At 42.7% G+C, this 58,791-nt stretch overlaps 1 protein-coding gene across 1 annotated transcript; it reads left to right on the top strand.

Moving 5' to 3' along the window:
• Positions 1 to 17,141: 17,141 nt before the first annotated feature.
• On the top strand, positions 17,142 to 50,997 carry HTRA3 (HtrA serine peptidase 3). Its single transcript, XM_069977366.1, has 9 exons — positions 17,142 to 17,608; positions 32,906 to 33,005; positions 40,030 to 40,252; positions 40,727 to 40,921; positions 41,579 to 41,611; positions 42,916 to 43,030; positions 44,635 to 44,683; positions 46,812 to 46,907; positions 48,737 to 50,997. The coding sequence occupies exons 1-9, from the start codon at positions 17,206 to 17,208 to the stop codon at positions 48,900 to 48,902; spliced, it is 1,380 nt and encodes a 459-aa protein (XP_069833467.1). The 5' UTR covers positions 17,142 to 17,205; the 3' UTR covers positions 48,903 to 50,997.
• The last annotated feature ends 7,794 nt before the right edge of the window (positions 50,998 to 58,791 follow it).

Genomic DNA, 58,791 nt, shown 5'->3' with positions numbered 1-58,791 from the left:
GGGGCAGGGGAGAGGCTGCAGGGGGGCCGGGGGGAGACGGGGCGGCCGGGAGCAGGATGGGCAGGCAGGCTGGTTCCCTCCCCCCATGCAGCGCCGAGGTCCGGGGTGGGAGAGAGGGGGTGAGCTTCCGGCACACACAGTCTGACAGAGGCCGGAAGCTCACAGCTGCAGCCCCGCGTTCCTGGATCTTCTCTCCTGCTAGGCGATGACGTCACATCACGTGAGCGCCGCCGAGCAGGAGAGAAGATCCGGGACCGCGGGGCTGCAGCTGGGAGCTTCCGGCCTCTGTCACACTGTGTGTGCCGGAAGCTCAACACCAGCCCTGCACCCCGGACCCCGGACCTTGGCGCTGCATGGGGGGAGGGAACCAGCCTGCCTGCCCATCCTTCTCCCGGCCGCTCCATCACACCTCCCCCCCCCCCCCCCCCCGGCGCGGACTAGGCACCCGTGGGCCGGTGCCTACGGACGTTTTTTTTTTTTTTTTTTTTTAATAATAAAAAAAGTGTTCCCTGCGGGTGCCGCCCCCCCCAGGGCGCCGCCCTAGGCACCGGACCACGGGTGCCTAGTGACAAATACGGCCCTGTCTCTACCCCTGTGCAAGGACTTCAGATGGGGAACATGCATGCTATATCTATATATGTTTTCTGACCACTCTCCCATTTCTCACTAACCTGGCATTCTCGGCATTAACAAAGCTTGTCCTAAAAACTAATGGAAACTACTACTTCCCTGGTGTGGGCTGCTACACTGTTAGGGTATGTTCACACTGAGTACATGTGGCGTAATCCCACCTGCCTCAGTGTGCCAAAGCCTGTCTATGGGAGAGCTTGCACGCCTCAGCTCCAGCCGCTCTCCGCTCAAAGAATTGATATGTCAATTCTTTGCATAGAGAGCTACTGGAGTGGAGGCGCAGTGGGGAATTCCGCCCCATTTGCTCAGTGTGCATATACCCATAAGGCCCGCAACATTATTGTATACATCTAACTGCAGATAAATAAACCAGCGCAGATTGTGGAAAACGGGCGGCAGCTTGAAAAATGCAGCGTCATGTGACACCAGTAGATAGAGAAGACACTAGCAGCTTCCTGTGGAATTACTTTTTTTAAAGGCCACAGAGCGCAATCAGTATTGTTTTACATTCACCTGTCTATTGCAGTCTATGTCCATGAGTTTTGTTGCTGTAAAGCATGTCACTAAATGATGTTAAGAACAGCCCAGGCAATATGGCTGCCCCCAAAACAATCTGCAAAAAGTGAAGTACAAAAAAACTATAGTCACAAAATGGAAACAGATTAGAATAAAAGAACAAGTTTTTGTACCTGACTTTAATCAGTAAAAGAAGATTTAGTTGACACATTCCCTTTAAACTCACTGGGTCTCTGGTTAGGACGCCACAGTATACAATGGAAAATTCTAGTTACCATTGTATATTCCCATCAGATGCGGAGAACATGATGGCCTAAGTTATGTCTCTGACCTCTAAAGGGCATAAAAGCTAACTATGAAAAAACTTGGGGGACCTACTGCGATACTGCATCAGCGTGTGAAAGTCAGTTTATTATTATCAAGATCATTGCTCTGTACACTGGGTCTTTTCTTTCCATATGTGTCACACTCTCCCCCATATTTTTCCATATGTGTCACACTCTCCCCCATATTTTTCCATATGTGTCACACTCTCCCCCATATTTTTCCATATGTGTCACACTCTCCCCCATATTTTTCCATATGTGTCACACTCTCCCCCATATTTTTCCATATGTGTCGCACTCTCCCCCATATAAATCAAGCTATATCTTCATTATGTGTCCTGCTCTCCCCCTTCATATGTGCCTCACTATAACCTCCATATGTGCCCTGCTCCCACTCCTGCTCTTCATGATTAGAGTTCCCATGTTTAGATTTCCTGCTATTTTTCTTATCTTTTTAACCAAACAAAGAAAACTTTTCCCCAAGCCCTGTGCCCCTGAATTTAATACTATGTGATTTCATGGGCACCGTATGTGGCACCATTACATTATTGGGCACAGTGTGTGGCACTATTACATTCACGGACACATTATGTGGCATATTACATTCATGAGCACAGTATGTGGCACTATTACATTCATGGGCACAGTATATGGCGGTAATATATTCGGTGCATAGCAGTATTACATTCATGGGCACAGTATATGGCGGTAATATATTCGGTGCATAGCAGTATTACATTCATGGGCACAGTATATGGCGGTAATATATTCAGTGCATAGCAGTATTACATTCATGGGCACAGTATATGGCGGTAATATATTCGGTGCATAGCAGTATTACATTCATGGGCACAGTATATGGCGGTAATATATTCAGTGCATAGCAGTATTACATTCATGGGCACAGTATATGGCGGTAATATATTCGGTGCATAGCAGTATTACATTCATGGGCACAGTATATGGCGGTAATATATTCGGCGCATAGCAGTATTACATTCATGGGCACAGTATATGGCGGTAATATATTCAGTGCATAGCAGTATTACATTCATGGGCACAGTATATGGCGGTAATATATTCGGCGCATAGCAGTATTACATTCATGGGCACAGTATGTGGTGGTAATATATTCGGTGCATAGCAGTATTACATTCATGGGCACAGTATATGGCGGTAATATATTCAGTGCATAGCAGTATTACATTCATGGGCACAGTATATGGCGCTAATATATTCGGTGCATAGCAGTATTACATTCATGGGCACAGTATATGGCAGTAATATATTCGGTGCATAGCAGTATTACATTCATGGGCACAGTATGTGGTGGTAATATATTCGGTGCATAGCAGTATTACATTCATGGGCACAGTATATGGCAGTAATATATTCGGCGCATAGCAGTATTACATTCATGGGCACAGTATGTGGTGGTAATATATTCGGTGCATAGCAGTATTACATTCATGGGCACAGTATATGGCGGTAATATATTCAGTGCATAGCAGTATTACATTCATGGGCACAGTATATGGCGCTAATATATTCGGTGCATAGCAGTATTACATTCATGGGCACAGTATATGGCAGTAATATATTCGGTGCATAGCAGTATTACATTCATGGGCACAGTATGTGGTGGTAATATATTCGGTGCATAGCAGTATTACATTCATGGGCACAGTATATGGCAGTAATATATTCGGTGCATAGCAGTATTACATTCATGGGCACAGTATATGGCGGCAATATATTCAGTGCATAGCGGTATTACATTCATGGGCACAGTATATGGCGGTAATATATTCGGCGCATAGCAGTATTACATTCATGGGCACAGTATATGGCGGTAATATATTTGGTGCATAGCAGTATTACATTCATGGGCACAGTATATGGCGGTAATATATTCGGTGCTTAGCAGTATTATATTTAGGGGGCATCATATGTAATGATCATGAATAGTATTTGCAGCTGTCATTACTGATAGATGGCCACTGCCGTTTTTATGAACATAGCCCAACAGTGTACTGTACTGTACCTGCCTCGGTCATTGGGCTGTAGAGGAATGCACTTAGCTTGCACTTTTTTCGTTTCGTTCTGGAGATCGGTCAGGGTCTGAACACTCTGTATATCATTCCTGAAGTTGTCTGTAGTCAGTCCTGAATGTCACTATAAACCACTACTTCACCACCCACAACCAGGTCAGGCTTATCCCTTCATCTAGACTATGCTGACATCTCGTACCTACACGTCATGTAAACAGACCTGACATTTTGAGGAGTAAAGTGTAGACAGTAGATCCTTGAGTAAAGCCCCTTCAAGGCTCCTCTATTTATGGCCTAAACCTCAATGTAAGACGCATAAAAGGTGGCAGTGATGCAGGTTGATGGATTCATACACCGGTTGACGTTACTTTACCAGAAATATTCATGTCTGTCGCTGTTCCAGACGTCTTGCTTTATATATATGTATTGCTGATATTCCGCAGCCACTTGTGTGGTTACAGCATTTCCATATCCTCTCTTCCTCCACTGACACAGATGACATTATTTTCAAGGGATATTTTACTGCTGAATTGGCGTAGCTGAAGCCGGCCACTGACCTCAGTAAGAAGTGGGCAATATCATTTTATATAACATGAAAATATATAAAAGATCAGGATTTGTCACTTAAAGGACAACTCTGGCGGTAGAAAAAAAACAAAAAAAACACTGCGACGCAGATCTTATACTCACCATTCGAAATTCCCACCGGCCGTGGTCCCCGTCAACCATATATATATATATATATATATATATATATATATATATTTGTAATTTCTGTTAATTAAGGGGGGGGGAGTTATTTTTTAACTCCTTAGAGTTGGAATGTTTGTGAGTCACGGGAGACGTTGACTTTTCTGAAGAATAAATAACAGCAAAATCCTGGTATCACCTACATCTGTGTCTTCAAAAATGAATTTGTTTGGCCCCCATAATCTGTGATCTCAAGCTCAGCATTTATACTACAGCTGCTTCCGCATTTCAGGGGCTTTTAAATGGGTACAGATTTGTAAATTACTTCTATTAAAAATTCTCAAGTCTTCCAGTACTTATCAGTGGCTGTATGTCCTGCAGGAAGTGGCATATTCTTTCCAGTCTGACACAGTGCTCTCTGCTGCCACCTCTGTCCATGTCAGGAACTGTCCACAGCATCCCACCTCTCCTGTTCTGGACAGTTCCTGACATGAACAGAGGTGGCAGCAGAGAGCACTGTGTCAGACTGGACAGAAGACACCACTTCCTGTAGGACATACAGCAGCTAATAAGTACTGGAAGACTTGCGATTTTTTTTTAAATAGAAGTAATTTACACATCTGTATATCTTTCTGACACCCACTGATTTTTTTGCTCACCAGAGTACCCCTTTAAAAAATGGTGTCTTCATTTATTTTAATGGAACATAATTTTGGTACCACACACAGCCTTCAGCCAAAGTGCAGCCATTTCCAGGAAAAAATGAGCACACCCTTTTTACTTTTAATCCTGGGCTAGACCTATAAGAGGGTTTTGTGGACTATCTGCTGCCCGTCATCAGTTTATTCACTTGTTCCCTGATCAGATCTTGCTCATTTGATATAAACGAAGCGTCACAAATAAGTAAGTGATGACTTTTCATGTGTGTCCTCCCTATTAGATGTGACTGAATGAGGCGTCACAAGGCAGGAATTAGTCAGGGAGGGATAATATGAATATATTTTAGCCATGGGCCCTCCACCCTCTGTGCACTGTACTTATCACCGAGGCTCCCAGCTTCAGTCTATGGCCAGCGGGGGTTACGTCATAGTGGAGACCTTCCAAAGAAATGTTCTTCTAGTCAACAGTAAAAGAGAAAGTATTTAATAAATGCAAAGATTCAATGACGAAGATGGGAAAATGTTGTGACGTCGGGACATCCCGGCAGGGCACAGTACTACTTGGGTTGAGACTCTCACGGCATTCTCCTCACTACTACTCTGTTTGTTTGTATCACTCAACGCACTACCTAGTCAGCACAACTATATCCTACACTGCACTTCTACTACTGATCAGGTTGCTGTACTGTCAAGTATTTATTGTGTTTTACCCAGAGAAACTTTATACTAGCTATTCTGTATTACCTGCTGCACATTTGCAAATAGTATACCAGCCTTTTCTACACTACAGAGACTCTGTGATTACTTGCAATGCACCAACACAGCACACACCACAACCTTGGGACACTTCCCCTTTCTGTGGGTGGCGGGTCCTATAGTCCGGGAGGATCACTACACCGCTCTGGCCATCCGTGATCACTCTAACCCAAGGGACCCAGTAGCAACATGGCAGGACACTGAAAACAGGCAAAAGGGTACAACCAGCCTTATAAAATAAAAGCAGGTGTGCCATAACACCTGTGTGCCCACCAGGCACTGGCGTCACAACATAACATTCCAAGGTCCGGCTGTATCTCGGCCAACCACCTCCAGTGTGGCGTCACACCTTAACACCTAGCAAGTGACCGTCCGCTTCTCCGACCAACACCACCAGGGGTTCACTACACAAAGCTCCAGCTCTTCTGATACATGTGGAGCTAAGCAGGGCTGCCCACAGCCACACACTCGTTCACTTCCTGCTTGCAGTCTCCTGCATCCTCTCCTCCTATTTTTGCTGGAGTGACATCTTGTGGCCAAAATGTGGCATTGCAACACAGAAATTTCATAAGAAGCCCCATAGTTTTACAGCTGAATACAGATCAATTCCCACTAGTCATATTAAAGGTCAGCTCTGGCCACACCTCACAAGACCATGTATATGATGATCAAGCTGAAAAAAATAAAAAGGTTTTGAAAAATTAACCCTTGGCTGCATGCTTCCCTTGGGAGATCAGCTATTTGCCTGGCTCTCATATTAAAGGGGTAGACTATAGTGAGCCCCCTTTCTTTGAGAATATCCTATTAAAGCGGTACTCCAGCATTTTTTTTCCTTTCAAATCAACTGGTGTCAGAAAATTGTACAGATTTATAATTTACTTCTATTTAAAAATCTCAAGTCTTCCAGTACTTGTCAGCTGCTGTATGTCCTACAGGAAGTGGTATACTTTTTGCGGTCTGACACAGGGCTCTCGGCTGCCACCTCTGTCCATGTCAGGTTTTTCTATGGGGATTTGCTATGATTCTGGACGGTTACTGCCACAGACAGAGGTGGCAGCAGAGAGCACCGTGTCAGACTGGAAACTATACACCACTTCCTGTAGGGCGTACAGTAGCTGATAAGTACTAGAACACTGAATATTTTTAAATAGAAGTAATCTACAAATCTATAAAACTTTATGACACCAGTTTATTTGAAAGAAAAAGAAAAAAAAAACACTGGAGTACCCCTTTATTATCTGTGTAAGCTGTGGCTCATTTACTGAGGTATTGGGATAATGGAATATCGTCTTAAAATGGACTTGACATTACCAATGTAACTAATTCAAGTTATATGTAATAGGAAATAAGGGGTGCTGAACAGATCTATATAAATTTTATATATATACACTACCGTTCAAAAGTTTGGGGTCACATTGAAATGTCCTTATTTTTGAAGAAAAAGCACTATACTTTTCAATGAAGATAACTTTAAACTTGTCCTAACTTTAAACAAATACACTCTATACATTGCTAATGTGGTAAATGACTATTCTAGCTGCAAATGTCTGGTTTTTGGTGCAATATCTACATATAGAGGTGTATAGAGGCTCATTTCTAGCAACTATCACTCCAGTGTTCTAATGGTACAATGTGTTTGCTCATTGGCTCAGAAGGCTAATTGATGATTAGAAAACCCTTGTGCAATCATGTTCACACATCTGAAAACAGTCTAGCTCGTTACAGGAGCTACAAAACTGACCTTCCTTTGAGCAGATTGTGTTTCTGGAGCATCACATTTGTGGGGTCAATTAAATGCTCAAAATGGCCAGAAAAAGAGAACTTTTATCTGAAACTCGACAGTCTATTCTTGTTCTTAGAAATAAAAGCTATTCCATGCGAGAAATTGCTAAGAAATTGAAGATTTCCTACAACGGTGTGTACTACTCCCTTCAGAGGACAGCACAAACAGGCTCTAACCAGAGTAGAAAAAGAAGCGGGAGGCCGCGTTGCAGAACTAAGCAAGAAGATAAGCACATTAGAGTCTTTAGTTTGAGAAACAGACGCCTCACAGGTCCCCAACTGGCATCTTCATTAAATAGTACCCGCAAAACTACGGTGTCAACATCTACAGTGAAGAGGCGACTGTGGGATTTTCGGCTTCAGGGCAGAGTGGCAAAGAAAAAGCCATATCTGAGACTGGCCAATAAAAGAAAAAGATTAAGATGAGCAAAAGAACACAGACATTGGACAGAGGAAGACTGGAAAAAAGTGTTGTGGACGGATGAATCCAAGTTTGAGGTGTTTGGATCACAAAGAAGAACGTTTGTGAGACGCAGAAGAAATGAAAAGATGCTGGAAGAATGCCTGACGCCATCTGGTAAGCATGGTGGAGGTAATGTGATGGTCTGGGGTTGCTTTGGTGCTGGTAAGGTGGGAGATTTGTACAGGGTAAAAGGGATTCTGAATAAGGAAGGCTATCACTCTGCAGCGCCATGCCATACCCAGTGGACAGCGCTTGATTGGAGCCAATTTCATCCTACAACAGGACAATGACCCTAAACACACCTCCAAATTGTGCAAGAACTATTTACAGCAGAAGCAGCAGCTGGTATTCTATAGGTAATGGAGTGGCCAGCGCAGTCACCAGATCTGAACCCCATTGAGCTGTTGTGATAGCAGCTTGACCGTATGGTACGCCAGAAGTGCCCATCCAACCAATCCAACTTGTGGGAGCTGCTTCTAGAAGCGTGGGGTGCAATTTCTCCAGCTTACCTCAATAGAGTAATATCTAGAATGCCAAAGGTGTGCAATGCTGGAATTGCTGCAAAAGGTGGATTCTTTGACGAAAGCAAAGTTTGATGTAAGAACAATGTTATTTCAAATACAAATCATTATTTCTAACCTTGTCAATGTCTTGACTCTATTTTATATTCATTTCACAACGTATGGTGGTGAAGAAGTGTGACTTTTCATGGAAAACACAAAATTGTTTTGGTGACCCTAAACTTTTGAACGGTAGTGTCACAGAAATAAGACCCCCAGTGCCCCCAACATTATCTGCTGCAGGAGAAATCTGTCTTTTCATGAAAGTTTTTCCTGTGCTGCTCCTCCTCGCTGGTACCTGTCACACAGCATTGTTACAAAGTAGCGGTGACAAATGGAGAACTACAGGTAGTGAGTAATTTTTCCTATTCCCTTCCTTGTGTCAGTGCTTGCTTGGTTTTTTCCATAATGACATCAGATACATCAGCCACATCTCCTCCTGGACATGCCCAAAGCTGGGACCACCACTTACTGGATATATAATATGTGGATAAAACATATCACTTATCCACAGGGCGGGATAACTTCTGGGGAATTCATCAATCACAAGAATCACAAGTTCCCCTTGTGAATTATGCATCCCTGAAGAGTAAATGGATAGATGGATGAGCGTCTCAGCTACTGCTCCATTCACTAGGGGGACTATAGAGCTCCATTCTTGTGGGCCCATCATTGGGGCGTCTCAGCAGTCAGACTCCCACCAGTTAGCTAGTTATTCCCTATCCTGTTCACTGGTAGTAACTTTTAATCTTTCCATAACCCTTTTAACTACTTAACGACTATGGGCGTACATTTACGCCCCCACTGCCGGTGCCTTAACACAGGAGGGCGTAAATGTACGCTCTGCCAGGGTCCTGGGCTATGGAGCGGGCTCTGGAGCTGAACTCGCTCCATAGCCAGTGAGGATAGGCTGCTATCTGCAGCCAGGCCATCACCCTTAATGGCGGGCCGCCACGATCGCGCCACCACCGGCCATTAACCCCTTTAACGCCACGATCGTGCCACGGCGTTTAAGTATAAGCGACTGGAGCATTTCCGGTCACTTAGCAATCGGGACCCCCACAACATGTCTGCGGGGATCCCGATCACATTTCCTGACTGCCGGAGGTCCCCTACCTTCCTTCGTGCAGTCAGGTCTGCAGTCTTCTGATCTATCAGAAGATTGCAGATTACACTGATCCCTGCTATGCTATAGCATAGTAGTGATCAGTGAATGTAATGTAATCTAATAATGTAAAAGTCCCCTAAGGGTACTTAAAAAGTGTAAAAAAAAAATAAAAATTAATAAAAGTTTTTAAAAATGCCCCATAGGCCCCCCCTTTCCCATTTCATACATAAAACACATAAAAATAATAAAGTTAATTAACATACAATATACCCTAGCGTGCTTAATCGTCCGATCTATTAAAATAAAACAATACTATTGGTGAACGGCGTGAACAAAACGTGGTAAAAAGACGCAGAGATTGCTTATTTTAAATGATCAATGGCGATCAATACGTTTGATCAAAAAAACGTTACTAATAAAAACTATGACACCCCATACCACCCTGTAGGTGAAAAAATAAATGCGCTATAGTAATAACAATAGGGCCAATTTAAATATGTCTATTTGCAAAAAAAAAAGTTTTACTGCTAATAAAAATAGTAACACGTTAGAAAAACTAGTAACCATGCATATCGCTGTGTTCAGACTGACCTATAGAATAAAGACAAAATGCCAAAGTGACAATTGGCCCAGTCCTTAAGGCCATTTCAGGCCCGGCCTTTAAGGGGTTAATGAAGCAGATATTTTTATTGTCTTGAGTTTTAATTTTTTCCATTGAAGTTATAGAGGTTACAGTGGTTATCCAGGATTAGAAAAATCATAGCCGCCTTCTTAATTAAACAGGGCCACTCTCAGGGGTAAATTAAGGGTACCATGGGCCCTGGGCAATTCAGAAATTGTGGGCCCCTCGCTAACCACACCCCCTCTAGCCCTGCCCCCACACAAATAACCACACCCCACGCCATTAAAGGGGAACTCCGGATAAGAAAAACTTGTTTTCTAATAAAAGTACAATAAAAGTTATATAGATGTGTCTATACAATGTATTACCGTATCTGTACGGTTTTGCCAAACTGGTAGCTGATAGAAATCCAGAAAGTGAAACAAAATGGCCCCTGTGCCAATTCAGATTGTCTCCTGCTCCTTCTGCTCTCCCACCTTAGGAGACAAATCTTCCATGCCGCTGTCTCACATTGTGTGTGTTTGCTGAGCACAGGCTGATGATGCAGACAGGGGGTAGGGTGTGATGTCACAGGAGGCGGGGCTGGATCCCCCAATCCCCTTAGTGATCCACCATCTCTGACCAGCCAGAAGCAGCTGCTGCACTAATTTTACTGATTGTAATGGGTGGGGGCTGTGATGATCATATGAGCATTGCATTGCATTCTGGGAAATGCTACACCAGGAAAGACAGAAACACAAAACAGAGCAAAAAACCCCTAAACAAATGGATTTTTGGTAGTTTCAAAACTGGGATAGACAGGTAAGTAATGCGTAATGCTTCTGCAGAAGTTTCATTTTTTTAACCTCTACCTGGAGTTCGCCATTGAGCATATAAATTACCACAGAAAAGCCCTACAAAGCATCTAGAGGTCACATAGCCATTGAGCAGTGGCCAATAAGTCAATTCATTTAAGCCAATTAAATTGATTAAATCATCAAATCTGCAATGTATTCAGTAAGTGTGAACAGAGCATTACAGAGACTTTGTGAGGTCCATGCTAGGTACACCGCTGCAGGTACAGGGGGACACTGCTTATGTCACTATAACTGTCTAACCCTTGTCTGCTGGGACCTGTAGTCCTCTTTCTGGTACAGACCACACAGACATCCTTTAAAAAAAAATAAAGGACTGTTTTCTTTACAAATTACATCCAGTGACTCACAGGAGGCGTCTTCTCTACACGAATTACAGGGGACGTTTTGCTAGTCGAGGTTGTTCATTTTTCCTTTTCGTCGCCATCTGGCTCAGCCCATCATGAACACTTCTCTGGCCATGACTTGTCCCCACAGGATCTGTCAGACAAACATTTTAGGCTCCTTGCTCCATCCTCCCACTGATCACCATATAATAAATAGCTTTTATCTTTGTTGTGTCCCCATTATTAAGCACCTCTTTTTTGTTCCCCCAATATAGAAAAAGCCCCCTCTGTGTAGCATCCCCTCTATATAGAATAGCCCCTCTCTGTAGCACCCCCTCTATATAGAATAGCCCCTCTGTGTAGCATCCCCTCTATATAGAATAGCCCCTCTGTGTAGCATCCCCTCTATATAGAATAGCCTCTCTGTGTAGCATCCCCCATGAATAGCCCCCCTGTTTCCCCCATGAATAGCCCACCCCTGTATCCCCCATAAATAGCCCCCCCTATAGCATCCCACATGAATAGCCCACCCCTGTATCCCCGATAAATAACCCCCCCGTAGCATCCCCCAAGAATAGCCCCCCCTGTAGCATCCCCCATGAATAGCCCCTCCTGTATCCCCCATGAATAGCCCACCTGTAGCATCCCCCATGAATAGCCCTCTGTATCCCCCATGAATAGCCCCCCTGTATCCCCCATGAATAGCCCCCCCCCTGTATCCCCCATGTATAGCCCCCTCAGTAGCCTCCCCCATGAATAGCCCCCTCAGTAGCCTCCCCCATTATTAGCCTCCTCAGTAGCCTACCCCATTAAAAGCCCCCCTTTAGCATCCCCATGAATGGCCCCCTCTGTAGTATCCCCCATTATTATCCCCCTTTGTAGCCTCCCCCAATATTAGCCCCCCTTTAGCATCCCCATGAATGGCCCCCTCAGTAGTATCCCCCATTATAGCCCCCTCAATAGCCTCCCCCATTATTAGCCCCCCTTTAACATCCCCATGAATGCCCCCCTCAGTAGTATGCCCTATTATTAGCCCCTTGCCTCTCCTCGCTTCTCCAAGCCAGCGTGCGTCCCGGAAGTGATGTCACGGGTCACAGGATGCTCTAGCAGACATGCCTGCGTGAGGCACGTCTGCTCAAAATGGAGAACATTTTAAAAGGGGAGAGTTGCCTGAAATAGATCCGGCGGCCGCGGTCCTTTACTGCACTGCGGAGACCGTGCAGAGGTATTCGGCGGCAACATTATAATCGCGCTGGGCCCCCGGAGCCCTGGGCCCCAGGCAGTTGCCCAGATTGCCCTCATTATAATCCGCCTCTTGCCAGTCTTGTTCTCAGGTTGGATGTGGTACTTTAGTCAGAGGACAGGGGTGGTGCTCTTTTTGGAAGAAAGTAGCTCTGTTTTTTTTTCTATCCTGGATGACCCCTTTAAAGTGAAAAGTTTGTAGTTGATTTGAAAGAAAAAGGATTTCTGCTGCATAACCCCTTTAAATCCGTGATAGCTGTAAGAAGCTGTGCACCTGAGCGTCCTTCACATGACCAGAACAGAATATTATCCCCTGGTATTAAACAATAACGGTCTTGTATGACAGCAAGCAGAGATCTTGAAAACTGTAAGGAACCATACAGATAATAATCAATGTGTGATATGAAAACCTCTAGATTAGACTAAGAATGCCATCTACTTGTTGAAACTGGAAGAGTCCTTTAAGCCGGTTGATAACAACTTGCTCCCAGCACTGTAAATATAGGACAGATTTCCTTTATGTCACACTCTCAGAGGATGGGATGCTGAGATATCGGGAGCTGTTTGATGAATTACGCACAGCTGTCCTTGTGTCTGTGATATGGAGGAGACACTGTGGTTAATACTTTGCAGCATCAAGGAGTCAAAACAAGATTTCTGTAAGCCTGCTGACTCACTATAGTCACTCTGGGGAGGAAACCCACCAGTAAGCGCAGTGCTTCTTCCATGTCACAGGTAGGTGTAGACCAAACAACATCTCATATCTCAGCTTCCTGGCACCGTGCAAGGAAAACAAGGGGAGGAGGGATCAGTGTGGTTACTGCTGTCATCCCTTTCTATGTTGTAGGTTATGGTGTAAAGGGGTCGTCCAAGCTTAGAAAAACATGGTTGCTTTCTTCCAGAAACAGCACCACTCTTGTCTTCCGTTTGGGTGTGGGTTTTGCAGCTCAGTTCTGTTGAAGTGAATGGAGCTGAATTGTAATACCACACACAACCTGAGGACAGGGGTGGTGCTGTTTTTGCAAGAAAGTAGTTTTCTTTTTTCACACTAACCCATTGCAGCCAAACTACAGATGAAGTCATTATGGAATTTGAAGAACAGACATGACTGATAACAGGACACGTGGCAGTGACGTCTTCTGTCACCTCCATCATGAAACACTTTTCCTAGAAGTCCTTAGCCGCGTTATCTACTATTCCATGAAAACCTAAGAATCAACTTCTTCCTACCACTAGGACCATGTCATCCAGACTAGATAGGGACAGAAATAGTACAATGACTAAATTATGTTCTATCTACATCTTTATCCATTATAGGAGTAGTAGTCATTTTTTCTTTTTATCAACATAACAGCTGAGCCTTGACTAGAAGTGGCCTTACCCAGTTATCATAGTGCCAGGACTTCACTGGGCGCAACGAAAAAACAAGAGATTGGTGGTCACATTCTTTATTTTCCAGAAACAGCGCAATCTTGTCCACAGGTGGTGCCTGGTATTTCCAGATCAGTGCTGGGCTCTGGATGAAGATGAACCAGACAAAACCTATGGACAGAGGGGTGACCATTAAGAACTACACATCTAAAGGGGGAGCATGTGGTGGGAAGAGGGGAAGTATGTAGTATCAATAATGACCCTAGGAACTAAGGGCCCTAGCACACTGAGTAAAAGAGGCTGAGTTTGCGAGCAGAGTCTGTGTGGTGGATTCCGCTTAAAATTCAGCCTGTCCTATTTTTTCAATGAGATATCTCTTGCGCCTCTTCTCTCCGCTCAAAGGTTATGTTCAAACTGAGTAAAACAGGCGGAATTCCATGACTGAGCTCGCCTGCCTCAGTGTGTTAATGGGAGGGCCTGCGCGCCTTTGCTTCCGACGCTCTCCGCACAAAGAATTGAGAGAAGAGGCACAAGAGAAATCCCATTGAAGAAATAGGACAGGTTGAATTTCGAATCTGCTGCACGGACTCGCAAATTCAGCTTCTTTTACTCACTCACTAAGGGTATGTGCACACTTCAGAAAATAGACGGAAAATAAGGGCCCTATTCCACCGGACGATTATCGTTTAGATTATCGTTAAATCATTTGAATCTAAACGATAATCGTTCGGTTGAAATGCAGTTAACAATTAACGACCGAACGAGAAATCGTTGATCGCTTTATAAGACCTGGACCTATTTTTATCGTTGCTCGTTCGCAAAACGTTCGCAAATCGTTCGCATTGAATAAGACATTGTTCGGTCGTTCTCAATAGATACGAACGCAATAGCGAATAAATAGCGAAGAAAAAACTATCGCAATTACGATCATAAGTAACGTTTATCGTTCCATGGAAATGAGTGAACGTTTTCAGGTCTTTCGCAATAGCGGTCGTTTGAGATCGTTAATCGTTAACGATTATGCAAACGATAATCGTCCGGTGGAATAGGGCCCTAAGTTGTGAAACCCGCCGCTCGCACATACCCTTAAGGCCCTATTCCATAGGCCGACTGCTCGTTTGTTCCTAGGTTTCCCACTCGCTGCCGCCGCAACTCCTCACGGCGGCAGCGAGCAGGTGAGTGCAGGAGGGGCCGTGGGAAGGTGCGGGGGGCTGTACGGGCAGCCCATATGGGATAGTGGCGGTCTGCTGCCGCCGCTCCTATTCCACTGAGCATTAGCAACAGATCGTTGCTGTATGAGTCATTTGTCTTTCAACATGTTTGAAAGACAAACGACGCAACGATCAGACGATGTCGGCTGATCGTTGCCTTCTATTCCACGGGACGATTATCGTCCGAATGCGGCCGATAATCGTTCCGTAGAATAGGGCCTGTAGGGAGAATTGAGGCAATGGGGCAACTGAATGAATGATAACTTTTTACAGCCACAGAGCTCCATCTTCCCCTGAAACAATGACACTGCATGTACATAGACGTATGTATGTTATCTGATTATAGTGCATAGCCCAATAGAATGATGAGAGGGGGAAGGAATGAACAGGCAGTAAAGTGAAGGCACTTGACTGCTTTGGCCACACCTCCTGGACACTTGCAGGACAAGAATAAAGCTTGATTTCATAGCAACCTGATGCCACCTTTATCAACTCACTTGCCACCCGCTATCCAGCACAATGAACTGACAGACTCACAACTTTCTAACCTGCTTTGGTTTCCAATTTCACCCCACTTTAAGATCTTTGATGTACATGGTAGATTCCAGGTGGATACAATTATATTGAAGGCAATCCCCTCAAATCACCTGCCCAAATCTCCCTCCTGTCTAATAGTATGCAGCAATGTGTCAGTCTGGAGGATTGTCTAATTCTGCGTTTACACGAAGCGATAATTCGCCCAATTGATCGTTTAACGATTTTGAAGCAACGATTTGGTTTTTGTAACGATCAGCGTTTAGACGAATAAATCGTTAGAAAAATCGTTAGGAAATTTGTAAGAAGAATCGTTACTGAGATCGTTTTTAAGATCGCTTAAGCACATCTTTCACATAGGGTGAATCTTTGAAAGGCTGTTTACACCAAGCGATCTGCGAATTTTTTAGCGAATGACGATTTGAGAACATGTTGAAAGTTCAAAATGAACGATTTCTCGCTCGTCGCTTGATTGTTCGCTATGTTTACGATTATCGCTCAAATGCGATCGTTATTGCGAAAATTCAAATGATAATCGTTCCGTGTAAATGCAGCATCAGTCTGGAGGATTGTCTAAGGCTAGGTTCACACAGTGATTTTGCATTTGTGTGCATCCGTTTTTTTTTTTGACGGACACAAAAACCTAGCTGACACTACTTTTGTGTCCGTTAAAAAAAATGGATCTGTTTTGATCCTTTTTTTTTTTTTTTACATTGAAAGTCAATGGAAAAACGGATCAAAACAAATGCACACTAATGCATCCGTTTTTTTTTTTGCAAAAAAACGGATTGCAAAAACGCAGTGTGAACCTAGCCTAACCTGGCAACATTGTTGCAAAAATAATGAATGTACTTTTATTACAATCCCTAAATATAATAGTATCACAAATATGAAACAACACATAGAGAACTATGGGATAGATTACATTGGTCTGAGAGATCCAATCTCCAACCTATGGCTATTAGAAAACTACAACTCCCAGCATGCCCGGTACTGTAATTCTGAAACCGCTGAAGAGGGAAAGGTTGGGGATCTATGCTATACACCAGGGGTAGTGAACCTTGGCTCTCCAGCTGTTGCAAAACTACAACTCCCATCATGCCTGGACAGCCAAAGCTAAAGCTTTGGCTGTCCAGGCATGATGGGAGTTGTAGTTTTGCAATAGCTGGAGAGCCAAGGTTCCCCATCCCTGCTATACACTAATAAATACAGTAGTCTATATAGTCAGGATAACCAAGTATAATAGGAAACATATGTAACAGAGTAAAAGTCATATTAGACAGAGTTTTCACTTCTATCAGTCCCCAGCCTGGCATGCCCTCTGTGTGTAGTAAGTGGCAGAGCTGCTGGGTGGGTGTGGGGAGGGTGAGGGAGGCTGAGACTTTCCTCCAGCCCCCAGTACCACCCCCACCCTCCAGTCCACACATCCCCTCTCCTATAACAGAGTGACTGCCCTCATCATCCTCACTCCCATGTCATGCACAGCTGACTGCAGACCCTCAGGATGCCAGGCTGCTGCCCCCTACTGCTCCTCCTCCTCCTCCTCCCTGGGCTCCCGGGCTCCTCTGCCTGCCCGTCCCGCTGTGATGTGTCCCGGTGCCCCAGCCCCGTCTGCCCCAGCGGCTACGTGCCCGATCGCTGCAACTGCTGCCTGATCTGCGCTGCGGGGGAAGGAGAAGCCTGTGGCCGGGAGGGAGACCCACCGTGCGGGGACACCCTGCAGTGCAAGCCGCCACCCGGCAAGAGAGGGCTGAAGGGCACCTGCCAGTGCAAGCACGACCATGAGGTGTGTGCCAACGATGGGCAGACCTACAACAACCTGTGCCAGATGAAGCTCGCCAGCAGGAGGGCGCTGCAGCAGGGGCACTCACCTGTGCTGCAGGTGCACAAGGGGCCCTGCCAATCGGGTAAGGAGGGGCATGCATGGCATGGCTGCTATCACTATTCTATTCTGCAATCTGCAGCTCCTTTTCTTCCATGGCAGCTACAGGATGGCACTTCACCTTGCTCTATGGTCAAAAGTGAAACTTTTACATTGAAAATGCAATTTTTTCTGCATGCAGCCTATTATAGAGCAGGATGAGCTGAGCAGATTGATATATGGTTTTATGGGAAAATATTTAGTTTAATGGGTGATACATTGATCTAAATATTTGCCCTTAGGAGTCCAGTGGGCGGTTCTAATTAGTGACTGACAGTTATGTTTATATTTAAACTCTATTAACTCTGTATATTTAAACTCTATTTAAACTTTATATTTTGCCTCAAAACTATATATCATATATCTGCTTAGCGCCGCCTCCTCTATAACATGAGAAAGTAATGCATTTTCTATGTGACAGGTTTCCCTTTAAAGGGAGTCATCCAGTGGAAAACATTTTCTTTCAAATCAACTGGTTTAGAGAGTCATAGATTTGTAATTTACTTCTATTTTAAAAAATCGCAAGTTTTTCAGTACTTATCAGCTGCTGTATGTCCTGCAGGAAGTGGTGTATTCTTTGTAGTCTGACACAGTGCTCTCTGCTGCCACCTCTGTCTGAGATAGGAACTGTCCAGAACAGGAAAGGTTTTCTGGTTCAATGTGTTTATTAGGTTTTTTAAGAACATATTACAAAAGAGAAAGTCTATAAGCACTGACTTTAGTGCCAACAGGTTTTCTATGGTGATTTGCTACTGATCCTGACAGTTCCTGACAGGGACAGAGGGGGCAGCAGAGAGCACTGTGTCATACCTCGTTAGGAGCCACGGGAGCCTCCCATAGACTGTCATTATGACAGGGAGGCTGGCGACATTCCGTGGCGGAGAATTCCGCCACTTATGCTACATGTGAACGTAGCCTTAGGCTTGTCACAGTAGTCTGCTACAATGTGTGAGTGGGGACTCCAGGTTGTTGAGACAATTGGATAGACTGGATACAGTTATAGCAATCTTCAAACTTCTAGAAGCATTAGGGTAAATCCACATGTAACAGAAATTTTTAGCATTTTTATGTCTGCAGGTCCAGGCCCGACCACGTCTATCACGATTCAGTCTGAGTGATCAGACCCATGGTCAGGCCGGGACTTGTGGCCCTAATATGAATGTAGTGTGAACTCGGTCTAAAAGCTGCATGAAACACTGCAGTGAGGATGCAAATTCTCCTGCAGATCCAGGAAATACAGATGATGGGGAAGATTTATCAAACATGGTGTAAAGTAGAATTGTCTTAGTTGCCCCTAGCAACCAATCAGATTCCACCTTTCATTCCTCACAGACTCTTTGGAAAATGAAAGGTGGAATCTGATTGGTTGTTAGGGGCAACTGAGCCAGTCTCACTTTACACCATGTTTGATAAATCTCCCCCAGTGTATACCTAAACTAAGACCGGATCTATAGGCTTTCTATTGAAAAAAGGAAAGAGACTAGGGAGACAATGAGAGAAATACTATAGATAACTACTTTTCCTGGCTCCTTTTTATTAATCATCACCAAACTGATCAAAACCTTTGACTCTTGGCATATAAATGTTCTTTTAAATAAAAGTGGCACCTTAAAGGGTTTTCGTGCACATTCATTATGAAAGTTTTGGACATGGAGATCTACATAGATATCACCTCCAAGGCTGAGACCTATACAAACCACCACTACCCTCCTTCCCTTTACTGCTGTAATCCCTAAGATCATCTCTCATAGAGCCAGTAACATCACAGCGTACATCCGGAAGTCACTGACTTATTTACTGAGGAGTGCACAACCCCTCCAAGACTCAGCTGGAGGGGAAGTCATTCTCCATAGACCTCAAGAATTCCACATTATTAGTATTCCTCAGCTGTATCTGATTATATTGCGGTGGTCTCAGGGTCGCTTCTGACTCTTTCCCATACACAGAAACAATAAAGTTGTGTCACATTGGTCATATGTAGTCTGAGCTTTCAAGGGGCTCTCTCATCAATCTATCCCCTGTCCATATACCCTATTAGGCCATGTCACGACAGCGTAAGACACCGGCCGTTCCGTGACCCAGCCGAGTCAACTGCCACTGAATCCGGATATATGGGTGCATCCATGTGCGCCCGCATCCGAATTCCCCGCTGCACACAATGGAGCGTGCGGCCGGAGCCGCATGCTCCATTGTGTGAACTGATAGGGTTTCTTGTGGCGCCGCTAGGGATCCCAGCTGGAGTATATACTATGTGTATACACTCCGGCCGGGATTCCTTAGAAGGCAGCACTATGTAAGATCCGTAGTAATCCCCATTGATTATTACAAAACTTACGTAGTGTGAACATAGCCTTAGTTTGTATAGATATTATATAGTGGGAGACCGTAATGTGAATGTGGCAACCCCTTCAGGAAAGAATTAACATTACTGAAGATGTCACCAGTGGGGACCTGTGCACTATTAACCCTAGTAATGCAAGCACTGTGCCCCTTATCTTCTTATTAAAGGGGTTGTCTAGCGAAAATCTTTTTCTTTCAAATCAAGTGGTTCCAGAAAGTTATCTACATTTGTAATTTACTTCTATTTAAAAATCTCAAGTCTTCCAGTACTTCTCAGCTGCTGTATGTCCTGTTCTCAATCTGACACAGTGCTCTCTGCTGCCATTTCCGTCATAGACAGGAACTGTCCAGAGCTGAAGAGGTTTTTTATGGGAATTTGCGACAGCTCTGGAAAGTTCCTGACATGGACAGAGATGGCAGCAAAGAGCACTGTGTCAGACTGAAAAGAAAACAACATTTCCTGCATGACATACAGCAGCTGATAAGTACTGAAAAACTCGAGATTTTTAAATAGAAGTAAATTACAGATCTATATAACGTTCTGAAACCAGTTGATTTGAAAGAAAAAGATTTTTGCTGAATAACCCCTTTAAGAGGGTCTTTGCATGCAGTTCATTGCAATAAATTGCTGAAAACCTCTGGAGGTGACTCTATATAGCAGAGGTCATAGGTCACAGGTCATATTCTGACATGCCTGAAAGGGAAAACATAATAAGCGCTGACAAGTCAGGGAAAAGCACAGTCTGCATGTACTGTATACAGGATAGGAGTAAGGGCTAACTTTCATTAGCGTCCCAAAAAAGGCCACAATAATGAATTCAGTTAAGATCACGCTTCTGCAAGCCAGGAAATATGAGAGAAGGGAAATTACCACCAAATTGACTTTTTTGGGTTTTGTATCTATTTCATCTTCTGGTGGGTTATAGTATCTCCTTAAAGGAGAAGTCCGGACAGTTTTTTTATTACAGTATTTTATCGCCCTCCAAAAGTTATACAAATCCCCTATATATACTCTTATTACAGGAAATGCCTATAAAGTGTTTTTTTTTTCCTGCACTTACTACTGCATCAAGGCTTCCTGGATAACATGATGATGTCACTCCCTGGATAACATGGTGATGTCACTTCCTGGATAAAATGGTGATGTCACGACCCAACTCCCAGAGCTGTGCGGGCTGTGGCTGCTGGAGAGGATGATGGCAGAGGACACTGACGGACACTGGAGGGACACTGAGCATCCCTCTACCATCATCCTCTCCAGCAGCCACAGCCCGCACAGCTCTGGGAGTCAGGTCGTGACATCATCATGTTATCCAGGAAGTGACATCACCATTTTATCCAGGAAGTGACATCACTATTTTATCCAGGAAGTGAAGCCTTGATGCAGTAGTAAGGGCAGGGAAAAAGGCCCTTTATGTGCATTTCCCGTTATAAGTGTATATTGTTGATTTGTATAACTTTTGGGGGGCAATACAATACTTTAATAAAATTTTTTGCCGGACTTCTCCTTTAAGGAGACCACCAAGCAGTTATAGGGAGCCTTATAGTTCATGTTATGCTGAATCGGGAAGAAAATATGCAAACTAGTTGTCCTCCAGAAGGAAGAGCTTGCTCTCTAGTGCCGCCTGGTGGAGGTCCCTTCCATAAATGGCACTGCTCAAACCTTTAAAGGGCTACTGTGAAAAAAAATATATTTCTAAATAAATCGGTGCCAGAAAATTATGTAGATTTATGATTTACTTATTTACACTATGTCAAACTAGAAATAAAACACCACTTCCTGCAGGACATACAGCAGCTGATAAGTACTGGAAGGATTAAGATTTTAAAGTAGAAGTCATTTATAAATCTGTATAACTTTCTGACACTAGTTGATTTGAAAACAATTTTTACACACTGAAGTGCCCCTTTAAAGCTTTAGTATCATTTAACAAAAATTTTGACATGTCATAGAGAGATCAAAGAAGAATTGGTCTGGCAGCATCCAATGGTAAAGTTCTTAGTGAGGTTCATTCAAGCAACATACATCATGGCAACGTTTCCACCTCTGGGGGTCTTTCTCAAGCCTATATTACATGTGCAGCAACCAGGCTTGAGAAAGACCCCCAGGGGTCAAACCCTTGCCATGATGTATGTTGCTTGAATAAACCTCGCTAAAAACTTTACCACTGGATGCTGCTGTACCAATTCTTCTTTAAAGGGGTACTCCGGGCCAGCTGTATAATCCGTGTATGGCCGGGGATGGGGTGGAAATAGAAGGCTCCGGTGACTTACCTCCCCGTTCCAGCGTCGGCCCCCGGATTGTGCCGCCCCCGCACTCCCGTGCTGCTTCCTGGTCTCGGCTGCGGCTTGAAACGTGACGTCTCAAGGCAGCTCAGCCATTCAGCGGTCATAGCGGAATCCCGCCTCGGCCGCTGAATGGCTGAGCTGCCTTGAGATGTAACGTCTCAAGCCGCAGCAGAGACCAGGAAGCAGCGCGAATCGGGAGCCTGCACCTGAACCGGGGAGGTAAGTGACCGGAGCCTTCTATTTCCACCCCCTCCCTGGCCGTACGCGGATTATACATCTGGCCCGGAGTACCCGTTTAAAGGAAACCTGTCAACCGACATTCCGACCCAGAGCCCGCCCAACCCCCCCGGTGGAGCCCCGGATACTTACCCTTTGCTGCAAGTCCCACTCCTGGACCTGGTCCCAGGACGGAGATATCAGCGCCGGAAGGTGAGTGTGCGATGTATGCTAATTATATGACATGAGTCCGATGCCCATAGAGAATGAATGGAGCCGCCATTCTCTATGGGCATCAGACTCATCTCTGGAGTGCGGGCGCACGGCTGCCGACGGCGATATCTCTGTCCCGGGAATGGGTCCAGGGGCGGGACTTGAAGCAAAGGGTGAGTATCCAGGGCTGCACCTGGGTGGTTGGGCGGGCTCTGGGTCGGAATGCCGGGTGACAGGTTCCCTTTAATGTTATTTGGTTTCCTATTGGAATTGGTGACCTCCAGGCGTGCGTCCTAGAACTACTCCCAGGAAGGCTCTTACTACACATTTGTGACTGGTGCTGTTGGACTTTTGATGGAGAGATTTCAAAGGTTTTGATTGGTCGGTGTTTGGGTTTGATTGCTAGAACTAGCTTGGAGAAATCTCACACTTAGGGCCCTATTCCACCGGACGATTATCGTTCAGATTATCGTTAAATGGGTCGAATCTAAACGATAATCGTTCGATTGAAATGCAGTTAACGATTAACGACCGAACGAGAAATCGTTGATCGCTTTACAAAACCTGGACCTATTTTTATCGTTGCTGGTTCGCAAAACGTTCGCATTGAATAAGACGTTGTTGGGTCATTGGCAGTAGATACGAACGCAATAGCGAAGAAATAGCGAAGAAAAAACTATTGCAAATACGATCATAAGTAACGATCATCGCTCCATGGAAATGACTGAACGTTTTCAGGTCTTTCGCAATAGCGGTCGTTTGAGATCGTTAACGATTATGCGAACGATAATCGTCCGGTGGAATAGGGCCTTAAGGGTTAGAAATCTAGCACTTCTAACCCTGATTTGCTGCTGTCCCTTTCTTACTGCAGGAGATGTATTCTTTTGTATATATATAGAGAGAGAGAGAGAGACTATCTCCTGCAGCCAGATGAAGAGAGAAGTGCAATTCCCATCATGCCTGGACAGCCAAAGCTAAAGCTTTGGCTGTCCAGGCATGATGGGAATTGTAGTTTTGCAACAGCTGGAGAGCTGAAGGCTCCCCATCCCTGCTGTAAAGCATGACTGGAGATGATCAGCCCCACCAGAATATCCTCCCAAAGGAAGAGCTGCCCCTCTGTAGACAGTTGTTTTAGGGTTCTCTCCCCTCGTCAGTACTTCTACAGGAAACTGACCTAGACTGTGACATGTCTCCTTTATGGTCAATTCTTACATAAAACTTGGAATGTAGTTTCAGAAGATGCTTCACTTTATTACATCTCCTCATATAATCCTCTTTGCCGCCATATTCGTGGTTTCACAAGGACTTTCTTTAGTCAACTAAGTCATGGTCTTGGCTGACTAAACAAACCTCAATGTTAATGCTTGTAGGCCGTGGTGGAGCAGACTTCTTTCCATAGCTCACATGCCTCCTCTAACATTCCACATGGAGTACGGTCTACAGACTGCGCTCTTACTCATAGTCTTATGTATGCAAGCCCATGTCCTTGGGTCATGCACTTAGTTATAAGTCAGAGGCGGATAACATAAAACATCCTATGGGAAGACAGGGAAGAGCAGTGTTTTTGCACCTGGACTCTGGTTTGCTTTGTACTGGTTGTACTGTGCTTTGTACTGGTTGGTGTATTCCCAGAATTAGTTAAAGGGGTACTCTGGCGAAAATATATATATTTTTTTTTCCTTCAAATCAACTGGTTTCAAAAAGTTATTTACATTTGTAATTTACTTCTATTTAAAAATCTCAAGTGTTCCAGTACTTATCAGTTGCTGTATGTCCTGCGGGAAGTAGTGTTTTCTTTCCAGTCTGACATAGGGCTCTCTGCTGCCACCTCTATCTATGACAGGAACTGTCCAGAGCATTAGCAAATCCCCATAGAAAACCTCTACTACTCTGGACAGTTCCTGACATGGACAGAGGTGGCAGCAGAGAGCACTGTGTCAGACTAGAAAGAAAACACAATTTCCTGCAGGACATACAGCAGCTGATAAGTACTGGAAGACTTGATATTTTTTAATAGGAGTAAAGATGCATAGGTAGGTACTGCAGTAGTGGGACTGCTATCCTCCTCCCCTGGCCTTGCCTTTTCAATGTTGCCACAGGCCCTATTGGCACTACTGTATAAGACCCGGCCACAAGTGAAATAAGATGGGCCCAATCTAGAGATGGGAGCAATCTAGAGGTTAGGACCAGGAGTGGCCCCTCAGGTATATAGCGTCTGCAAGACAAGGTAGGAATAGCCGGAAGTATACAGCGAGAGTAATACCACAAGTACCAGACATGCTATATGGAAAGCAAGACAGACATAGTCACCAATATCCAGGAGCCAGGAGTAGTGCTACAAGCACAGAGGTCAGAGACAAGGGCGTTCATATCATAGAGCTAGATTGTCTTAAAAGCATAGTCTTAAAAGGGTATTCCGATCTAAACTTATATAGTTCCCCTGATATGCCTCTCTTTACCCTCCATTGTTGAAAGCTTCTTGTATAGGTTACTGATCACTACTCTGCTCTAAAAGCTGGTATATATATATATATATATATATATATATATATATATATATATACACAATATATGTATATTGTATAATATGCATGAATGTGTACCAGCCAGACCACTGCTATTAGAGCAGAGTGGTGGTTGGTAACCTAGACAATGAGCTGTCAACCTGTCAACAATGGAAGAAAAAATGAAAAAGGAGACAAGTTTGCTAAATGAATGTATTTGCAAAAATATCTAACTTGACAGGTCCTACAATTATAACTATATTAGGTGAGCTGGGAATAACCCTTTAAAGCAAAGCCCAGATCAGTAGAAACATTTATCCAAATGTACAAATGTACAGCCATATAGGAAGAACCTTGAGGATCAATGTCTGACAGGCAGATAGATGCCCAGTGTCATCTTTTGTCACCGCTTGCTCTAGGAGCTCTATGGCGCTGTGTGCAGCAGTAGTCATGACATGTGACCAATAGGACCAAGATTAACCAGGCGCCAGAGAAATGAATAAATATACAAATAACACTCTACACTGCCTCTAAGAATATTACAACTGCAAAAAAGGCATCTTTATAATTCCATGATGACAGAGCAATACAGTAGTACCTTGGATTACGAGCATAATTCGTTCCAGGACTGTGTTTGTAATCCAAATCCACTCTTAAACCAAAGCTAATTTTCCCATAAAGAAATAATTGAAATGTAGACAATTGGTTCCACACCCCAAAATCATTTTTATTCTAAATAACAGGTAAAACAAATGAAACAAACATTTAGGAACAGCTGAATATGTGATATTATAAGTTACTGTACAGTACAGCATAGAAACATAGAAGACTGTTGGCAGAAAAAGACCACTGGGTCCATCTAGTCGGCCCTTTTAGTATTTTCTTTCTTATTATCTTAGGATAGATATATGTTTATCCCAGGTGTGTTTAAATTCTGTTATTGTAGATTTATCCACCACCTCTGCTGGAAGTTTGTTCCAGGTATCTACTACTCTTTCAGTAAAATAATATTTTCTCACGTTGCTTCTGATCTTTCCTCCAACTAACCTCTCACTGTGTCCTCTTGTTCTTGAGCTCAGTTTTTTAACTAAAAACACTCCCCTCCTGAACCTTATTTAGTCCTTTAACATACTTAAAGGTTTCAATCATGTCCCCCCTTTACCGTCTTTCCTCCAGACTATACAGATTCAAATCTTTAAGTCTTTCCTGATATAGTTTATGCCTCACACCCTCCACCATTTTTGTAGCCCGTTTTTGGACCCGTTCTATTTTATCAATGTCCTTTTTTAGATGAGGTCTCCAGAACTGGACACAGTATTCCAGATGTGGCCTCACCAGAGCTCTATACAGCGGGATCACAATCTCCCTCTTCCTACTGGTTATACCTCTAGCTATACACCCCAGCATATGATTTGCTTTCCCCACCGTCTGGTTGCACTGGTGACTCATTTTAAGGCTGTCAGAAATCACTACCCCTAGATCCTTCTCTTCTGAAGTCTTTTCCAACACAGTACTGCCGATGTGATACTCGGATAGAGGATTCCTCCTCCCCAAGTGCATTATTTTACATTTGGAAATGTTGAACTTCAATTTCCACTGTTTGGACCACTTATCTAGCAAAGCTTAATCATTTTCCATATTACTGACACCCCCAGGAATATCAACCCTATTGCACACTTTTGTGTCGTCAGCAAACAGACAAACTTTACCTACCAACCCTTCTCCTATGTCACTTACAAACATATTAAAAAGAATAGGACCCAGAACAGACCCTTGTGGCACACCACTTGTAACCAGCCTCTGCTCGGAATATACACCATTAACAACAACCCTCTGATATCTCTCCTTCAGCCAACCACAAATCCACTGAACTATCCAGGGATTAAGTCTAATCTTCTCCAACTTCTCTATCAGCTCTTTATGGGGAACTGTATGAAAAGCTTTGCTGAAGTCCAGATAGGCGATATCCACAGCACCACCTTCATCCAGCACTTTTGTGGCATAATCAAAGAAATCAATGAGATTAGTCTGACATGATCGGCCCTCAGTAAAGCCATGCTGGTTTGGATCCATCAAATTGTTGATTCTTAGGTGATCAATTATCTTCTTTTTTAGAAGAGTTTCCATCATTTTCACTACTACAGATGTCAGGCTCACTGGCCTGTAGTTACTGGGCTCTTCTCTACTCCCCTTCTTGTGGATTTGTATAACATTGGCCGTTCTCCAATCATCGGGGACATTTCCTGTTAGCAGGGATTGGTTATACAGATCTGTCAGGGGGGGCAACAATCACAGATCCGAGTTCTTGCAGAACCCTGGGATGGATCCCATCTGGACCCATCGCCTTATTCAGCTTTAAACGGGCAAGTTCCTCTGCAACTTCAGTCTCTGAAAATACTGGAGCTAAACCCATATAGCTGGAGGCAATGCTGTGTCCAACCATCCTGTGATTGTGAAAGCCGCCTTCTGAAAACACTGAGCAGAAGTAACTATTCAAATAGTCAGCAACCGCCTTATCTCCATCAATAAACTTATTCTCCCCATTACTTATTTTAGTAATGCTGCAGCTATTCTTCTTCTTCCTGTCACTTATATATCTAATGAAAGTTTTATTCCCAATCAGCATGTGGAGTATAATGTATAGTAAGTGCATAAACCTGAAAAACAGCAGCAGTTTGTAGATACAGAATGAAACTGCAGATCCCCATAATGCAGTAGTGTAGTACAACAGGCTAGAATAGAGAAATGGGGCTGCTGTCAGAGGTCTGTGTGGTCACATGAGAGCAATGGGGAAGGGGGTGTGTTCAGCATGGACCAATCAGGAAGTGAGAATCACTGAGCTGTGCAGGAGGACAGTGACAGAAACCTCTGTACAGCAGTGTGTATGGCTGAGTGTAAGTGCAGGCACATTATAGCAGCAGTGTGTATAGCTGAGTGGAAGTACAGGCACATTATAGCAGCAGTGTGTATAGCTGAGTGTGAGTGCAGGCACAGCACAGCAGGAATGGAGAGGATGGGAAACACAAGGACTGACAGAGACTGCAGGGAGCATGAAGGAATGAGCAGGGCAGATGTGAGCACAGTATAGCAGCACTCTCTGTCTGGGGAGAGAAGGGTTACAACTTTGCAGAGATTACCTCCACAGTCCTGTCCCCTGATGTAAGCCCCAGCCTGAAGTGGATCTGCCATGATTTGGAAGGTGAGGGAGACTTCCTGGGTCAGAGTACAGGGCTGTAGACCCCGCTATGCAGGCCATGCCCCTCCCCCACTTTCGCTTCTACCCAGCAATGGGAGCACCTTAAACCAAAGCAATGCTCTTAAACCAAGTCACAATTTTTAAAAACTGTGAGCTCTTCTTGCAAAATGCTCTCAATTAAAGTTACTCTTAAACCAAGGCACCAATGCATATCTAAAATAAACAATGAAAAGTGGCAGTAGCATAATATTTATATTAACATGCCAAAGGAATATATAACTTAACCTCTTAAGGACATAGGACGTATGCGTACGTCATATGTCCTCACTTGCGCTTCAAAGCGGGGCCGCGCGGCGGCCCCGCTTTGAACTGCCGCGATCCCGGGTGCCGCGAGTAGCCCGGGACCGCTGCTATTAGCGGGCACGGTCTGATCGCCGTGCCCGCTAATTAGCTAATCGGAGGCAGCTGTCAAAGTTGACAGCTGCCTCCGATTACCGGAGGCAACGTTTCCCTGGGGTCTAGTGGGGGAGATCGCTCCTCCGGGACCTTGTCCCGGAGGAGCGATCTCCGTTACTGATGCCGGCCGGGGACGCGTCCAAGATGGCGCCGTCCTCGGCTCGGCACTCGTTCGTTTTCGGCTGCAGCAGCCGAAAGCAAACGAGTGCCGATCTCATGGATCTCTGCAGCATATCTATGCTGCAGAGATCTCAATGAGAGATCCAAGTGTATATACTAGAAGTCCCCCAGGGGGGCTTCTAGTATATGTGTAAAAAAAAAAAAAAAAAAAGTGTTGTTAATAGTAAAAAGCCCCCTCCCCTAATAAAAGTCTGAATCACCCCCTTTTCCCAGGTTTTAAATAAAAGTAAACAAATAAATAAATAAACATGTTTGCTATTGCCGCGTGCGTAATCGCCCGAACTATTAATTAATCACATTCCTGATCTCGTACGGTAAACGGCGTCAGCGCAAAAAAATCCCAAAGTGCAAAATTGCGCATTTTTGGTCGCATCAAATCCAGAAAAAATGTAATATAAAGCGATCAAAAAGTCATATATGCGCAATCAAGGTAACGATAGAAAGAACACATCATGGCGCAAAAAATGACACCTCGCACAGCCCCATAGACCAAAGGATAAAAGCGCTATAAGCCTGGGAATGGAGCGATTTTAAGGAACGTATATTGGTTAACAACGGTTTGAATTTTTTACAGGCCATCAGATACAATATAAGTTATACATGTTATATATCGTTTTAATCGTAACGACTTGAGGAACATGCATAACAAGTCAGTTTTACCCCAGGGCGAATGGCGTAAAAACACATTTCCCCCAAATAAAAGAAATGCTTTTTTTTTTTCAATTTCACCACACTTTGAATTTTTTTCTGGTTTCGCAGTATACTTTATGCAAAAATTCAGCCTGTAATTGCAAAGTACAATTAGTGACGCAAAAAATAAGGGGTCATGTGGGTTTCTAGGTGGAAAAATGCAAGTGCTATGACCTTTTAAACACAAGGAGGAAAAACCGAAAACGTAAAAACGAAAATGGGCCATGTCCTTAAAGGGTTAAAGGGGTACTCCTTTGAAAAACATTTTTTTTTTTAAATCAATGTATATTTCGCTCCCCCTGATGAAGCTGGGAAGAGAAAAGAACGTTGTGGGCAGGTGCCACTTTGGTGAGCATTTTCCATGGCTTTAGTGGTATATTACCAATCACTACTTGTATGTATCTCTGTGTATTTGGTATATTATAGCACATACTATTGTTATCTTGTGTGTGGACTTCTATTAGTTTCTGGTTTAGTTATACTTATATCTTATGTGATTTCATAGTTTAGATATGGGTCAATATCACTTTTCATTGTGTATTTTAGATGTATTGTATATTACTGTTTATTTTTCATATAGTAGAGAGTCGTATAGGCAGCACCTTGTAATAGTTGAGACACAGACCTTGAAATCCCTTTAAATACTCTTTATTTTATGGCTTCTTTACTCCAGGCTAGATGAGCCCAGTCACTGTATCGTCAGGTATGTTCCATCTATCCTGTGTGCTCCACTATATGAGTTTAAATGGAAAATAAACGATTTCCCTGAATCTTTCCTACAATATACGGGATGAGAGGAGAAGTCCCCTACTGTAGTTACAGCTTCACATCTGCATCTGCTCCGCTAACACGGCTAGCCGCAGGTTTATTTATCTATGCACTGAGGCCTATAAAGCAGAATCTTTACAGCCGTACGGTTATAAAAAGTCAAAAGGTGCCATAGAGTGAGGACTGAGATATATCCTAAGCACTAGACATGGCTCTAGGAGCGACTCGCAGTTTATTTACAGTCGCTGACCCGTGCTGGACGGGTGAGAAGAACTATTTCTATAGGTGGTGCTGTCAAATATTTCAAAGCGTTGGCCAAGTCTGAGCGATTGTCGAATATTTCTTGGCTTACGCATGAGGTAATCAAATATTTTCTTTCCTTTTTTATTTTTTTCTACAAATATCTTGAATGCAAAATCCATCACTGAGAAGGAGTCATGGAGCAACCTATGGAAGAATGATAGTGTCGCTTACCTTTGGTGAACCTGTACTTACATACAAAAAGGCAATCTCCCAATTCTATATTACAATCATCTTTCTTATAAGCAGAAACTTTTATAGCAGAACTCCCTATTATTGAAAAGGGTTCTGGGTTCTTCTGTAAAAACATTCAATTAAATATCAAAAATCCAGAATCCATAAGAAGGATTCAGAATGTCAGTGAGGTTTACTCACACTTTAGGGCTATAAGAAAAACTTTCTTTAAAGGGGTTCTCCAGTGCTACAAAAACATGGCCACTTTCTTTCAGAGACAACACGACTCTTCTCTCCAGTTCAGGTGCGGTTTGCAATTAAGCTCCATTCACTTCAATGGAACTGAGCTGCAAAACCCTCCCAAGCTGGAGACAAGAGTGGTGCTGTCTCTGGAAGAAAGTGGCCATGTTTTTGCAGCACTGGATAACCCCTTTAATAGCTCCCCTTATGCCTAAAGCTGATGACATATTTCACAGTCATCATTGCAAACAACATACACATTGTGACAACTTGGGGGCAATGAATTGCCAATTCTGGGGAAAGATGGTTGGCTCGTAAAGAAATTATCACTAATAACCACAGCTATTATCCACACAAGATAAAACACGATGAAACAAGATGAAAAATCATTAAACAATGGCTGTTGTTGCAGTTTTGCAACCACGGCCGTTATTTAATGAATTGGCCGAATACATTAATTAATATGGAATCCTGGCCGCAGTGTATACACACAATATACACTCCGGCCGGGATTCCAAGCAATTCATTGAATAGCACCCACATAACACTACAACGCAGACAATGTAAAGTGCAGCTCCGGCCGTACTCTACATTGTCTGCTATGATTAATTGGAAAGCAGGCGCACCCGAATGCACCCGCATCCCAATTAAAAAGAAATTAAGTTAATCCGGCTGATACTTCAGTACCGCTTGGAATGAACTTCACTGACACTGACTGTCTGTGACAAGGCTGTTTCACAAAACAGCCAGTGTCATACTGTGTGTGAACCCGGCCTTATACTGTTAGCAATAATACACTCTATGGGGCATAGCCTGTAAGAATACACATGCAGTGCCCCTTATGAGTACCTGAAAACAGAGCCGAATTTGCTCATCCTATAAGCAGAGTGGACGGAGTGAAAGTAGCCATTCTTACCCAGCTCCAATAACCAGACTCTATTCTAAGATTTAGGTTCAAGCTTTTTAGAGAAACGTCTCCTTCTTCACTGCACTTTAATGGACCCAATATACCCCCAGTGCATTACCACAGTGGGTCCGCTCCTGTAGCTTCATTATCGTCCTCTCTATTAGGCTCTTGAGCTTCTAGATAGCACCGTACGTATATTTATGAATATTTTAGTAACTTTTTGATGTACACTCTGCGCTCCTTTCAGAGTAAATATTTAAAGTCTTGTATTGTCTGTAAAGTTTCCATGTTGGGATGATGTCTGTGGTTTTGGACCACATGAAACCTGCCCGCTCTACACATTTGAGAAGCTTGTTACACAAATGCCAAACGTCTTCAAGTGGACCCTTTTATGTGGTCGTCCGCAAGTAAACATACCACACCGCAGCTAGTCGAGACAGGGGAAAAGTATCTCAAGCCTGGAATTAAGTAAATACCACAAGGTGGAACACATTGAGATCTGTGTGAACCCCCCCTGTGTAGTTACTGGGTCCAGTGTCATCAAAATGCATAACATAAACATGTCACCGGTGGAACAGATAACGCCTGTGATCTCCGTTTATAGATCTCCCAGGGATGTTTGCTTTGCCTGCTCTTTGCACTTTTCAAAAATGGGGTCAGCCAAGGTTATGACTGTGTATGGGGTTTAGAAGACGTCTCATCCAGAAGTTGTAAATGGAAGGACTGTAATTAACATAATCCTGTCTGCGTGTAGGAGACTTCACCGAGGAATGTTCTTACTAACATACCCAATTTTTTCTGCCAGTATAGGTCACCAACATCCCAACAGCCCGAGGTACAAATTTAACTTCATTGCTGATGTGGTGGAAAAGATTGCTCCGGCAGTGGTGCACATTGAGCTGTTTGTCAGGTAATGTCTTCCTTTTCTGCTGAACATGCCATAATGCCAGACCATGCAGCCATTATGAGGTCCATGGAAAGATTGAGCTCAAATGTGATTGGTCTATACTTCTTTTCTACTGGGTGGTGGACTCCCTTCTGGAGAGCTGAACTGTTAGTGGCAAACGGATGGGGAATTGGGGCATGGGCCATGGATTGCCAGTATGGAAAGTTTCTTCTGCCATAGTTTCTAACTTCCTTTAAAGTGTCACTGTCCTTTTGAAAAACTTTTGACAAGTTATATAGAGACATGCCAAACGTTTTGTCCGGGTTTGAGTGTTTAGACCTGTACCGATTGGGAGAACAAGCGGGGAGTGGACCGCACTACAGCATGCCTGTGTAAGAAAGAAAGCATCAGGCTCCATAGACTTACATTATGAGCCCGTCTCTTTTTTCAAAAAGAGCAAGAGTGTACTGCGCTGCTGCAGTCCTCTCCTAACTAGTTCTCGCAATCCGTACAGGTCTGATATGTCAAAAGTTTTTTTTGTTTTTTTTTTAAAAGACAGGTACACGTAAAGGCTAGGTTCACACATCCTTTTTAGTAAAGAGCGGACGCTGATTGCAATGGCCTCAGCGTTCATTCTTTACTGCAGGGGCCGCATTGCATTGAAGTCAATGCTATGCTGCCCAATGTGTTCACGCATCATTAGTCTAACACCCGTTCTTTAGAATGGGCGTTAGAATAATGTGCCTGTCAATTATTTCATCAGCTGTTCACACAATGCAATGTGCAGGGGCGGCCGTACATTGCATTGAAGTGAATGGCTAATTGATTTGTGGGCACACCCAACGGTGCCCGAAAATCAATTGTAAAAAAGAACGTTCATGCAGCCGATACAGAGGTATCGGCTGCAGGAACAGGCTGAGTGCAGCCCGGCGGACAGCTGTTTAACAGCGCCCGTTGCTGTGCAAGTTGCAATTTCATTTATAACATGGGCACCTCTCACAATTTGATACTTATTAAAATTATTTTACCCCTATAAGTAATAAGAGTTAGCTGCAGTGGCATAGCTACCAGGGTCGCAGCGATCGCCGCTGCGACCCGGCCCGCTACAAGGGGGGGGGCCGCGAGGGCCCCCCCTTGCCACTGCACCCCCTTAAATTACTCTTGTGACCGCAAGCATTGTTTTGCTTGCGGTCACAAGAGCAGTCTCGTCCGGGCCCCCTGCTGATGCGCCGCTGCTGGGGGTGTCCCGTCCTGTCCCTGGCAGCACCGCTCATCAGTGAGCTCCTTGTGCTGCCTGGGTCCCTGATTTCCGGCACAGGAAGTGTACGTCAGAGACGCTTTCTGTGCCGTAAGTCCCAGCCCCGGCGTACAGGGAGTTCACTGATGAGCGGCGCTGCCAGGGATAGGACGGGATACCCCCGGCAGCGGCGCATCAGCCGGGGGTCCGGACGAGACTGAAGAAGAAGAGGATCGCCGGGGGAGCGAGTTGTTAGGTGAGTTTATGTGTTTGTTTGTTTTTTTTTAATTTTGCTTAGCATAGGGGGGCATCTATAAGGGGGGGGAGAAAAGGGGGCCATCTATAATGAGGGGGGCATATATAAGGGGAGGGAGAAAAGGGGGCCATCTATAATGAGGGGGGCATCTATAAGGGGGGGAGGAGAGGGGGCCATCTATAATGAGGGGGCATCTATAAGGGGGGGAGAAGAGGGGGGCATCTATAATGAGGGGGGCATCTATAAGGGGGGTAGAAAAGGGGGCCATCTATAATGAGGGGGGCATCTATAAGGGGGGGAGAAGAGGGGGGCATCTATAATGAGGGGGGCATCTATAAGGGGGGTAGAAAAGGGGGCCATCTATAATGGGGGGAGAAGAGGGGGCCATGTATAATGAGGGGGGCATCTATAAGGGGGGAAGAAGAGGGGGGCCATCTATAATGAGGGGGGCGTCTATAAGGGGGGAGGAGAGGGGGGCATCTATAATGGAGGGAGGGGGCATCTATAAGGGGGGGAGAGGGGGCATCTGTAAGGGGGGGAGAAGAGGGGGCCATCTATAATGAGGAGGGCCATCTATAAGGGGGGGGACAGGGGGTCATCTATAATGGGGGGAGAGGGGGGCATCTATAAGGGGGGAGAAGAGGGTGCCATCTTCAAGGGGGGAGAGAGGGGGCATCTATAATGGAGGGGAGAGGGGGGCATCTATAAGGGGAGGGGGGAGTGGGGGCCATCTATAAAGGGAGGGGGCATCTATAAGGGGGGGCATCTATAATGGAGGGGGGCATCTATAATGGGGGGGAGAGAGGGGGTCATCTATAAGTGGAGAGGGGGTCATCTATAAGGGGGGAGAAGAGGGGGCCATCGTTAAGGGGTGGGGGAGAGAGGGGGCCATCTATAAGGCGGGGGGCAACATGCAGTGGGGGCCATCTATATATACTATAAGGGGGTAACATAGTGTCAGGGCTACCCACTAAATGAGGGTGTAAAGGGGCCAATACAGATGTGCAGTTTGTAGAGATGAGGATGGTGCCAGCGTGAGGAGCCTAATATGTCTGTCTGGCAGATTCTGTGGATTCGTGGCTCGGAGAAGTTCTCATAATGGCCCAGGACAGATGGAGAAGAAGAAAATGAAAAGGGAAGAACTCTGAGAAGACGCCCCCTGTGAGTCATCTGATATAACTGCTATGTCATTTATATGGTATTGTGGCGCTGCGTCCACCTCTATATGACTGTATGAGGTGATAGTAATCTGTGTACAGTGGATCTTATTCAGTAGCAGCGGTGGTGTTAGTCAGTATGTGCTGGTATTAGTCGGTAAGTGGCGGTGTTAGTCGGTAAGTGGCGCTGTTAGTCGGTAAGTGGCGGTGTTAGACAGTATGTGGTGGTAATATTTGTTACTTGTTATCTGGTACTGTGTTTTATTGGTCTTAATATACTGGATTTGGTCAGTAATAATATGGTGGTGGTTGTGGTGTGGCGGTAATATTTGCCCCTTGTATACTCGTATTATTGGCAATATTGGTCTCAGTATACAGGATTTGGACAGTAACAGTATGGCGGTAATATGTATGGTCATAATATTTTCTCTTCCTATATGCTGGTGTTATTGGTAATATCTGTCTTGCGGTACATTGGTGGATGTAATAAACAGGTGGAGGGCACCAATCTATATATTTGTACTGTTTCTATAGGTACTGTATGTGAGCTGCTCCTTTTATATACAGTAATGTGTGTATATATATATATATATATATATATATATATAAAATTTATATTTATTTATGCACCCTTCCTACATCTATATATTGCAGTCTGTGTGTTTATAGATATAGGGTGCTGTATTTAGAGGCAAGAGCAGCAATTAGTCCATATTTAGTATTTCAGAATTTTTTTTTAAATCAACTCATATCTGAAAGTTATACAGATTTGTAAGTTACTTTTATTAAAAAACATCAAGTCTTTCAGTACGTATCAGCTGCTGTATGGCCTGCAGGAAGTGGTGTATTCTTTCCAATCTGACACAGTGCGCTTTTCTGCCACCTCTGTCCATGTCAGGAACTGTCCAGACTAGTAGCAAATCCCCCCAAAAAACCTCTCCTACTCTGAACAGTTCCTAAAAAGGACAGAGGTGGCAGCAGAGAGCACTGTGTCAGACTGGAAAAAAATAGACTGCATGACATACAGCAGCTGATAAGTACTGGAAGACTTGAGATTTTTAAATAGAAGTAGTTGATTTCAAATAAATATTTTTTTCACTGGAGTGCCACTTTAATTTTTGGAGTTGGAAGTACTTTTTGGGTCGATGAAAGGCATCCTTTGCACGAATTTTGTTCTTGGCGAAGCTGAGCGCTCTTGTATTCTCTATGGAGAGGGGTAAGTCGCAGTGAGAGAGCGCTCGCTGTGGCTTATCTCTCCATGAACAAAGGGGCCAGGCAATTGATTTTGTTGTTCAGGAGAGCTCATACAACTTTGGTCTAGCAAACAAAAGTATATGGTGTATGGGGACCTCTATTCCTTGTCTATGACCTTACACCCCTCACCAGCAAAACTGTATTAGTATATTAGTGTATATACTTTGTTATTGCATAGATTATTAACTTATTTTTCCCTCAAGGGCTCGGGACTTTTTTCTGCTGGACAGTCATTTCAGGGGACAACTATAGTGGGTACAGAGGTATCAGTCTCACCCAGATCCTGGTACATGTGTGGGCCACATAAGAAAACAGCAGTGTAATAAATGGCAGATTGTAGTCGAAGGGACAGTCATAGATTTTGCATTGGCGTGACACTTGTGACCTTAGATCTTATGATATTTCACCCGTGTGGTCGGGCAATGGTTACCAACAGGCAATATTGTATCTCACGGCTGGAAGCATGGCACCATTGCTAGTGGCTAGCCTTACATAGCGTCTTATTGGAACACCTAAACAGTTTAGAGGAGATTACTTTGCTGCTTGGCAGGACCATCTCATGTCTACACCACAGTGGTGAAATAAAATGATTATCTGGCATTAAAGCCGCCACCACATGCAGGACGGCTTCTCTCTAAATCACACAAATTGCTCCTTGCACTTGGTGTTGAGTATAGAGTAAAGTCAAAAAAATGCAACAAGTAATTTGTACACTGGGGAAAGTGACTGTGCCAAAGTAAATGAAGGCTCCTCGCTGCTATAAAAACTCTTAAGTGCTTGCCATATAGTTTGTGCCGCTCCATCATTCATAGTCTGAGCCTAGAAATCATCTGTCCTGAAATGACTCAATACCAGAGCGAAAGAAATGAGGACCAAGCTATTTAGGAGACAGTGACCTGTGCACCTATGTCAATATGTAAGGTCACTGCCTCCCAAAAGAGCAACACAGTATTCTTCTGCTGCTGTCATTGTGCCACATATTCAGTATTTGGCAGAGACAGTGTCATGAAATAGACACCACCCTGATAAATCATATTTAATCAATGAGTCTATTTAATCAGTTGATAAAAGTAGCAGAAGAAAAGTGTGTTGATTTTGTGGAAAGAAGTGACCTGTCCACTCATGTAATTCTGAGTATAAACTGTATGGGACAAGCATGGTGTTAAAGGTATTATAATAGCGACCATTCTGATAGATGATAAGAATGATGACATCAGCACAAGATGAGGAGGTTGATCTTGTTGGATCCAGTGACCTGTCCACTGGGGCACTGTTATAGGATGGTCAAATATAGACCACACTGATAGATTACGGGAATAATGGCAGATGCAGGAGAGGGCAGGCATGCCTATTATGTTAGGAGATAGGACTGGGTTGGAAAGAGACAGTGACATAAAGTTTATGGCTATTGACTGCATTGGTAGATTATGTGTGTCTACAGCAGTGGTAGTTAGTGTGTTGATCTGGAGAGAGATAGTGACCATTCATGATCATAATGTTAGGGACGACAAGCCTAGATGGGACAGGGAATGTGCTATAAGATAGATAAATACAGACCACACTAATAGATAATAGGAGTAGTGATCGCAGCAGGAGAAGAGTATGTTGATGTTGTGAGGGGCAGTGACCAGTTCAGTCATACAATTTTATTAGTGAGGATAGGCCTATATGGTAACAAAGGTGCCTGTACCCTATTTGCAACCAGATTAAGAGACTCATAATAGCAGCAAGAGATGAGTGTGAAATTGTATTTGGGGCAGTGACCTCCCTACTTATTTATTTCCATAATAATAATAATAATAATAATAATAATAATAATAATAATAATAATAATAATAATAATTATTATTATTATTATAGTAATTCATTTAACACGATTCCATAAAAAAAATTACTGGACAGTATTATTTTATTATTCAATACATCCTACTGTTATACATGACATCTCCAATTCCCTGACACATATGGATGTTCCAAAAAGGATATTATTCCTTAGCCATGAGCTCTAAAATTCTTCACATTTTTTCCATATTCCACAAATCTTGAAGTCAAGTCTGTTGCAAGTACAGGCCACAAGAGATGGTTCAAGCTCCACTGCAGACCAACAACTTGTAAATCAGCCATATTATATCCTGCACATTTTCCAGCATCCGGATAGTATTCTTAGATTTAAGAGGATTCCAGATATCTGTCATCTCCTCCACAGCCCCTAACCTGCTGGAATTAGGGTTCTGTATTCTTCAGGCTATGTCAATACAATATAGTATGAAATACTGTAAAGTATACAAACACCACCCTTGACTTTCTTATTAGTTTTTTAATGCAGTGCTTAATAATTTCTTTTAAAAAAAAAATCTTTATAGTAGTGTTTTGTTTGTCTAATACTGAGTTTCAGATCCACAGACATAAAAGTTAACAGAGTTTTACAGACACAATTTTTTTATGCTGTATATCTATCAATGCACTAAAATAAAAAAAAAACATAGCATACTCACCTCCCCTGATTCCCCACCACCGGTTTACAGAAGTTGTCCAGCCAAACTGCTGTCCTAATCTCTCTGCTTTCTATGATGCTAAGTGGGCATTTTAGCCCAAACATCACAGGAACAAGGAAGAAGAGGAAGCAGTAGAGACTGGACAACATTAGTGGGGGAATCAGGGGAGGTGAGTATGGTGTCGGAGGGGTGTAAAAAAAAAAGTTTTGAGCTCACTGCTTATTTTTTTTGTTATTGAATTAAATGTATACAATGCACAGTGTATCAGAGTTTAGTAAAAGTCCATTTTACACCATGCAATCTTCTTCCATCAGGGCCACAAAAGAGCGCCAATCCGCAAAATCTGCACTTGTTTGCAGTGCCCTTACAAGTTACGAGCGATTGCACAAATGATCACTGTATTGTTTGTGTGGCCATTCCATTATTGTTTGTGTGACCACACAAATAAAAAAAATATTGTTTGTGTGGCCGATAGTGATAGATTTTAAAACCCACCATAAGCTGAGAAAAAAACGGTATATAGGCTTCAAAATGCAGACATTTTTTATATGTCTATGATATAACCCCTGACAGAACCAACAATGTGGAAAGTGCAAACACAATGTACAGGATACATTCCAAATGAACCCATTTTCCTATGTTTTCACAGACACCCACTATTTGGCCGTAACATCCCTTTGTCCAGTGGATCGGGATTCATCATCTCTGACTTGGGATTAATCGTGACCAACGCTCATGTAGTAACAAGCAGTAATACCGTCTCCGGAAGGCAGCACCTAAAAGTACAACTACATAATGGTGACACCTATGAGGCAACTATCAAAGATATAGATAAAAAGTCAGATATTGCAACAATCAAAATTTACTCAAAAGTAAGTATACGTGAACATAGAAAGTCATGTATAGTGGTAACATTAGGCCAGGGCCGTATCCAGGCTGCAGTATCTGGAATTATCATGATGTTTATTCCCATGAGTTTTGCTCACGAAGAAAGTGTATAGCAGAATTCTTCAGCTCGGTGTGTGTGCCAAATTGTCTGTGAGCTATAAATATGGCCGGAACTGTGAGACTTGAAGAATTCTGAATAACTTAGGGCACCTGTTTATTGGTCTAGGGTGGGGGTGGGGTGGGGTTCTCTTTGGCTGCCAGAAATAAGTCATAGCTATAGTGGTTTGAGCTCTGGACTAGGGGCCCGAATCAATACTTTCTGCATTGGCCAAGAGCCAAGATAGGAGATCACCTTGGCTACGTCAAAAGATTATCCGGGATACCATTAAATAACTATGTACACTACAGCAGAGATGTATTCTAATTCTATTTTCCATACAACAATGTTTTTGCTTTAGAAAAAGTTACCAGTCCTGGTGTTGGGACATTCGGCAGATCTTAGACCTGGAGAATTTGTGGTGGCAATCGGAAGTCCGTTTGCTTTACAGAACACGGTAACAACGGGAATCGTCAGCACCGCCCAGAGAGACGGGAAAGAACTGGGCCTGCGGGACTCAGATATGGATTATGTGCAGACAGACGCCATCATTAACGTGAGTTTATCTCCAGACTTATAAACCTTTTTGGGATTTGTTCCCTTGTAGTTTCTGCTTCTTGTGTCTTTTTATGCAGAAGTCCCACATATGGGTCAGTATAATGCTTAGTGAATATCCTTGTGTTTCATATACTGCATATGTTATGGACCACCATTGTTTCTTACAACCAGAGGTGGACCCCTATGCAAGCCCTATATTAGACCCCCACCTACCAATAGTTATAATGCTAGTGCCTTCTTATATGTCCTAGAGGCGTTGGGGCTTCTTCAGACACCAGAGTCCAGGTGCAACTACCTCTATAGCCCCTGTAGCTACATCACTAGGAAGGACAGGAGTACCCAATTCCCATTCTTGGAGAAGTGGCCTTGCTTGGGAAGTCACTCTTCATTAGAACCTATGAGATACAGAGACAATCAATGCTTCTCAGGACTAGCTAGGTTCCCTGCCCTCATTTCCCCACTAAATTATGATTTCATGATATGTTCAAGAAAGGCATGATATGTAGGGCCTTCTATCCTTCTTCTTCTCTTGTGTCCATTGCTGTCTCAACCACTTTTGTAAACATTAATAAATTCACATAAACTTTTATGAGCTTTATACAGTGGTTTATCTGTACGGGGACAGAACTAAAATTTTTCATTTTTTTTTTTTTAGTATGGAAACTCTGGGGGTCCTCTGGTAAACTTGGTAAGTAGTAATATGATTATAATAATCCTAAATAAGAGAATTGAACTAGACCTGGTTTATACCCTTGCTGTAAATATCCGGCTTCCTAATAATCAATAGTAAAATTGGGTAAGCGCTTTCCAAGCAGAAGTGAGCTTGATAGTAAATCAGCACTAGGGTTCCCCATCTACCCTATGTGCAACAGAGGGGTCTTTCTGACCCCGCAGGCTTTCAGGCAGCTACAAACTGGTGTATCTCCTATGGTGATGCTGCTATGGAGCAAACGTAGAACATTTTTAGTATTCCTTTGCCTTGTACTACGTATTGTTAAGATAACAATTACAATGAGTCTTAGTTATAAAGTTTTTTAACCATTATAAGAGAGATACTGAATCCTCAGGATCAGAATTTTTAAAGGGATTATCCAGCACTACAAAAAACATGGCCACTTTCTTCCAGAGACAGCACCACTTTTGTCTCCAGTTTGGGTGCAGGTTTTGCCACTTAGTTCCATTGAAGTGACTGGAGCTTAAAGGGGTAGTGCACCCCAATTTTTTTTCTTTCAAATCAACTGCTGCCATGAAGTGCCAGAGATTTGTAATTTACTTCTATTAAAAAATCTCAAGCCTTCCAGTACTTATCAGCTGCTGTATGCCCAGCAGGAAGTGGTATTATTTCCAGTCTGGAGAGCAGGAGAGGTTTTCTATGGGGATTTGCACCTTCTCTGGACAGTTCCTGACATGGACAGAGGAGGCATCAGAGAGCACTGTGTCAGACAGGAAAGAAAACACCACTTCCTGCTGGACACACAGCAGCTGATAAGTACTGGAAGGCTTGAGATTTTTTAATAGAAGTAAATTACAAATCTCTGGCACTTCATGGCAGAAGTTGATTTGAAAGAATTTTTTTTTGTGCACTACCCCTTTAATTGCAAACCACACCTGAGCTGGAAACAAGAGTGGTGCTGTCTCTGGAAGAAAGTGGCCATGCTTTTGTAGCACTGGGTAACCACTTTAGGTTTGTGGCCTCCAGTAAGAAAAGGATTGGAGTCCCTATGATAACACTTCTGGCTCCTTTGCATTTGTGCCTGGGTATTACACTAGAGTCAAGGGACCCCATAACAGCTAGAATATCAATATGCCAACACAAAGTAAATAAATGTGGTGTGAGCCTGCAGATTTCAGTAGGAATGGCCTACTTTGTATAACCATGTCTACACACAGTGGCAGATGTCAGGTAAAGAAGGATCAGACATCTTGAATTTCAACATACTTGGTCCTTTTTTGTAAATCTAACAATATCTTCTATGGTATTACCTTATCAAGGATGGAGAAGTCATTGGCATCAATACTCTGAAAGTGGCAGCTGGGATTTCCTTTGCTATTCCGTCCGATCGCATCACCAAGTTCATGACTGAGTCACAGGACAAAAAGCTTAAAGGTGAGAAGAAAGAAAGAGATGCAAATCCTGGATTTCAAGGGAACCTATCACCATAAAAATGCTAACTAATCTATCAGCATCATGTTATAGAGCAGGAAGAACTGAGCAGATTGATATATATATATGTTTGTAAAAAAAAGACTCAGTATAACTTATAATTCATTGATTGAAGGGGCCGCCCACTGGACTCCTTGGCATGGAAAGATTAGCAATTTCTATCAATAAATGACAAGTTACAATGAATATTTTTCAACGAGAGTATATATCAATCTGCTCAGCTATTTTGGCTCTGTAACATGATGCTTATCAGTTAGACAGTATGTTCATGGCGACAGGTTCCCTTTAAGTTAATCTCCAAGTTTCTTATCATGTTTTTAGGGCCAACCCTCTGCGACAATAATTTTTTTTAGTAGTTTTAAAATGTCATTGCTCTTCTTTTCAGTTGCCAAGCTCCAAATTCTCTGCATTTCCTAATAAAATAAGTCTGTCGACTTTTGTAGTAGTTCTGATGACAGACTGCAGTCCGATCATAAGAGTGGGCTTGGATAAATGTGCGGTTGTGTGCTTTACTCACTGACTCGCTCCAATGTTCCATTATAAGGGCCAGTTCAGACGGAGCAAAAGGGGCAGAATTCCGTGGCGGAGAGATCCCGCCTGCGTCAGTGTCCCACAGTATCCCTCAAAGAACTGACATGTCAATTCTTTGAGCAGAGAGCGACGGAAGCTTAGACGCGCAAGCCCTCCCATAGAGACACTGTGGGACACTGATGCAAGCGGAATTCCGGCGCTTTTGCTCTGTGTGAACGGGGCCCTAAGTCTATGAAGCGCATCCAGTGCAAATGGATGGTGATCATAGTAAGCTGAGGAGCGAAGCGCATAGCTGCACACTTCACTTCGACATTTTTTATGATTGATTGGAGTCTGAACAATCAGATCCGATTGGTGAAAACTTTTAACAGTTTTTTTAAGTTTTAAAATTCTGTCTGCTGGCAGCCACCACTAGAGAGAGTGTAGGAGCTCACTGCATAGTATTTATACCACTTTGTAAACACATTAATACATTGATTTGCATACAAATTTGGACCTATATACAGTGGCCTAGGTATAGGGGTCACAGCGGTCACGGTTGCGACTAACCCCTTCCCTCTCACAGATTTACAAGAATCCTTATATTAGACACCTAAAAATTTGCATCAGGTCCTATGAACCTCAACCTATGCCATATAGCTAAAAAAAAAAAATGACCTCAAGTGCAAACATTACTCTATTAAGTTTATGGTAAACATAGCCTGCAAACCTCTGTAGTTTATAGACTGCATAAATAAAGTTTTATTCTATAAATAAAACACAATGAATTCTATAGAATAAATAAGGATTAACGCCCAAACATACGTAGTTTACATAACACAGACACAACACAGTACAAGTCAAACATTTCCATAGTAAATCCTTCCTGACCCCTGATCTCCATATAATCTTAGCTGGAGGCGAGCAGTCTGACCTTTACCAAAAGCGGACAAAAATTTTCACTTTTTTTTTTTTTTTAGTACGCTCTTATGGAAGCTAAACTAAAATAAATATCTTGCCATTGTTTGTTTCTTCAGATGGGAAGAAGCGTTTCATCGGGATAAAGATGCTTACTATAACCCCTGCGTAAGTAACACAGAACTGCGCGCCGGCCAAAAAACTTTTTATTATCTGCTATGGAAAAGTTGTAGCTGCGGAGCCAGAAGTTATTACAGGACCAGAGCCGGTGTGTAAACTCCTGGGGCTAAAAGCTTTGGCATCCAACATGGACTGAGTTTGACTTGTAGTTTTTGAGTTTTTTTTTTTTAATAAATATTTATATTTCCTCTATTTTCAAATTCAGTTAACCCTTCCTGCCACAAGGTTTTATATTTTTTCGCATATATTCCCCAATCCCCCCCCCCCCCCAGTGTTTAGTATAATCATAATCTGGCCCTGATAACTTTATATATTTTATATAAAGTTTAACTTTAAATTTATATCGATGGAGCTGTGAGGGCTCCACGTTTTTAGTGTTGTGTTCTGGTAGCGTTGTGGTGTAGATTAAACTTTAACCAAACACAATTCTAGCCTTTTTTTTTATTTAAAGGGGTACTATAGAAATTTTTTTTTTTCCGAATGAACTGGTGTCAGAAAGTTATACAGATTTGTAAATTACTTCTATAATAGTTTACCCCTTTTTATTTTGAAAACAAGTACAGTATATTTAAATCACAAAAACTCTTAAAATATAATGTTATTTATCCCACATAGTGAATGTCTTAAAGGGGTACTCTGAAGAAAAAAAAATCTATCAGATCAACAGGTGTAAATTTGTAAATTTTTCTTTTTTAAAACCTCAAGTCTTCCAGCTGCTGTATGTCCTGCAGGAAGTGTTGTATTCTTTCCAGTCTCTCTGCTGCCCCATCTGTCCATGTTAGGAACTGTCCAGAGAAGTAGCAAATCCCCATAGGAAACCTCTCCTGCTCTAGACAGTTCCTGACATGGACAGAGGTGGCAGCACTATGTCCGACTGGAAAGAATACAACATTTCCTGCAGGATATACAGCAGCTGAGAGGTACTGAAGACTTGAGATTTTTAAATAGAAGTCATTTACAAATCTGTGTAATATTCTGAAATATTTCATCAGAGTACCCCTTTAAGGCATTCACCATGTGGGATAAATAACATTATATTTCAAGAGTTTTTTTCCTTGTGGTTTTTTTCTAGTTTTCAAAATAGGGAAAGGGAGTGAATTATTGTTGGGTGGTTAAAATGTGTAAAATCCTGGCTGTATCAAAGCATAGTCTTATTGGACCAGCTCCACAAAAATAGATTACTAAATTTAAGGTGGTATTTACTATGGCCTTTAGTTAACTTTGTTCCTTAACCTCCTCCCGCCGCTCCACAGTAAATTAACGTCGCTGCAGCCTATGCCTGATGCTGCAGCGACGTTGATTTACGCTGCAGGAGCTGCGTCTGTCTTATCCGCCGCGGGTCACAGCTAGGACCCGCCGCAACTCTCAGCACCGGAGTTCCACTCCGATGCTAAGAGTTAACCGTATAGATGCTGCAGTCAGCACGACCGCAGCATCTATAGGGCTCCTGACAGAAAATTCTCCCTCTATAGAGGGAGAATACTCTGACGGTGTCCATCAGGGCTCTGCGAAGGGATCGCAGAGCCCCGATGGTAGCCATGAAAATCAGAAGCCTCAGGCTTCAGGTTCCCTGGCTACGGAGGATGGCGGCGGGAGGCAGGGAGGGAGGGAAGGCAGGGCGCACACCCGTGAGCTCTGCCCCCTCCCCTCTCTCCCCTGCCGCTGTCACAAGATTGTAACAGCGGCAGGGGACAGAGGAGAGGGGGCAGACACAGGGACATAAGCTTATTGGATCATTATGATCCCATAAGCTGATATCTTAAAACGACCTGGGCATTGAGGCATCAATGACGGCAGGTCATGAAAGGGTTAAATAGGTTGTATCAAGAAGGTAGTCTCTGTTCATATGCCCTATGAGAGTATATGAGTTGGGACCCGCTCTATGAGGCAAAACTGAGATCCAGTCTGTACACTCAGCTCCTGTTCTAGTGGACTCCGGCCCTTCTATTACATGATTGACAAACAAGCCTCAAAAGGAAGTAGTAATTTTAAAAAAAATCAAGTGGTTATTCAGAATACTTTTCATAATATACTGGGCTTTATAGAAAACAAAACCATCTTACATGACCAGTGTCCTAGAAGACTGGTAACAAGACATCATGTCATTTGGTTGTAGACTTGTTGAGGAGCTGAAGTTGAACAATCCAGATTTCCCAGATGTTACCAGCGGGATATATGTTCATGAGGTTATGGCCAACTCCCCATCTCAAAGGTAAGAACTAAATAAACTCATCCACATCAACCCATATGATCCATCACTTTTAGCTCTGCTTAGTCTACAACGGATTTTTTTTACATTTAAAATGCTATTGCAATTTGATATTGATACAATAACAAATACAAGGGACAAGTCTAGTAAACAGATGGCCAGACTGATTTAACACAAATTTGTTCCAAATTTCCCCCAAAATGTGTTAATTTGGAAAATTTAAATCTTTTGTGATTCTTTTGGACAAGTCTCTCATAATAGCAGCTTCTACTACTATCCCTACACAGCTCCACACATCTCTTGCCTTCTCCATCATGTTCCATACTGTATTATTACCACTACTACCCTACACTTCTGCCTTCTCCATCATGTTCCATATTGTACTATTACTACTACTACTACTACTGCTGATACTAATACTACTACTACTACTACTACAGGCCCTACACAGCCACACATCTCCTGCCTTCTCCATCATGTTCCATACTGTACTATTACTACTACTACCCTACACAGCTGCCTTCTCCATCATGTTCCATATTGTACTATTACTACTACTACTACTACTACTGCTGATACTAATACTACTACTACTACTACAGGCCCTACACAGCCACACATCTCCTGCCTTCTCCATCATGTTCCATACTGTAGCACTACTACCCGACACAGCCGCACATCTCCTGCCTTCTCCATCATGTTCCATACTGTACTATTATTACTACTACCCTACACAGCTGCCTTCTCCATCATGTTCCATATTGTACTATTACTACTACTACTACTACTACTACCACAGGCCCTACACAGCCGCACATCTCCTGCCTTCTCCATCATGTTCCATACTGTACTATTACTACTACTACTACCGATACTACTACTAATACTAATACTACAACTACTACTACAGGCCCTACACAGCTCCTGCCTTCTCCATCATGTTCCATACTGTACTATTACTACTACTACCCTACACAGCTGCCTTCTCCAAGCTATGGCTGAAAGTTCAAACACACAAAAACACAAAAAATGCAACAGCTCACTGCAACGGCAAGATACAGACCCAATACAGACATGAAAATCGCTAAAAGCAGCCCCCCTAACTGCCAAAAAAATCTCCATAAAAATAATGAGGCTCTTGGTTACCATTCTCAAATAGTGTGTACCATCCCACCACGGTAAGGTGGCCTCATGCTGGGATGGCCCTCATGCTGGGATGGACCCCGTACTGTACTTTAGCCTCTTCATGGCATATAAGCCTATGCTTTAGGCATGCACACAAAAACACAAAAAATGCAACAGCTCACTTTTTGTGTGTTTGCAATTTCAACCATAGCAACGTGCCCTAGTGTGAATGGTGTTGTAGCTAACCAAATTAGCTTTTTTTGTCTGTGTTCCAAATGGGGAAGTAGCTGTCTCCATATGGTCGTGCACTCCACCTATCCCACCTTGGGTATTATTTTGCCAGTATTAGTTGGATCCTGTATGCCCAGAGCATAGGCTTATTATATGCCATAGAGAGGCTAAAGTATAGTGTAGGGTCCGTCCCGGACATGAGGCCACCTTCCTGTGGGTTGGCACACACTATTTGCAAATGGTATACCAAGAGCCTTATTTTTATGGAGATTTTTTTAGGGGCTGCTTTTAGTGATTTTCATATCTGTATTGGGTCTGTATCTTGCCATTAGCAGGAGCTGTTTATTGTGGGTTTTTTCGCCACCAGGGTTGTCGGGCTCTGAAGTAAATAAACATAGGTTGAGCATATATTATTTAAGTTAAGAGGCATTGTATTTACTACAGATACTATAAATTATATCATTCTCCATCTACAGAGGTGGAATCAAAGATGGCGACATTATTGTGAAGGTCAATGGACGACCACTGTTGACATCTGGTGACTTGCATGAGGCCGTAATGAAAGAATCGCCCTTACTACTTGAAGTTCGAAGAGGGAACGATGATCTTCTATTTAATATAGAACCAGAAGTCTCAATGTGATGTGGAGAAAGATAAAACCCAATAAAACTCATCTTCATTGCAAGGTACAATAAAGGACATGAAGCTCTACAAAGTCATGGTCCACAGAATGAAATCTTCAAAAAGATCCAATAAAAGAAGCCACCGGATTCCTGCTCTCCATGGTATGTCGCACAAAGGTGAAACATATACAGTGAAAGCTGTTTAAGAAGAACGCTTTATCCAGATCATATTTCATGTGACCATTTGGTTCGGCCATCTTGGAGAAGCCCACCCCCTAGAAGACTCTTTTCAATACAATTACTGGGTGGTTGTCTCAAAGCGGAGGAGAATAAGAGCACTTGCATTCTGGTGGACTACAATGCTTACATGAGCCATGTCTGTACTATACTAAATGACCCCCAAAATGCTGAGCATTTGTTACTATATGAGGTACCGAGACAACTAAGGAGCGTCACACAATTGTCTACTGCATGTGACTTTCCTTAGGCAAATAAAGTAGAACATATTGTCATGTAATATAAATGCCATAATACTAAATAAATTGCCAACACAGTAAAATAAATTGGCTTCACCGCACAATGTGTGTTAGTAGAGAGTATATCCATGTATGAAGACCATTGTAGAGTTTACATGTAGGTGTCATCTATGTATAAGTTTGTAAATATATTACATTGATTATCCTGTACTGATCTTCAGTCACAGATACTCCAGAGCTGCACTCACTATTCTGCTGGTGGGGTCACTGTGTACATACATTACTTATCCTGTGCTGATCCTGTTACATCCTGTAGTTTGCTCCAGAGCTGCACTCACAATTCTGCTGATAGAGTAACTGTTTACATTCATTGCTTATCCTGTACTGGTCCTGATTTACATCCTGTATTATGCTCCAGAGCTGCACTCACTGTTCAGCTGGTAGGGTCAATGTGTACATACATTGCATTACTTATCCTGTACTGATCCTGAGTAACATCCTGTATTATGCTCTAGAGCTGCACTCACTGTTCTGCTGGAAGGGTCAATGTGTACATACATCGCATTACTTATCCTGTACTGATCCTGAGTTACATCTTTATTATACCCCAGTGCTGCACTTACTATTCTGCTGGTGGAGTCACTGTGTACATACATTACATTACTTATCCTGTACCAATCCTGAGTTACATGCTGCATTATACTCCAGAGCTGCACTCACTATTCTGCTGGTGAGGTCACTGTGTACATACATAACATTACTTATCCTGAGTTATAGTCTGTATTATACTCCAGAGCTGCACTCACTATTCTCTTGGTAGGGTAACTGTGTACATACATTACGGATCCTGAGTTACAGTCTGTGTTATACTCCAGAGCTGAACCCACAATTCTGCTGGTGGAATCATAGTGTACAAAGAATACTTAACCTGATCCTGAGTTAAACAAAGCTGTACTCACTATTCTGCTAGTAGAGTCACTGGGCATATAGATTATATTACTTTTCATGATTTCGATCCTGTACTATATTCCAGAACAGTATTTACTATTCTGATAATCAAGTCACTGTGAACATACATTACATTACATATCCAGTCCTGATCTTGATTTATGCCCTGTATTATACTCCAGAGCTGCACTCACTATTCTGCTGGTTGTTATTAGAAACAGCTTGTTGTCAGACACACCTTTAAGAGTTTAGCCGTGCTCCTAGAAAATATATATATATATATATATATTTTTTTTTTTTTTTGTAGCTATAATGGCAGTAGGGTATGCAAGGAGAGTTCAGCTCTGAAGCCTGTAGATTTGTGAATACAGCTTTGAAGTATAATAAAGGCTGCAAACTCAGGATTAGTACAAAATAAACTTTACAATATGTTTACATTCTTATTTTATATTCTATATGTTAACTATATAATGATGTTTAGAGGCGAGCCTACAGTATAAGAGATTATATAGTAGCAGTTGTTTAACCTCTGAACTGTATATAAGGCCAGTAGGGACATTGTGAGATTATCTCTAGTGAAATGTATCTCATCCATAGATGTAACCAGCTGTACCACATCTGGAGACTTTTGGATTTTCCAGTTATGTTAATTTGCCTTTCAATGGGTTTTCCATTATTTAATTTTTTGGGGGGGTGAGGGGAGGGGGTGGTGGTTATCCTTAAAGGGGTAGTCGGGGGAGCAGAAAAATAAAGTTCTGGAAACCTATTTAAAGGGAATCTAACAGAAACCTCATCCATACTAACCTGTTAATATGAAAATAATGCTATGCTCCGTAGGTGGTCTGGTTCCGGAGAGATCGCCCTAAAATGTTTTATGGAAATGAGCTTTTTTCGGTACACTCGAGGCGTCTACAGTGCCCCAAGTGTACCACTTTTTCAGCCTGCCAATGATGCTGCTCCATTAATATTCATGGTGATTCAGGCTAGGAGCGATGTCACCACTTAATTATCATAAAAGGCGCCATCTGCGGACTGGGAAAACGGTGCACTGGGAGCTTTTTGATAACCTTCAGTGCACCAACGGAGCTCATTTGCATAAAGTGTTTTATGACAATATCTCTGGAATCGGACCACCACCTTAAGAACGGAGGACAACATTAATTTTATTGTCGATTTACCCATAGTAGCAAGTTTAGTATGGCCAAGTTTTCTGCCAGATTTCCTTCTAGGTTGTATTTACAATAATTTACAAATATAAAATAAAATGCTCATTTTGCCACTATTGTACAAATTTTGGTAAAAATGCATTGGTTATAACATGGCTTTTATAATTGCAGTAAAATAGTGCCATTTTGTCTCGCACCTAGTCTTTTTAACACGCTAGTCTTGCATTCACTTGAGAAGTAGATATAAGTCTATCTGTTTTAGGCAATGCTCTGTAAGCCAAATAGATCAACTTCCTCACAAATGTCACTGATAATTGCAACAATGTATCTGTCTGGAGTCTTTAGCTGATTCATAGTTATTAAAAATATTATGAGTGCATCAGTCCATCGGTAACTGTGAGTATAGTCCCTTCCATGGGATCAAATAGGAAGCACAATTTATTGGCTTGGCAGGACTTAAAGGGAACCTGTTGCCATGAAATTACTATCTAATCTATTGGCACCATGTTATAGGGCAGGAGAAGCTGAGCAAATTGATATATATATATCTTTGTGGGAAAAGATTCACTAGAACTTGATTGAAGCCTCTGTTTAGTAGGTAGAACCGCCCACTGGACTCTTAAGGAAAGAGTAGTATTTTCAATCAATAATTGACAAGTTCTCCTAAACCTTTTCCCACAAAGATATATATCAAACTTCTCAGCTCCTCCTGCTCTATAACACAGTGTTGGTAGATAACACTACATATACAATGTGATGGGTTCACTTTAAACCCCAGTCCTCTTTATCCCTAGCTGCCATATTAGGATGATAATTTCAAATGACTGGTCAACTATACAAGTTAAAATATCAGGATTGTGGGGTTGGCACTATTCTATTCTTATGGCCTTAGCAGTCTATGCATAATCTTTTGTATGATGAAACAATATCCATTTTTTTAGAAGTTTATAACATATTGTGTAGATTATAGTGAGGCATTAGCAGTGCTCATGATTTGGCTATGTTTCTCGTCAATGTAGGTCAATAATAGATCACTAGATCTAATAGATGAAATGGAATTGTACCCAATATCTACACAGATGAACTCCATTAGCTAATTTCTGTATGGTGTGGCTCACAATATGTATTTGTATATACAATATAGAACAATGAGACATCTACATTGAATTCAGAATCCTTAGTGGGGCTAGAAAACATGGTACCAGCCGCTTCAATCAGTTATATTTATGGCCAATATTCTGTGCGGAATAAATTTTTATTACTTTCAGGTGTAAATCCCTTCTATGAAATTATTACGTGACGTTATCTCTATGACTGTAGGCATTGGAAAATGACATCAGAATCTATTTGTTCTGGGACATGTTGAGTAATTCTTATAGAATTAATGCCTTATCGATGCACAAAACAAGTACTTTTCATGTAAAAGACCAAATGGTTATTTCACCAAAGGCTGCTTTGATTTTTTTTACAAAAGGCTTTTCTATGATAAATCATGCAGGTCATTTATTGTGTATTGCTTGTACATCTCTGCTGTAAAAATAAAGTTGATTAAAAAAAAAACCGATGTTATTTTACTGTCTTCAGAGCAGGGGGGGATGCAGCTGCAGAAACTCTCTCTGTGTTAACAGCATGCTGTGAGAGGGGAGCAGAAAAGTAAAGGAATATCTTATTGGCCAAGAATATATGATATTGGTCTGGGGGTTTCTTTCAGGATTTAGTCAAAAGGTAATGTTAGTGCGAAGACATTTTGGACAATTGTAGTTTCTAGCTTTGTGGAAACTGTTTGGGTTTGGCCCTTTACTGTTCCTGCATCACTGTACCCCAGTACACACAGCAAGGTCTATAAAGGCATGGAGTCTGGTTTGGAAGAACATGACCACACACAGCCCAGACCTTAACCCCATCCAACACCTTTGGGATAAACTAGAGCAGAGATTATGAGCCAGGACGTCTCTCCAACATCAGTGTCTGACTTGAATGGGCAAAGGTTCCTACTGACACCGACTCTTCTAGAAAGATATTTTACAAGATTTTGGAGAAGTTGTTATAGCCACTATAGCAGGGGCAGGGAGGAACTTGATAACTTGAAACTTGATAACGTTCCCGTGGTGAATGGCGGTACTGGCCTTGGGACCCCCGCCAAAAGTCATTTTCCCCGAGTTGTGGTAATGTCCCGACTAGGGGGAAAATGTCCGTCCTGGCCCCTTACCCAATCAGTGACTGGAGCGGCGTCCCACCCCAGTCACTGACTGGCTAAGCGGCCAGTCCATCAGCAGGGCAATGAGGGATTCTTCATAGCAGAAGACACACATACACAGGACTGGAGGATTTGCTTACTGGCTTCTTAAAGGGGTAATTCACCAAAAATGTTTTTCTTTCAAAATAACTGGTGCCAGAAATTTGCAGTTTACTTCTATTAAAAAATGTTGTCTTCCAGTACTTATTAGCTGCTTTATGTTCTGCAGGAAGTGGTGTATTCTCTCCAATCTGACAAAGTGCTCTCTGCTGCTACCTCTGTCCATGTCAGGAACTTTCAAGAGCAGGAGCAAATCCCAATAGAAAACCTCTCCTGCTCTCCAGACTGGAAAAAATATACCACTTCCTACAGCAGCTGATAAGTACTGAAATACTTGAGATTTATTTTTTTTAATAAAAGTAAATTACAAATCTCAGGAACCAGTTGATTTGAAAGAAAAAAACTTTTTGAAGAACAACCCTTGAAATGGCTGGATGAAATTCTGCTGACGATTGGTGCAGAGCTTTATTCAGTATCTAGACATTTGTTCACACTTGCTTAGACTTCAAATCTTGAAAAATATATATTTTTAAATGTACAGACGGAGTTATGTTCGTTAACAGTTAGTTATGTGCAATAGTAATTTTCTATGAGGACAGGCTTGTGTTAGCCATCCAGATCTGAAAGACACACATATCTCTAATGCAAAAGAATGGCGATGTCCCACACTGGTGATGTCCCAACCATCCCGGCACAAACGCCATACATAATACCCATCCGGCACAAGTGTTCTCCGCAGCTGCTCCATAAGCCAGCTGTATAAACATCTGCACTTCAGACATGAACAGCTCGGTCATGGTCAAAGACATATAAACAAAGTTTAGCCAAGATACAGACAGAAGAGCAGATTTTCCTCTTCCCTATTAGAATACACATTGATCAGACATGTATTATACAAACAATCACAGCTTTATTATGCACTTAACCGCAACATAAAAATATGTATTTATTACAATCTCTGCTTATTATACTGCACAAACACCAACCCAGACCGAGATGGGAGAGGCCGCAGTTCTTGGCTCTTATTGTTGTTTTTTTTCTTAGAGGAGTCATATTAGGCTCATGTCCCTATGGGTTTGCGAGTTCTTATGTCATTTGCTGGCCATCTATATCTGCAGTTCTAGTTTTAATTTTTATTTACTGTAAAGGAAAGCACACTCAGCACTAGGCACTGGGCCAAATTAAAGGGGTTATCTAGCGCTACAAAAACATGGCCACTTTTCCCTCTACTGTTGTCTCCAGTTCAGGTGCAGTTTGCAATTAAGCTCCATTTACTTCAATGTAACTGAGTTTCAAAACACCACCCAAACTGGAGACAACAGTAGGGGGAAAGTGGCCATGTTTTTGTAGCGCTGGATAACCCCTTTAACAGTGAAGGGGCCTCTGAATGGCAGATTTACCTACCACATCTTCTGGAAATTTGTTCCAAGCATCTACTACTCTTTCAGTAAATATTTTCTCATATTGCTTCCAAACTTCCCTCCAACTAACTGTATTTAGTCATTTACGGCGGGGTTCACACTGTTTTTGAAGTCCAATATACATATATTTTTTATGAAAACAAAGGATGCAAAAAAAGATGCAATTATGTGCAATCCATTTGGATCTGTTTTTCCATTGACTTCCATTATAAAAATCTAAACAGATGTGTTTTTTTTCTTTTTCTTCTTTTTTTAGCATTTAAACCTATTTACAAATGGACATGGAAATGGACAGCAAAAACGCACTGTGAACCCAGTCTAACATATATAAAGGTTTCGATCATGTCCCTCCTTTGCTTTCTTTCCTCCAAACTATGCAGATCCAAATCCTTAAAGTGTCACTGTCATTATAACTCTAAATCAGCAGGGGATGTGATGTAAAGCAAGTTTGTAATTTACATTCATTATTTTTTTTTAGTTATCATGCTTTATAACAAAGCTGTACTTACCAGAAATCCAGGTCCAGTCTCCTGAAGCTTTTTACACTTGTGCTGGAGGAAAAAACAGACTAAACACATCAAGTACCGACCAGTACAGAGAGTCACGGCTCAATGTGTCCATCAATCACATGACTGCCTTCTCTGTAAGAGCTAAGATGACCTGGGAAAATTTACACTGTTAGAAAAAAAGAGTCCAAACACAGGAAGTGCCGAGTTTTCCATAATAACTAAAAAATAATAAAAATAATAATGAATGTATATTGCAAATACGCTTTATATCACATTATAACGACAGGTACAATTTAAGCCTTTCCTGGTTTTCATGCTTCAGACCAGCCACCATTTTTGTAGCCCGTCTTTGGACCCGTTCTATTTTATCGATATCTTTTTATATGTAGGTGAGGTCTCCAGAACTGGACACATTGGGGGAGATTTATCAAACATGGTGTAAAGTGAAACTGGCTCAGTTGCCCCTAGCAACCAATCAGATTCCACCTTTCACTCCTCACAGACTCTTTGGAAAATGAAAGGTGGAATCAGATTGCTAGGGGCAGCTGAGTCCGTTTCACTTTACATCATGTTTAATAAATCTCTCCCAGTATATTACAGATGTGATGTCATTAGAACTCTATACAGCAGGATCACAATCTCCCTCTTCCTGCTGGTTATACCTCTACTATACAGCCCAGCATAGGATTAGCTTTCAGAAATCACTACCCCTAAATCCTTCTCTTCTGAAATCTTTACTAAAGCAGACCTGCTGATCTGATTCTCTGTTTCAATAAATTTTTATTGAGATTTTAAAAGTTTAAGTTTTAACAAGAAAGATAGAGATAAAATGCAAAATTATAGAATGCAGGAATACGCTATACATACAATGCAGAAGAATAAGTACGCAGGTGTACATTGAAAAACATGCCAGAAAATAAACAGGAAAAAGCAAGAGGATTGAAAACCACTTAAGGTTAAACATGTAACCAAGTTATTCCTAATGACCGTCATGTGTGTGGGAAACATGGGTGACTGTGGAAAAATAAGACTGCATATACTATACATCTTAAGGTGCTAATTACAAAATGTCAATGAAACAAAAAGAGCGTAACCATTCTATTTCACACTAACATAAATATACTAGTAGTAGACTTCACCACGACTCCTCAGCAATGATTTAGTAGTGCTACGAGCTGACCTTATATCCCGCTCAAGGGTGCTAAATCTATTAAAAGTTAGAATATTGCTATAAGAGATGATGAATATATATGATTAACCACAAGTCTCAAATAATCATACAGATAAACTATGTAATCGCAGGTGATTATTCACATGACTATGATATAAAGGTAGTAAAACAGAGCAGCGTCAAAGACTAACAAGTGTTAGCCACGCCGCAGTGGAGGGTACATAGTCCAGGCCATGCCGGAAGGAAGGAGACAGGTATGTTTAAAATAATTCCTCCGTCAATTGGTGGTTGTTGATGATCCCGGGTGCCACGAGTGCCACAATTGTATCCCCTCTTCAGGGCTGGTAAGTTGGTATGTAGAGTTCCCTTTAGACACAATAAGATGAGTAGTAGAAAACCATTTGTATGAGATATGGTTGTCCCGCAATATTTTCGTGAAGGGAGCAAAGGATTTGCGCCAATTTAGAGTACCTTACGACAGGTCAGAGAACACCGATATGGTCTGATATTCATCCGGTAGTTTATCCGCTGTTCTAGTTGCATTTAAAAACGCTGTTTTCACATGAAGGAAATGAATGCGTGTGACAACATCTCTCGGGACATCCACCGGAAGATGTCGGGGTCTGGGGACCCTGCGGACCCAGTCTATGACCAGTTCTTTATTCGCGCATTTAGGCATAACAGTTTTAATAAACCTCTGGATGAACGATGGCAATTCCGATGTTGGGATAGATTCGGGTATGCCCCTAAGTTTGACATTGTTTCGTCTGACGTAGTCCTCCAGAGACAAAGTTTTGCTTTTAAGTTGTTGTAACTCTTCCTCCAGCCTCTTACAAGATTCCGATATCTGATTGTTGGAATTAATGAGCTCACCCAGCTTCAATTCTGCCACCAATGCTCTATCCTCCACAGCTCTCACAGAGGAGCAGAATGACTGAAAGATATAGTCGATTCCAGATAGGAGAGAGTCCCTGAAAGACAGTAGCAATTTCCTAATGGAGGATTCAGTCATCTGTGTATCAGATGGTTGTAACGCATCTAAGTTTATGGCTGAGTCTTTGAGTAGAAAAGCCGAAGGGGTAGAAAAAGGCATAAATGCACTTTTTTGTGCTGAAGTAGAGAGGATAGAAGTCCAGGCAGCAGTAGAGGGTGACGAGTTACCTCCTGAAGTTGAAATATACAGCGGGTGAGGAACGCCAGGGCCATATTGAACATTACTGCTAACAAACACCGGAGCCATTGGAGAGAGATTAGTGACGGTAGTAGTAGCAGTCGGCAACGTGTCAGAAGTGGTGTAACCCTGGAGATCAGAGTAATCCGTAGGCAAGTTCCCAGCCAGTAATTCTGAAGTAGTGGGGGAGTCTTTGCAGGGAGAGCCTAAGTGACTTGCAATGGCCGGCGTCGGACCCGAAGATTCAGATTGAGCGCACCGTGTCCACATCAGCGGCACCGTTCCGGGCCCAATAGTGTCAGTAGTGACAGCTGATTGCTCAAAGTTAAGCCCCGAACGTGAAGGAGAAAGTGTGGGGGCTGGGATGCCACAAGTCTCGCTCCTTGGTGGTGCGGACTGGGTAAGAGGAGGAGAGGAGTGGAGGTCGGCACAGTCTGTCAGTGTCTTCTTCATGCGGGAGCCAGCGCCATCTTGTTTTAAGTGAGGGGGATCCCATATGATCTTTTGCCGTCTCCGCGGCTGAGTCGGACGAGAAGGCATAGTGTCCGGGCAGCGGGTAACACTCACGGTCAAGTAGAGCCCAAAAAGGGAGAAGAAAGCAGGCAAAGCAGGGTCAAAGTCGCTGGTGAACGGGAGGTTGAGCGGGAGCTCTCGGGATGTGCGACTGTCTCCTCCCGCTGCAGGCCACGCCCCCTCCGCTGATCTGATTCTCGAATAGAGAGGATGCAAGGAATCGGCCCATCCTGAGGA

Source organism: Dendropsophus ebraccatus, chromosome 7 (genome assembly GCF_027789765.1).
Source record: "Dendropsophus ebraccatus isolate aDenEbr1 chromosome 7, aDenEbr1.pat, whole genome shotgun sequence".
NCBI classification, from domain to species: domain Eukaryota; kingdom Metazoa; phylum Chordata; class Amphibia; order Anura; family Hylidae; genus Dendropsophus; species Dendropsophus ebraccatus.
Note: the sequence above shows the minus strand (reverse complement) of the source record. Positions and strands in the feature narration are given on the sequence as shown.

Coding starts and splice junctions, on each gene's coding strand:
- HTRA3 (XM_069977366.1), top strand. CDS start 17,206: ATGCCAGGCTGCTGCCCCCTACTGCTCCTCCTCCTCCTCCTCCCTGGG. Junction 44,684..46,811: donor ATGCTTACTATAACCCCTGC/GTAAGTAACACA, acceptor ATTTGGTTGTAG/ACTTGTTGAGGAGCTGAAGT. Junction 46,908..48,736: donor GCCAACTCCCCATCTCAAAG/GTAAGAACTAAA, acceptor CTCCATCTACAG/AGGTGGAATCAAAGATGGCG.